The 72,089-nt window shown below is 37.0% G+C and overlaps 1 protein-coding gene and 1 long non-coding RNA gene across 4 annotated transcripts; one reads left to right on the top strand and one right to left on the bottom strand.

Moving 5' to 3' along the window:
- Positions 1 to 12,516: 12,516 nt before the first annotated feature.
- LOC123391352 lies at positions 12,517 to 13,770 on the bottom strand. Of its 2 annotated transcripts, none has more exons than XR_006605989.1 (2): positions 13,279 to 13,770; positions 12,517 to 12,650 (listed from the first exon to the last, which is right to left on the bottom strand). It is a non-coding gene; the product is annotated as an uncharacterized LOC123391352 (long non-coding RNA). The 2 variants fall into 2 exon arrangements; XR_006605988.1 differs by having other exon boundaries at positions 13,583 to 13,770.
- Positions 13,771 to 13,847: 77 nt separating this feature from the next.
- Positions 13,848 to 68,533, top strand: GCC2 (GRIP and coiled-coil domain containing 2). Of its 2 annotated transcripts, none has more exons than XM_004764348.2 (23): positions 13,848 to 13,959; positions 14,333 to 14,389; positions 15,412 to 15,496; positions 16,820 to 16,887; positions 21,336 to 21,440; positions 22,195 to 24,660; positions 25,574 to 25,643; positions 27,011 to 27,111; positions 27,206 to 27,304; positions 34,976 to 35,095; positions 39,396 to 39,560; positions 40,110 to 40,214; positions 40,854 to 41,016; positions 49,088 to 49,188; positions 49,276 to 49,353; positions 50,527 to 50,664; positions 51,739 to 51,860; positions 53,235 to 53,411; positions 56,221 to 56,438; positions 58,422 to 58,616; positions 59,596 to 59,735; positions 61,375 to 61,576; positions 66,859 to 68,533. In XM_004764348.2, the coding sequence occupies exons 1-23, from the start codon at positions 13,954 to 13,956 to the stop codon at positions 66,927 to 66,929; spliced, it is 5,052 nt and encodes a 1,683-aa protein (XP_004764405.1). In that variant the 5' UTR covers positions 13,848 to 13,953; the 3' UTR covers positions 66,930 to 68,533. The 2 variants fall into 2 exon arrangements, with proteins under 2 accessions (XP_004764405.1, XP_012917831.1); XM_013062377.2 differs by having other exon boundaries at positions 61,375 to 61,586.
- Positions 68,534 to 72,089: the final 3,556 nt, after the last annotated feature.

The raw sequence follows: 72,089 nt of genomic DNA, 5'->3' as shown, positions 1-72,089 counted from the left end.
GTCACCAAAACAGACATAGATCAATGAAACAGAATATAAAACTGAGAAATAAACCCACAATTATATGGTCAGTTAATCTGTGACAAAGCAGTAAAGAATATGCAATGGGAAAATTAGTCTCTTCAATAAATGGTGCTGGGAAAACTGGACACCTACCTGCAAAAGAATGAAACTGGACCACTTGCTTACACAAAATATACTCAAAATGGATCAAAGACCTAAATGTGAGACCTGAAACCATAAAAATCCTAGAAGAAAGCACAGATAGTAATTTCTGTGACACCAGACATAGCAACATTTTTCTAGATATGTCTCCAGTGGCAAGGGAAACAAAAGCAAAAATGAACTACTGGGACTTCATCAAGATAAAAGTCTTCTGCACAGCAAAGGAAACAGTCAACAAAATTAAAAGTCAACCTACAGAATGGGAGAAGATATTTGCAAATGACATAACTGATAAAGGGTTAGTATCCAAAATATAAAAAGAATTTATAAAACTCAACACCCCAAAAACAAATAACCCAATTAAAAATGAGCAGAAGATATGAATAAACACTTCTCCAAAGACATACAAATGACCAGACACATGAAAAGATGCTCAATATCACTCATTATCTGGGAGGTGCAAATCAAAACTACAATGAGATATCACCTCACACCTGTAAAAATGGCTAAAATCAAAAACACAAGAAACAAGACGTGTTGGTGAGAATGTAGAAAAAAGGAACACTTGTGCACTGTTGCTGAGACTGTAAACTGGTTCAGCCACTATGGAAGAGAGTATGCAGGTTCGTCAAAAAATTAAAAACAAAATTACTGTGTGATCCAGTAATTCCACTATTAGATATTTATTTATCCAAAGAATATGAAAATGCTAATTCATAGCATTATTTTTAATAGCCAAAGTATGGAAGCAGCCCAAGTGTCCATCCACAGATGGATAAAGATGAGGCATATATATAATGAAATATTACTCAGCCATAAAAAAGGAATGAAATCTTGCCATTTGCAATAACTTGGATGGATCTAGAGAGTATAATGTGAAATGAAATAAGCAAGTCAGAGAAAGACTAATATCATGTGATTTGATTCATATGTGGAATTTAAGAAACAAAACAAATGATCAAAGAAAAAGAGATGTACAAAAAAATAGACTCTAAGCTATAGAGAACAAATGGCTACCAGAAGGGAGGTAGGGGAATTGATGAAATGGAGGCTGGGAATTAGGGGTACACATATTATTATGAGCACTGAATAATATATAGAATTGTTGAATCACTATATTGTACACTTGAAACTAATACAACACTGCACATTTATTATATGGAATTTTTTTAATTAAATTTATTTATTTTCAGCATAACAGTATTCATTATTTTTGCACCACACCCAGTGCTCCACACAATCTCTGCCCTCTATAATACCCACCACCTGGTACCCCAACCTCCCACCCCCCCACCACTTCATTCCCCTCAGATTGTTTTTCAGAGTCCATAGTCTCTCATGGTTCACCTCCCCTTCCAATTTCCCCCAACTCCCTTAATTGAAAAAAAAAAGAATCCTCAGTTCTGGTTCCAATATTCTCACTAGCCATTTTATGGCCTCTGACCAATATCTTAAACTCTGGCCTTAGTTTCTTATGCCCATTTATAAATAAATGGGCAAGATTCACACTGACTTTAACAAATATAGCTGAGGATCTAATGGGGCAAAAACTAATTTCTTGAACTAAAACTTTCTAATGTACTAACAAAAGAAAAGATCAGATGTCACTCAGAACCCTAAGTAACAGGTGTATTGTAATGAGGCCCTTCTGGAAATAATGCCCCACCTTTGTCATCTAAATCATATGAGGAAATGATAGTACCACGTCAACTCATGAGGAAGTTATATTTACTTAAACAGGGCCTTTTAATATCCTCAAATTATATTATTTGAATAGTGCTGGTTGACACAAAGCAGTCTCCTTCTAGCATTCAATGTGCCCAGTAACATAGCACATATTATTGACAAATATGAAGACAAATGTCCCTACTTTATATTTCTATGACACATTCAAGGTGATTTTTATTTTCTTTTTGAGATTTTCCTGTATTTTCCAGATGTTCAATAATGAACCTATATTACCTGTACAACTGGAAAGAAACACATCATTAAACTGGTCAGAGTCTCATTATGCTACTATGTGTCTTAAAAACATGAACTCATCAGTCCAAAGAATGTGAAATATAAAAGATAGTTTTTCTAAAATCTAAATATGGGGACGCCTGGGTGGCTCAGTGGGTTAAAGCCTCTGCCTTCGGCTCAGGTCATGATCCTAGGGTCCTGGGATCGAGCCCCGAATTGGGCTCTCTGCTCAGCAGGGAGCCTGCTTCCTCCTCTCTTTCTGCCTGCCTCTCTGTCTACTTGTGATCTCTGTCAAATATCTTTTTTTTTTAATCTAAATACGTATTTACTATGGACTTAAGAATATCAGATCTCAAAGGGTGCACAATTTATAAATATCAATTTATAAATATCTTTAATTCACTTAAGAACATATGAAAGATAAATATATTTGGGGGATTTCAGTGCTCACTGTAACTAGTGAGATAAGAAATTAAAGAATTTTTTTCCTTCAGAGGAACAAGAGCAGAAGTTATCAAATGGTCAAGGATATTATGTCCATCTCTGTCATCTCAGAGAATAAAATTCTTGCACAAATGATATCCAGAAAGACGGGTGGCAGTGAACTGGAAGTGAGTGAGGTATTTAGTTGTGAGGTGGCCTGGGGACATTGTTAAGGATGCACTGACCCTTGTCCCGCTGAGGACTCCATGCTGCTCTACCTAACCTACAATTTATAGACAGTGTTACTCAACTCAATGCCAATAGAGGGGACAGGATGAGGAATGCAGGATTGAAAGGAATAAAAGAAGTCTCTTTTTTTTTTTGGTGTCAGATGTGAGAAAAACAGAACTGTACTGTAACGACACCAATTCTTCTGCAGCTATTCACATAGCTGCATTCCTGGAATGTAACTATTTCTTGCTGTGTTTCTCTGAAAGACCTCTACAGGACTGGAGTGAGCACAGTGTCTTGTGAACCTGCTGTTTTACTGCAAGTAATTTACCTATAGAGATGATGCTGCTTACCTTCAGTCATGAGGAACGAAATCTGAAGAGGGGTTAGATTAGAAGAGTTGAAAAAGGATGGAATGATTTAGCACAAGAAGGATCCGTTAGCTGTAAGTACATAGTTAGAGCATCTCAGGAAGTTTCCATGAATGGCAAGCAGAAATGAGCATTAGTGGAACAGAAATGGAGATTAAACCAGCTGACCTCTAAGGTACCATCCAACCTGGAGAGCTAAGCACCAAAGGCCTGTGTTAAAAGAACATGGCCAACTACAGAGCCAGCTTGAAGGGGTTCTCATAAATCAAAAATGACACAGTTTGAACATCAGAACAAAGAACAGCTGCAATAGATTGAAATTCATGTACCTGTTCTTTTAAAGATTTATTTATTTGTTTATTTTAAAGAGAGAGAGTGGGTGGAAGGGGCAGAAGGAGAGAAAGAAAGTCTTAAGCACACTCCATGCTGAACATGGAGCTCAACCTGGGCCTCAATCCCACAACCCCGAGATCACAACCTGAGCCAAAACCAAGAGTCAGATGCTTAACCAACTGCACCACCCAGGTGCTTCCATCAACTGTTTTTAAATCCAAGAATGTTGAATGGTTACAAGAGGGAAAAAAAACTAATTTGTCAATTTGGGATGATTATTTAGAAATCCATTGCTTTGAAAACTAGTTAAGTAAAGTGAGAATCAAACGCTTACCCTCAAGATAACAAAACAGTTAATGATAGGAACTTCTTCCTTGAGGAATCATTTCAGCTAATACATTGAAGAATGATAGGATCTGAACATCACCATTTTGCAACTCCTAATGATCTAGGCAGTGATCATCAATGACTGCTCACATCACAAGACAACAGATTTTATATATCTCCTGATGGAAGTACATAACATCCCTTATCAAATACTCTTCACATACACATGCACACACACACAAACTAAGTCTGATCAAGCCTCTAAATTTAACTAGTACTTTATAGGAAACCGAGGAAAAGAAATATAGTAAATGGGACACAATACAAAATACGCAATACAAAAAATCCAACTGTAATGGTGGGAATGCAAGCTGGTGCAGCCACCCTGGAAAAGGGCAGGGAGGTTCCTCAAAAAGTTGAAAACAGAGCTACCCTACAACCCAGCAATTGCACTACTGGGTATTTACACTAAAGATAAAAAAGTAGTGATTTGAAGGGGCATGTGCACCCAAATGCTTATAGCAGCAATGTCCACAATAGCCAAACTATGGGAAGAACCTAGATGTCCATCAACAGATGAATGGATAAAGAAGATGTGGTATATCTATACAATGGAATACTATGCAGCCATCAAAACAAATGAAATCTTTCCATTTGTGACGACATGGATGGAACTAGAGGTATTATGCTAAGCAAAATAAGTCAATCAGAGAAAGACAATTATCATATGATCTCTCTGATATGAGGAAGTTGAGAGGCAGCATGGGGGGGTTGGGGGGTAGGAAAGGAACGAATGAAACAAGAAGGGATCGGGAGGGAGACAAACCATAAGAGACTCTTAATCTCACAAAACACATTGAGGGTTGCTGGGGGGAAAGGGGTAGGGAGAGGATGGTTGGGTTATGGACATTGGGGAGGGTATGTGCTACGGTGAGTGCTGTGAAGTGGGTAAACCTGGCGATTCACAGACCTGTACCCCTGGGGCTAATAATACATTATATGTATTTTTAAAAATTTTAATTTTTTAAAAAATCCAACTATAAGAAAATGCTTAGGATAAACTACTCCTTTTCTTTAATAACTGAAAGGAAAAGGGAAGAGATGGAGTGGCCTATAGATTAAAAGAGACTTGAGAGACATATAAATCCAATTGCAATGTATGGCTCCTAACATTCCAAGAAAATCAAACTCTAAAAAGAATATTTTGTTTGCTGCCTGGGTGGCTCAGTGGGTTAAAGCCTCTGCCTTCGACTCAGGTCATAGTCTCAGGGTCCTGGGACTGAGCCCGACATCAGGCTCCTGCTCAGAAGGGAACCTGCTTCCTCCTCTCTCTCTCTCTGCCTGCCTCTCTGACTACTTGTAATCTCTATCAGAAATAAAATCTTTTTTTTATAAAAAGAATATTTTGTTAAGAAATTTAACAAATATGAACATGGGGCATGTGGGTAGTGCAATCAGTTAAGCACCCATTCTTGGTTTTAGCTTGGGTTGTGATCTTAAGGTTGTGAAATTGAACCCTACATCAGTCTCTGCTCTCAGTGCAGAGTCTGCTTGAAATTCTCTTTCCCTCACCTTCTGCCCGTCCCACTCATGCTCTCTCACTCTTTCTCTCTCTCTAAAACAAATAAATCTTTAAGAAAAAGAAAGAAAGGAAGGAAGGAAGGAAGGAAGGAAGGAAGGAAGGAAGGAAAGAAGGAAGGAAGGAAGGAATCTAGCAGGGGCACCTGGGTGGCTCAGTGGGTTAAAGCCTCTGCTTTCGGCTCAGGTCATCATCTCAGGGTCCTTGGATGGAGCCCCACCTCTAGCTCTCTCAGCAGGGAGCCTGCCTCCCTTCCTCTGCCTCTCTGCCTACTTGTGATCTCTCTCTCTCTGTCAAATAAATCAACAAAATCCTATCAAAAATAAAATAAAATTTAAAAATAAAAAAAGAAATCTAGCAAATGCGAACATTAATGGGATATGCTATGGTATTAATAATTTATTTTTATATGATAATAGTATGGTTTTACTTACCTTAAAATGTTTGTCTTTTACAGATACATTCATAAATATTATAAATTAATTATATGCTCTCTGTGATTTGTTCCAAAATAATGTAGGATAATTAGGGAGGTAGTAAATGTGAGTAAAAGTGAAATAAGATTATGCATTGTCAATTATTGAAGACGGGTGATTTATATACATGAGGGGGTAAGCATATGCTTGAGAGAGAAAGAGAAAGAAATAAAAGGATGTGGCAATCTTCCAGGCTACCACAATGGAACAAATGTCCCAAATAAACAAAACCAACAAGAATATCATCAAAGAGTACACAGAATAGAAAGAGAGAGATAAAAGGGACATAACAAGAACAGAGGCACTTTCAGAAGTGTAGGGGGCTGAAGCGCACGGGTGACTCAGTCAGTTGAGCACCTGACTCCTGGTTTTGGCTCAAGTTATCTCAGTGTTGTGAGATAACGCTCCACATCAGGCTCTGTGCTCAGTGGGGAGTCTACTTAGATTCCTCTCTTTCTCCCTCCATTCTGCTCCTCCCCTGCTTGTGCATTCTCTCTCTCTCTCTTCCCCTCAAATAAATAATTAAGTAAATAGTCATCTAAAATTTAGAAAAGGGAAGTATAGGGGTCTAAGGAATATCATATTTTTTAATACTAAATACTTATATTTTATTGTATGTTAAGATAGAACAATATACTCCCCTTACATGAGATACATCTTTACTGAAAATTAAGCCCTGTTATAAAGTGATATGAATTAGAAGTTTACTGAGAAAATCATATTTTTAATTTCACCAGACTTGTTATATTTTTACAATAAAGGCATAGCTGTGTTTTAAACACAGAGGGTTTTATTATTATTATTGTTTTTATTATTACATGTACAGAGAGTTGATAAAGGGCATCTATATCAAACCTATAGCTAAAGAGAGTCAATTATCATATGGTTTCACTTATTTGTGGAGCATAGCAAATAGCATGGAGGACATGGGGAGTTAGAGAGGAGAAGGGAGTTAGGGGAAATTAGAAGGGGAGGTGAACCAAGAGAGACTATGGACTCGGAAAAACAATCTGAGGGGTTTGAAGTGGCAGGGGGGGTGGGAGATTGGGGTACCAGGTGGTGGGTACTATAGAGGGCACGGATTGCATGGAGCACTGGGTGTGGTGAAAAAATAATGAATACTGTTAAGCTGAAAATAAATAAAAAATAAATTAAAAAAATAAAAAATAAAAATAAAAAGGCCATTAAAAAAAAACCTATAGCTAACATCGTAATTAATGTTCAAAGACTGAATGCTTCTCCCCCTAGGTTGGATGGAGGCAAGAGTGTACAGTATGAGAAGTCTTAGCCTGTGCTATAAGAAAAAGTAAATAAAAGGCATACTTATGAAAAGGAAGAAATAAATTTGTCCCCATTCTTAAGATGACATGATTGTCTATATAAAAAAATCTAGGGGGAAAATATCTATGAAAAACCTTCTCAGGGACGCCTGGGTGGCTCAGTTGGTTGAGCAGCTGCCTTCGGCTCAGGTCATGATCCCAGCGTCCTGGGATCGAGTCCCACATCGGGCTCCTTGCTCCACAGGGAGCCTGCTTCTCCCTCTGACTCTTCCTTCCACTCTGTCTACCTGTGCTCGCTCTCACTCACTCTCTCTCTGACAAATAAATAAATAAAATCTTAAAAAAAAAAAAAGAAAAAGAAAAACCTTCTCAAACTAGTAAGTGCATTAGAAAGCTTATAAGATATAAGATGTTGAGAGGCAATTCTGGGGTGCCTCAATGGCTCAGTCAGAGGAGCATGAGACTGCTTTTGGGGGAAAAGAAAGAAAAGAAAAAGAGAGGCAATTCTTCTTGGATTTCTCATTATTCTGTGCATCTTTCAGGCAGAGGCCCTCACAGTTTTTGAACTAGACTGTTTTTTCAAAGATCTTGAGCAGCTGAAATAAATGGTGTCAGCAATGGGGATCTAGAACTTTTAGAGACTCAAAAACATTAGATGCATTTGGTTCAGCTCCAAGCAGCCACCACTCTACTCAGAACAAAATGTAATATAAAGTCTTGTTTACTGGCATGTAGCTGCCCTTTCCTTCTCAATCCTGATCCCTCTCTTCGCATCCATTCCTTCTACCCAGATGCTTTTTTTAAAAAAAAAGACTAGGGTTGGGTGCCTGGGTGGCTCAGTTGGTTGAGCTATTGCAGCTCAGGTCATGATCCTGGAGTCCTGGGATCAAGTCCCACATCAGGCTCCCTGCTCAGCAGGGAGTCTGCTCCCTCTGACCCTCCCCACTCTCAGGCTCTTTCTCTCTCTCTCTCTCTCAAATAAATAAATAAAATCTCTTTTAAAAAAATAAAAATAAAAAGACTAAGGTTTAAGCAAAGATCTTCCTCTCTGCAAGTTGAATATATAAGTCTGTATGTGCCCACCTGAATATGCTAGGGAACCTCAAGAGTGAGAACCTCAAATTTTTATGACCATCCTACCTGGACCCTTGTAAGGGCTCCATCAATTGATGGAGTCTGAACAAGGTTCATAATGCAGGAAGGAAGCTAAAGTGACCTTATGGGAGGGGCCTTCTTAGTTGATTCAACTGCTACTGTTTCTATATCTGAATTTTAGGTAGGAACTTATGGGTTGTGTGCTGGTGGCTCCCCAACCCATAAGTGCCAGAGGGCATCTTCCCAATAAAAAAGAGCCTCACATAAAAATGGGTTAGTGGGAGAAATTCTTCTACCATTTGCTACCAGTGGGTGGGTTAGGATTTAATGCAAATCCCTCTCTTCTCTCATGTCCAAAGGCATTCACCATAAAGATGATGTGCATTTGGGTGGTTAGCAAGTTAGAAGCCTCAATTTCAATGGCCCTGATGGGGAGTAACACATGCCTTCTAACAGAGAAGGCTGGTAAATCCCAGTAAAAGTCAGGGGGTTGGTAACAAGTAAAGTTTCTTGGAACTATGAATCAAATGATTCCTATTCACAGAGCTCGATCCTTCTGAAAGTCAAGGAAAAACTGTTGTCTCTCTGCTTCCCTCCCCCAAAATGGAAGCCTTATTCGGCTCTTTGGAAGCAGGGGATAGTACATGCTTCATTTGGGCATTCTACTGGCCCTTTCTATAGCTGTCCCATAAACTGATATCATTTGAGCATTTGAGTGTAGTACAAAACAACAGACTTCAAGGAAGCTCTATGGCAGGCTTTGGCATTCTCACTACCTTGGGGTTCCATATCTCTAACAACCACTTTGGACCAAAAGTCTCTGTGACTGACGATTTTGTTGACAAAAGCTTCTGGGAAAGGGAGGCAGCCTCCATGAGGAAGTGCCTCTGGGGTTCTGGACTCAGTGCCCCCCATCAGGGTTACCAGGTGCATCCCTTCTGAAAAGCAGCTATTAGCTTGCTACAGAGCTGTGGTCAAAACTGAATGAATGGCCCATGTAAGCATTATAAGTCTCTGGCCCAATATCTCATTTTTGGATGACTCAACTCAAACTCTATGACTGAAAATGTGAACAAGGCTCACAAAACCTTGATACATCATCAAATGTAAAAGATATGTTCAAGAACAGCCAGCCAAGCCCCACAGACAGCCAGGCTTCACAGAAAAAAAAAGAGGCAGCTATCTCTCTGAGGGAAATTTTGCCATCCACTCAGTCATGTGAGCTATTTTACTGGCTCATTGGACCCTCAATTCACAGACTCCCCTGAATTCTGAGCCTGGTTTGGCTCTGCTAAAACTCAGTGGTTTCCACTGACTGCAGCCACTGTCCAACCTCAGTGCTAGCACTGCAACTCCAAAAAGGAACATGGCACTTCCACCCAAAGGACTGAACTCAAGGTCCTTCTCAGGGCTCTGGCTAATACTGCCTGATGAACCTTGCTTTGTGTTTACTGATTCTTGGGCTTTTGCCAGCGGCCTAGATATCTAGGTCTAGACCTTTTCGAAGATCTGCCACTTCGAAAACTACAGATTGATAAATTAAAGACACCTCTTTTGAGGTTATGAACTGTGGAAACAAATTATAGCTGCTGACTAAACTTTCTGGGGCCCTCATGTAGGTGCCCACAGAAAGGTCCCATTCTCTGATGGTTCTACTCAGAATCAACTACTAACTGGGCCTGCACTTCTCTTGCTGCTATTATCATGCTGCCTGGAGCCATCATAACACATCCACCATCACAAAAAAAGGCACTGAGGGAAGGGCTCTGTTTCTGTGGAGGCTCCCTCTGCATTCCAGACCTGTGACTCCTGTCTAAAGTTGGCCTGGCTGTCTCTGGGCCAACAGACATTCAACATCCTTGCCTCACCCCCTCCCATATCTCATATCATTTGAGTGTAGTACAAGTTATTTCTTGATGATGCCTCATCCAGATGACACTTTATCAGGTTATGGTGCTGTTGTTTCAGCCCAATCAGCCAACCACAATCACTCTGTTGTGACCCCCGAGACCACTATGTGTCACATGTTTGGTTTTGTGGACAATTTGCAACTTGACCATAGTACACCATTTATTAAAAAAAAAACTTATTCACAATGGGCTGATGAGGTATTCAATGGATCTTCTGTACTCCCTGCCATCTACAGGCATTTGGTATTCTTTTTTTTTTAAGATTTTATTTATTTATTTGGCAGATATTACAAGTAGGCAGAGAGGCAGGCAGAGAGAGAGAGAGGAGGAAGCAGGCTCCCTGCTGAGCAGAGAGCCTGATGCGGGACTTGATCCCAGGACCCTGAGATCATGACCTGAGCTGAAGGCAGAGGCTTAACCCACTGAGCCACCCAGGCGCCCGGCATTTGGTATTCTTAAGCAATGAAACAGCCTTCATAAACATCGACTTGAAAAGGTTTTTAACCACTTCCTTGGTATCCTGGTCTGCATACCTTACTAAGGCAGATGGTCACTAAAATGTGGCTGTCCCTGGAAAAAAGATCATTTCTTATCTTCCACATCCTAGATAAAGATCAGGATGAAAGCTTGGCAGTTTCTTAAAGAGTTAAGCATATGCTTATCATAGAGCTCAGCAAATATAACTTGTAGGTATGTACCCTAGAGAAATAAAAACTTGTGTTTTCACAAAACCTGTACATGAAAGTTTATAGTAAGCCTATACATAATCACCTAAAACTAGAAACCCAAATGTCCTGCAGTTGGTGAATGATAAAAATTGTTATATCCATATAACAAATAAGTATTTATCAAGAAAAGAGAACAAATTATTGCTAAATGAAACAATTTGGGTGAATCTCAAAGGCATTTCGCTGAGAAAAAAAAAAAGCATTCTCAAAGGTTTCATTCTGCATGTTTCCACTAACATGCCATTCATGAAACAACAAAACTACAGTGATGAAGAATCAACATGGAGGTTGCCAGTGATTAGGGATGGGAGGAGTGTGTGGCTAAAGTGGAGTAGAATGAAGGAATTTGGAGGGATAGCAAAACTGTTCTCTAGCTTGACTATCCCAGCGATTCATAAGTCTGTACACGTATTAAAATTCGTAGAACTGTGTACCCCCCAAAAAAGTCAATTTTACTCAATGTTAATTGAAAAAAAATAAAATAAAAAGTGGGGAAGACTATAGTCATCAAAAAAAAATCTCAATTTTTTAAATTCTTTTTTTAAACTGAGATAGAACTCTCATCATATATATTAGTTTCAGGCATGTAATATAATGACTCACTATTTGTATATATTGTGAGATGATCACCATAATAAGTCTCATTAACATCTGTCAACATTAACAAAAACAGTTCTTGTGATAAGAACTTTTAAGACCACTCTTTTAGAAACTTTCAAATATGCAACACGGTATTATTAAATATAGACAACAGGCTGTACATGATCTTCCCATGATATCTTATAACTGGAAGTTTGTACCTTTTGACCACTTTTACCCATTTTACCCACTCCCCACTTCCTGTCTCTGGCAACTACCAGTCTGTTCTCTGTATCTATGAGCTTGCTTGTTTGGGGGGTGAGGCTGATAATATGTCAAAGATATAAAATAATTAACCAAAATGTCAATTTTTAAAAAGACCAAGAAATGTCTGTGGAAATGTTCCAGATTAAAGATGACTAAAGAGATATGACAATTAAATGCAATATGATCCTAGGTAGATCTCATACTGGAAGGGGAAAAATATAGGTAGAATGCTTTATATTAATAAAAAAAATATATCACTGTAGTTGCAGGTCTAAGCATACTCAAGACCTAGAAAAAATTGATTAGTGAACTTAAGTTCCATTCTGCTAACCCTTTCCTATATCAATTAATAGATTCAATTAAGTATTCATAATGTGCGTTTATATACAGGGCAACAGAAAGTCCTCTTTTTCTCCAAAGGCTGCCCCAAATCTCGAACTCTTCTAATTCTACCTGCAAAAGTATCTACTCACTCCTCTTCAATAGTTTGCTGCCATAGAAACATTAAAATGTTTTATGGCTTTTAAGAGTTACTTGCTAGTTTTTTAAAAAGTTGTCTGAGATTATTTTTCTAGTCCCCACGAAAGTCATACATTTTATAACATTGTACAACATCCAGATTTATGGATATATTCTCAAGTCAGCTCATCTTAAAGAGATAGTTTGTGTTTTTCTCAAGCTGGCAAACTTTTCCTCCCAAGATATGTATAATGCTGTTACAAGGAACAGTAAATCCCAATGCTAACTGGCTCACTTAATAAAGATCAGTTATAGACTCATTCATCATAGATCGATCAGCACTTCAGCTTTATTCTTCTGTGACTGTCTTCGTTCTGCTTTTCTCCTGATAATCCATTTTGTCCTCAGGCTGCCTTCCATCATAAGAGGCAAATGTCTATCAAAAGCAATCAGGGCTATATGTTTCTTCAATCATATTCAAAGAAAGAGAAAACACTATCATTAAACCAAAATATTAAGCAGAAGTCCCAAATGTCACTGACTGTATACCTGACATCATGCACTTTGAATCAATCTCAGCCAAAGACTAGGTACTACACACTACCAAAGAAAAACAGATGTTGGGGAGGACATTATGTTGTCTGCAATAATTTTTTTTCTCTATTATAGATCTCTCTCTTTACTTAGTAATGATTAGCCACCACTTATTTCATACATACTGTAGGCTGCCTCTTCATATCCTTACAGCCAGATCAAACTCCAGGGAACGAAGTTGTATATTCCAATTACTTCATTTAAGGAGCTTTGTTGTAAACATTATTGGAAAGTAGGGATGACGGTAAACCATTTCACCAAACAGGAGGGCCAGTCAGGACACAACAGCAGCTCGGGCCACTCAAACAGCAAATGTAATGGTTGTGTCCTCAGAAGTAAGGATTCTTGCTCCCTTCTCCTGTTTGGTGTTTCCCCATCTCTGTCCCATCTCCCTGAGAGAGGCCCTCTCTTTTGCTTCCTACCACACCAGCATGGGTTCCGAGCCCTCTAAGGCAGAGCTCCCCGGGGGACCTCCTCTCAAGAGCCAAGAAATGCCTACTTCAGGAGAAGCTCCATCCTTGGCTTCCTCAGCGTCCTAGGAAGCTCACACGAAACCCTGCCGGACAACATCGGCCTTAAGAAACGCCTCGAAATCAGCGGTCTGTCTGACAGGCACTCTGAGGCTTCCCCTCAACAGCAAGGTATCTGGCCTTTCGGGGGTGCCTACCCCCTGTACTCCCATCATCTTTACTGGATTTTAAGATGAGGAAAACAAGGCCCTGAGGGGTAATTTCCCCAATTCTCATAGCCAATAAATGGAAGTGGCAGGATTCAAATCCATCAGGGATTGTGTCACTCAATACCAGAGTCTGACCCGCCCGGTGACCCCGCGGAAACTTTCTTCTGCGTCGGTTAGTCAGCCGCCGGTAGGCGCCAGGGAAAGCGGAGAGTTCAGCAGCGGGTGACAGCACGCGGGGACCCTCCTCTCGGAGCAGAAGCGGAAGCGGAAGCGTCAGCGGGCTGTAGCTATGGAGACGCGAGGGGTGGGGCCTCCCTGAAGAAGCACGACCTTTAACCTGCGGCCGAGGGTACGTCAGAGGCGGCCGCAGACGGAAGTGCGGAGGCGGCGGCGGGGCTGCCGGGCTGCCGGGCTGCGGGGCAGTGGCGCTGCCGGGCTGCCGGGCTGCCGGGCCGCCGGGCGGCGGGGCCGCGTGGTCACTACGGGCCGGCTGCCATGGAGGTAACGGTGCCGGGGCGGCTAGAGTGGGACGCGGGCCTACCACCTCCCTGCCGGGCCTTCCCGCGCAGCGGTTCGGGACTCAGGGGTGGGCGCAGTGGTGAGGGCTTGGCAGCCTCCCCTCCGCGCCCCGCAGCCCGGCTCTGCCTTCGTCTCTCCCTCTTGCCCCAGACTCAGCCCCTCGCGATTATCTGGCTCTTTTACAGCCAGCTTGTATACGATTTCCCACACGACAGATCCCTCTTTTCTAGTTCTTTCTCACGTAGGAGTTTCCTATGCTTGATTCCACGGAAAGGCTTTTACCTATAAAGATTCCAGCGTTCCGTCTGGGATTAGGAGAAGAGTTCTGACGTCTGGGTTTGATTTTGTTTTGCAGGATCCTGTTCAAGATGGGGTGGCTTCACCAGCCACCCCTGGGACCGGGAAGTCTAAGGTGAAAAGAATACAGTACTTTAATAGCTGGCTCACCGAAGGGTGGAGGGGTGATGAATGGAGAACTTTGGCATGGGTAGGGGGGTGGCCTATTTAAAAGAAGTCCTTCTCCAAGGGATCTCAATTTTAATTCACACAGTAACCAATCTGTTGTTTTTTCGTTTTGTTTGTTTGTTTTTGAAGTTCCCTGCTATGGAAAGAGTTGACTTTTTGTTTACTTCCTGCTCCTGGTTAGCACTGCTGAGAGATTCTGCAGTTTTTCAACCATTATAGCGATCTAATTTATGAGCATTTATATAGTGTAGTGGAAAGAGCAGTGACGTAAGTAGGATTCAAGGGACTCTATTCTGTAGGCTTCTCCAATTAAAAAAAAAAAAAAACTGAATTAGGTCATTTTTATGGTCCCATACATTTAATACTCAATGAGTCTTAACCACTAATGGTTTATTGCTTGCATACTAAGTCTTTGGCACTTACCTGAACACTTAATTACTTCATTTAAGCTCAATGGTAAGCTTAAATGGTCAGTCAGGTACTTATTTATCCAGATTTTACAGATGAGAAAACTGAGCCCAGGGCTTAAGTAATTCCCTGATTTCTTAAAAAGACTTACTACACCCTAATTCTTCTTGTTACTCTAATTATGCTTATGTGTTTTCATGTAGCCAAAGACTGATTTCAGCCTTGAATAGGATAATTTTTACAGCTCCAAGGAACTATAAGTAGAATTAGTCCCAGTCCCCTAATTTTACAATTAAATCAAAACCCAGAACGTGTCTTAACGTAAACAAGAATATATGTACAGAAGAGGGTATGTGTTGGTTTTTTACATTTCATAGTAATTGCTTAACTAATAATTGTTTAGTTGAAGTTGCATTTGCTGCTGCTTCAAAATATGGTTTAACTGACAAAGATTTATTCAGTAGGATGTTTTTAGGAGGGCATTATGTTTATTTTGTGTGTGTATGTGGTATAATAGAAACATGAGTTATAACAAACTGGTAACATCATTACACCTTTCAGCTGGAAACATTGCCCAAGGAAGATCTTATCAAGTTTGCCAAGAAACAGATGATGATAATACAGAAAGCTAAATCCAGATGTACAGGTATTGAGTTGAAAATACTCATCTTCACCACGATCTCATTGAAACACGGTTAAAAATAGTGGGTTTTTAATAGTATATTAGCTTATTTTGTTTACCGGTATATCCAATAAAATCATAATTATAATGAATCTATATTATTTAACATTTTAACCATTTGCCTGTGATTTTTTTTTCCCATTTCACGTCTCTAAACTGTAGTTATCTTTGAATTATTAAAATAAAATCAGGGAAGAGGATCTTGAAAAAAATTGTTAAAATTAAGCACATTTTTTTTTTACTTCATTTGGATTGTATATTGATCTGAAAAAGCATTTTTTCCCCTAGAGCAATCAGTTGAAATGTTAGAGAAATAAGGTTGTGAGCCCAAAGAGGCAAAAAGAGTCCTCAAGTAAAGTAATAAAAGATTTCCATTCCTGGAATGTTTAAGTATATTTATTTGCTGAAGTTGATTGATTGCTATTCACCCTTATATTCCAAAAGGATGTAGATATTAGTATCCTTTTTAATATGTGTGGTGAGGACATGAATTTCCAATGATTAACAAATGTTAACTGCCCAGCCTTAAAGCCAAGATTTATTTTCTACTGGAAAAGGTCAAATTGTGTTTAGGGAGGTTGGATCAGCTTGTGTTAAAGAGAGTAATGGATTTAGAAAAGTGTTCTAGGCTCCAGACCTAGACATGAGTTAATGAAATAGGTTAGCATTTATGCTTAACAATGAGGTTAGTTGTTGCTTTAAGATTATACAGTAAGAAGTTATTTACAACTAAAATAATATGTCTGGGATTTGCTTCAGAAGTATCAGGATGGGTAAGAAAAAAGGAAAAGGGAAAAGTAAATATAGGTCGGGATGAAATAAGAATCCATGTAATAATTGCTGAATTAAGGTGTTGGGTGTATTAATCATGAGTTTTTCGTAAGAAAAAGGAAAGTAAAATGTCATACTAGGTAAAGTTAATACTTTCTCAAAATATCTGCCATTTAGAAACAAGATGGGATTGGGAGGGAGACAAACTATAAGTGACTCTTAATCTCACAAAACAAACTGAGGGTTGCTGGGGGGAGGAGGTTTGGGAAAAGGGGGTAGGATTATGGACATTGGGGAGGGTATGTGCTTTGGTGAGTGCTGTGAAGTGTGTAAACGTGGTGATTCACAGACCTGTACCCCTGGGGATAAAAATATATGTTTATAAAAAATTAAAAAAGAAAAAAAAATCTGCCATTTAAATGTATTCTGATTTACAGTATTTTTTAAGAATGTACTTACCACTTCAGATAATAATTTCTTCATTTCTGAACTGGTTTTTTTTAAATAACTATTTAGAACTGGAGAAAGAAATTGAGGAATTGAAATCAAAGCCTGTTGCTGGAGGAACTGATGATATTATTAAGGTAATGCAGCGGTTGCAAATATCGCTTTAATCTTTATGTATTTAGTTAGAGGAAATGTCTAATGACAAACCAGATTTCCTTTAAAGCTGTCAGTCTGCCAGAGCCGTCTGGCTTTCTGTCCCTGTTTTTTTACTCCCTCCCTGCCCTTGGTTAAGTTTTTTACCTCTGGTTGCCTGTCAAAAGAGTTAAATGACCCCTTCGTCCCTTTCTGTTCTAAAATGAGTGTGTGTTCCTCTCGTCTTCATCCCACATACTCTGTAATTAGGGGTTTGCCTTAATCACAGCCCTGCTCTTCCCTCCCCCCCTCAGAAGACCCATGCTCAGGAATTTGATGATGATTTTTAGGTTGATAAATACATATAATCTATTACATATAATAGACCTATATCCCTGGATGTGACTACTGACATTTATAGCTGTTTGGGGAAAGAAATATTCACCCATTTTTCTTATCTTCATATTCATATTCAGACCAAATCCCCTTGCCTGGACAACCAGTGGCAGCACTGTTCTTCAGGACTTTTAACTTTAGAGACTCTTCAGTTTTCCTGTTTCCTTTATCCTCTACATGTGTCAGCCACCAGTGACTTCTCGTTCTTTCAGGATAGTGCTGCAATTTATCAGTATGCTTTTTTCATTTCTATGGCTGTATGCTAAATGCCTCATGTTATACTTGACTTTTTTTGATACCTCCTTAACCAGGCTCTCTTTTCTCTGTTAAGTTTTGAGTGCTCTTACCAGATCATAGGGTACTATTTTTATTTTGGTACTCCCTGTCAAAGAAGGTTATCCTTATTTATATGCCCTTAATCCTGACTGACAGCCTCCTCACCCCCAGTTTGGCCTAACCTTCTTTACAGTTTCTTTTACTTCTCAAAGCTCTGCAGTAATTATCTTCCTTTTTTGTATTTATAGTTTGAGTCTTGATACCTGTTCTTTGATTATACATTTATAAATAATCATATTCTTTTACTAATGGCCTGTGAGCAGTGTACAACTGAAGGACTCCCAGAGAGTTACTGTAAGAAAGCTTTAAATCCCGATGCATATTATGCACTTGCTTTGTTCTTTATGTAGCTAAGACAGTATATAAAGCTTGCACAGTGTGCACAAATACCATTTGGATTCACAGTGTACTGATTTACTTAAGTATTACTGAATTCATAGTAGTTTTCTTTGTTTATTTGGTCATTTTGTATTTTCTTAATCAGTGATAGCTAAAGTAAAACTACTTGATATTTACCTAAGAGTGTTGACTCTAGAGCCAGACAACCTGATTCAGATCTTTGGGTCTCTGCTCTGCCATGTACTACCTATATAGCCATAGCTAAGTTTCTTCCCTTTTAGCTCCTTCACCTGTAGACTAGAGAAAATAATAATACCTACTTTTCATAGAGGTGTTGCATTTTGAGTTAATACATGCTTAGCACTTAAAATTGCATCTGTCACATAAGTTCTCAATAATTAATTATAGGGACACCTGGGTGGCTCAGTTCGTTAAGCATCTACCTTTGGCTCAGATCATGATCATAGGGTCCTGGGATCAAGTCCTGCATTGGGCTCCCTACTCAGTGGGTAGCCAGCTTCTCCAAGAACTCTCTGTGCTTCCCCTGTTTGAGTTCCCCCCACTTTGTACCTACTATCTCTCACTATCTCTCTCTCTCACATAAATAAATCCTTTTAAAAAATAACTTATTGTAATTATGTTACTGGCATATTTTGTTTGTTGGTGTATTTAACACATACACACCAAAAGGGGGGTTTTGTATTTGAATAGAGAACCACGGAGGCTTCTTTCTAATTTAGTATCAGTTAACTCTTAGCCCTTGAAATACTTGTTATACACTTGCATTCCAGAATATCTAAATATCTGCTCCGTATTTTCTTCTTATCCCCAATTGGTGTATTCTCCCTTTCTGTCAAAACTACTGAAGAGGAGATTAGAAAATTTGCCCAAATTAACGAGCTTTACTTTTCAGGTTAATTTCATATTAAAGCATGTTACCCTCACCATTCAAGTAACTTAGTTAAAATTTATGGAAACAAAACCTTTGGCTTGTAATTCTAATGAGAGAAGTACTTCGGGGAGTGATTGAAAGAGATATATATCAGTTATTCCATTGCTATCTGTAATTTTTCTGTTTTAGAAAAATCCTATACTGTGATGTAATGTATTCTCTACACCTCTGGAAAACTTCTTGCCAAGTTTTATCTCTTCATTAGGAAAAGTACGCTGAAAAAATGTGGCTCTGCATACAGAATTTTCTGTTTTTCATATAATCTTAAAAATTTGTCTTTTAAAAAAAGTTTTAATTATAATTAAAATTTCTGGAAATCATCTTATTTCTGGTAGTGATCTTCTAGTGCATTGGGATACATCTAAATTTTTATTCAAAGCTGAATGTTTGACGTTTATTTTAAAAATAGGAATTATGTCAAATAGGAATCCATGTCAAAATTTGAATTTAAAAATAGGAATTATGTCAAATAGGAATCCATGTCAAAATTTGAAGTGAACTTACATGCTGCTTCCAAAGGCAAGGGGAAGGTGAAAACTGCATGTTAAGAGAATGGAATTTCTAGTACAGTCATCTTTGTTACTATCTCTTTGCTGGAATCAAATCTATGTTGGCTGTTCTCAGTTAATGGCCTCTCTGTATCTCCTAAATTTAATAAATGTATTTAGGCTTCCCCTGATATTTAGCAATCAGAAGTTTATATTGCAATGCATTATGTAGTGTGAAAAACTAATTTTAAAACTAAAATTGTTTTAACCAAAGTAATATACGCATGTATTTACAAGTAATGCTAATAACTAAAGAGCTTATTGTGATACTAAGTAACTTGTGGGTATTATTTCTGTTTCTAAATAATATGGTTGTACTGCTATTCCTTGATTTATTCGCTTTAGCCATTTAGTTATTAATTTGCCATTACAGCAGATGAAAATTTAGCTATCTTTCATAGCAACTCCTACTTTAGAATGGTCAAAGCGATCAGATAATCTTTCCCATTTTTTTCCTGGACCACCTCCTTCTAGAGCCTTCTGTCCTGCACTAATTTGTTCTTGTCATTCTCTGTGTCTGCCGCAGTGTTCCTGGAACTGGCCTTGTGCCGTGATCCTGTGAATTTCTACACTGCTTTCCTGTATTGGCCCCTATGTGCTAGGTGATATGTCATTGACTTTCTTGGTTAACCTCATCTTTGTAGAGCATGTCCTTCAATCGCATCCTAAGAAGGGATGGAAAATGTTGTCAGCCCATATTTTAAAATAGCTTTAATCTGCCCTTGTCTGAATAATGGCTATAACTTGATAGAAAGCTCTAAATTTTCTGCATGTTTTTTTTTTTATTAAAGTTTTTATTTCATGTAAGTTCAGAGGCAAGCAGATCTAGGGTGATAGTGGACTAACACTTCATATTTTAACATTTATCTAGATTTTAACCTTTAGAATTAACTTTATCTGGATTCATGGTGAATTAGACTTATGATTTTCCTGTTTGTAAAGTCCTTGGATATTTGTATCAAGTTATGCAAATTTTATAGAATAACTTGGAAATCCCTTCTTATTTTGTCTGAACAAGTTCATATGTAATTGGATAATCTGTTCTTCGAAAATTTGATGGAATCCACCTGTAAAACTTCCTTCTGTTTGGTAGACAACTTTTAAACCACTAGTTTGATTTTTAAGTAGTTGTAGTATTAATTGTGCTTTTTAATTTTTTCCTTGAGTTACTGAGGCTGTATTTTTCCACCAACTTTTATTCCTTTCACTTCACTTTTTGTTATTGTTGCCAAATAATTGTTCATAATATTCTAACTATTGTATCTCTGATTTATATGTAGATATGTTTTATTTTTATTTTTATGATTGTGACTTATGTCTTCTCTTGGTCAGTCTTATTATTTGTTTCATTAGCATTTTTTTTTTCAAAGAACTGACTCTTGATTTAGTTTCTGTTTCATTAACTTCTGATCCTGTTTAATTTCTGCAGAGAACTAACCTGTCTCTGAGGAAGACAGGACACGGGTGATTTCTTGCCTATTATTCTAACCACTTCCTGTTGAGATTTTCAACCTATCCCCAGTTTTTTAATCCCATACATTATACTTACCTTAACAGTATCTGGGGCCTCCAGTTTCCGAGCATTTAGTTTTCTAGAGTATTTGCCAGCTTCTTATATATGTTTCCTTGTAAAGGTACTGTAAGTTATACTTTTCCTCCTTCTAATTCAGTTCATCCTTCACTTTTCAGTTTTCAAAAAATATGGTGAAATTTTCCATACCCTCACCTCTTTTCTCCTTTTCTCTTTGTTCTTTTGTGTAGACCTTTTTAAGTCTTTTATCCTTACGTTAGTGTGGTTTGGAAAAAGTGAAGAGAAAATTATGCATGTGGTCAATCCATCATATTTAACCTCAGGCAAACAAATCATCCTGTTCCAAAACAGGCATTGACTGAACGTCTGGATGCCCTTCTTCTGGAAAAAGCAGAGACTGAGCAACAGTGTCTTTGTCTGAAGAAGGAAAATATTAAAATGAAGCAAGAAGTTGAGGTAAGGTGACCATTTGAGGTTAGTTTTTTTAATTTGTTAACTAACATAATCATGAATTTTAGAGCTAAGACCTTAACAAGCATCTGATCTGATGACTTAATAATTTATAAGGAAACAAATTGATAGCTAAAAAAAATAAGATCACCTGGCTACCTAGAAGTGGACCCAACATTGTTGCATTGCTTAATCTTCCTTATTGCTATAATGTCATTCTTTATTAAAAATTAATAAAGATTACTTATTTTGTGAAACAAATACTTAAGTATTTGTTTCAAGTACTTAAGTAACAAGTACTTAAGTAAACAAGTACTTAAGTAAATTGATTCTCACACATACTCTAAATATCATTATCTATTCAGTTCTAAGATACTGGGTCTGGGCTCACTTTCTCCAGAAGTTCCTTATTATTTTATTCAGGAGATACTAATTAGAGTCTTGACTTAATGCAACTTACATAATTATCACTTTTTAAAAGGAAATTAAACTCCGATTTCTTATTTCTTAGTTACTACTTTGTGTTATTTGTTTTTTTAGTCATTACTTTGGATAGCATATTCAGTACTGTTGATATGCAGTATATTGTCATACTTAAGGTAGTCACAGCCTGCACAGACTTCTTGGAATCTCAGTATCATATTTCTCTATGTACATTTTTGCTCACTTCCTTTTTTAATTGGCCTGTGGCTAATATTTTTCCTGAAAGCAGGTGTTTCTTTTGTCTTAAATAATTGTTGTGTGCTTGTGTTTATAATAGGATTCTATAACTAAGATGGAAGATGTACATAAGGAGTTTGAAGAATCGCAAAGAAACTATGTGAAAGAAATTGAAAATCTGAAAAATGAATTAGTGGCAGTACATTCCAAGCATAGTGAAGATAAAGCTAGCTTGCAAAAGGAACTGGAAGAAGCAACCAAAAAACAGTTAGAACTTTATGAACAACTTAAATTTCAGGGTGACTCTGAAGATAATGTTAAAAAACTACAAAAGGCGATTCAGAATATTAGGCCAGCCTTTGAGGAGCAAATTTTATGTCTGCAAAAACAATTAAGAGCTGCCACAAATGAAAAGGAAAAAGAAATTACTCATCTCCAAGAAGTCATTGAGGCTAATTCGCAGCATTACCAAAAAGATATTAATAGTTTGCAAGAAGAGCTTTTGCAGCTGAAGGTTACACATCAAGAGCAGGTTAAAGAATTGATGTGCCAAATTGAAGCATCTGCTAAAGAACATGAAGCGGAAGTAAATAATTTAAACCAGTTAAAGGAGAATTTAGTCAGACAATGTGAGGCAACTGAGAAGGACATTCAAGAGAAATATGAATGTGAATTAGAAAACTTAGAGAATGCGCCAAGTGCAAACCATGAAAATCAGATGTGTCCTTTGGTCTTACAAGAGGATGCTTTTGTAGAACAAGTAGTAAACGAAAAAGTCAAACATTTAGAAAATACTTTAAAGGAACTGGAGTCTCAACATAGTATCTTAAAAGATGAGGTAACTTATATGAATAATCTCAAATTAAAACTTGAAATTGATGCACAACATATAAAGGATGAGTTTTTTCATGAACGGGAAGACTTGGAATTTAAAATTAATGAATTGTTGCTAGCTAAAGAAGAACAGAGCTGTGTAATTGAAAAATTAAAGTCTGAGCTAGAAGATTCAAATAAACAATTTTGCTGTACTATAGAACAACATAACAAAGAAGTACAGAGTCTTAAGGAACAGCATCAAAAAGAAATATCAGAACTAAATGAGACATTTTTGTCAGGCTCAGAAAAAGAAAAATTAACATTAATGTTTGAAATACAGGGTCTTAAGGAGCAGTGTGAAAACCTACAGCAGGAAAAGCAAGAAGCAATTTTAAATTATGAGAGTTTGCGAGAGATTATGGAAATCTTACAAACAGAACTGGGGGAATCCGCCGGGAAAATAAGTCAAGAGTTTGAATCAATGAAGCAACAACAAGCATCTGATGTTAATGAACTTCAGCAGAAGCTCAGAACTGCTTTTAATGAAAAAGATGCTCTTCTTGAAACTGTGAATCGTCTCCAGAGAGAAAATGAAAAGTTATCCCAACAAGAATTAGTACCAGAACTTGAAAGTACCATAAAAAGTCTTCAAGAAAAGAATGAAGTATGTTTAGTTAGTCTCAGTCAGAAAGATAACATGTTACAAGAATTTGAAGCAAAGATAAGTTCTCTTACTGAGGAAAAAAATATTTTTGTAAGTAAAATAAAATCTTCTCATGAAGAGATGGATAATCTCCATAAAAAATATGAAGAGGAAGAAAAATTGATTAAAGAACTTAGGGAAAAAGTGGAGCAAACTAGCCAGTACAACAGTGAACTAGAACAAAAGGTAAATGAATTAACAGGAGCACTAGAAGAAACTTTAAAAGAAAAGGATCAAAATAGCCAAAACCTAGAGAAGCTTAAGATTCAATTAAAAACTATTTCTGAAGACAAAGAAGCACTGTCATCTGAAGTGAAGTCTCTTTATGAAAAAAATGAAAGATTAAGTTCAGAAAAGAATCAGTTAAATAGGGATTTAGAGGCTTTCCTGTCCCAAAAAGATTTTATGCTTAAGGAACACCTTTCTGAATTAGAAAAGAAACTTCAGTTAGTTGTTACAGAACGAGATAATTTAAGTACACTGCTTGAAAATGAGCATGTTCAGAAGTTATCTGTCAAAACTCAGTTGTATGGTTTTCTTAAGCAGATGGAGTCCAAAATTTCTGAAGAAAACAAAGAGCAAGATGTCACGAATGTTCTGCAAGCTATAGGTGAATCCTTAACTAAAATAAATGAGGAAAAACACAACTTGATTTTTCAATATGATAAAAGAGTAGCAGAGTTAGAGAAAAAGATTGAGTGCCTTCAAGAAGAAAACGTGGTTCAGTATGAAGAACTTCGGTCTTTACTAAGAGACCATGAACGAGAGAAAGTTCTCTTAAGGAAAGAGTTAGAAGAAACACTGTCACGTAAGGAGGTCTTGCAGTCAGATCTTCTAGAAATGAAGAATGCTAATGAAAAAACAAGACTTGAAAATCAGAATCTTTTAAGTCAAGTTGAAGAAGCCTCTCAAAAATTATGTAGCAAAGATGAAACCCATGGTGTAAAAGAACAATGTTTTGTAAAGGAACTTGAAAATCTGAGGCTGTCACTAGAACAAAAAGAAGCTGAATTAGAGGATGTGAAAGCAGAGTTGTTGTCATTAAAGGTATTATTATTTCAATTTTATTAATTTAAATAAATTCTTAATTCTAGTCCTAGATTCTACAAAATATGTACATTGAATTTTTATTTGAAGTTAGAAGTAAATTTTCATCAGTTAAGCTCAAGTGACAATTTTCTGAAAGTACATTACATATTTTCATGTTGTATATCCTTTGTCCACATTGGTCACTTTTTATTTTGATCACTTTAGAATCTTGATCTTGCATAAGATTAAATGATTAAGGGGTTAAATGTCTTGGTCAAAATCATCCATCCAGTCACCATCAAAAACTAGAACATGAAAAGAATTTCATTCTTGTGTGACATACATAATACTTTTTTTTTTTAAAGATTTTATTTATTTATTTGTTAGATCACAAGTAGGTAGAGAAGCAGACTGGGGGTGGAGGCGTGGGAAGCAGGCTCCCTGCTGAACAGAGAGCCCAATGCGGGACTCGATGCCAGAACCCCAAGATCATGAGCCAAGCCAAAGTCAGAGGCTCAACCCACTGAGCCACCCAGGCGCCCTACATAATACTTTAATTCTTAAAGAGCACTGTTGAGCAGGAAACTGGGCTATTGCGGTGTTTAACTTCAGCCAAAATTTTAGATTTTTCTCCAAAAATTTATGAAAGTATGATGAACTATAATCATTTAATCTTTTCCTTATTGCATTATGTGTTTTATATGTGTCAGGTTGTTCATCTTGGCCTTGGATACTACTGGTTTTTTTTTTTATAGTAAATACTGTATGCATGATAAAGTCAGTATTACCTGGTCTATCAAGGTAAGAAAAAGACTTCATCAAATTGCTTTTTATGTGAATTTTCTTTAATGAGAATATTTTCATGCATGACATGATAGTTCATCATGGGGATTGAAGTGATTTTTTTTCTTGTTTTTCCTATAAAATCTAGGATACCTTAGAGAAATCACCTGTGGAAAATAATCAATCTTCTTTAGTAAAAGAGCTGGAAGAGAAAATAGGTAAGTGTGGTTTTGCCTATGACGTTGCAGTGAATTACACACATTCTTCTAGTGTTAGAGTCTATTGAGAAATGTGGTAACCAGTTAATGAGTTGTTAAATCTTAATAACTAGCTGTCTCTTTCTTTCTTTTTTTTTTTTTTTTAAGATTTTATTTATTTGAGAGAGAGATCACAAGTAGGCAGAGAGGCAGGCAGAGAGAGAGGGGGAACAGGCTCCCCACTGAGCAGAGAGCCCAATACAGGGCTTGATCCCAGGACCCTGAGATCACGACCTGAGCCGAAGGCAGAGGCTTAACCCACTGAGCCACCCAGGTGCCCCTAGCTGTCTCTTTCTAATGTCCCCATTCTTGCTTCTTTGCCATCTGCTTGCCTTCCCTTCCAAAATCATATCCTATGTAATCCTATGTAATTTCCTATGTAATCCAAAGGACTGATGTGACTCCCTTTATAAATGGTTCTATGATTGTCTTGGGACTTTTCATTGATTTAGCAAATTTTGTTTGAAGGCCAGGCTATGGTAATAGCAGAGTGACTAAGATGCAGACCATGTCTTCAGAGAGTTCAATGCCAGAAGGGGCTGTCATTGCAGTAGTTTGAGGTGTGGACAAGATACAGTGCTGGCACTACAGGAAGGCAGGATTAACTGTGTGTCTTGAGTTAGGAAAAACATCACAAAATAGGCTATACTTTCGTTGTGTCTTGAAGAATGAGATATTTGACAAGAGAAGAGGCAAGAGGGAACAGGCGCACGTATGTTAACATATATAACATCAGGGAGCATACCAAGAAATTCCTGAGGGAGAGGAGTCCCATCACAAAAGCAGTAGAACGTGTGCAGAGCAGTTGGGACTTTCTCCTAACGCATCTTCATCAAACTAACATTATGGGTTAGCTATTTTATTCCCCTTTAGAAATGAAGAAACAAATACTTTTAAGTGTTAAGTAATGTGACCATAATGCTTTAGTTTAGTGCCCAGTTAGTCTGGTGGGGGAGAGGGAGAGGAGGAAGTTGAAGATTTTATGATGAATCCTATTTTTCTTGTGGTGGATGATTGGAGCAAGTAGAGTTAGATGAGATTAGGAACTCAGTTTGAGACATGTTTAAATAACACCCCAAATGGAGATGTCATGTAGATTGCTAAATATGCAGGAAATGAACATTTTTTACATTGTTTGCCTTGCTTAGGTAATGAATAAGCTTTCACTTTAAAAATATTAATATTTTTGCTACTTATTTCAGTACTTTTAATTCCAGATTACAGATTTTATGTTCCTGATTAAAGGTTAATTTCTAAGGCCAAAGTAAATAATTTGGATTTTTTTCCCATTAGAGTTCATGTATAATTCTTTCATTTTGTGTTTTTAGGATATCTGGAAAAAGAATCCAAAGAGAAGGAGGAAAAAATAAATAAGATAAAACTGGTTGCTGTGAAGGCAAAGAAAGAACTAGATTCTAGCAAAAAAGAGGTAAGGGGACTTACAAATGCAAGATTCAAGAATCTTACATGTTAGAAAATTTAATTTTTCTCTCCGTAAAAAACTTACCATGTATTTAAAATAGGCTCAGACTCTACGGGAAGAGCTAGAATCTGTTCGATCAGAAAAGGATCAGTTGTCTACTTCCATGAGAGATCTCATTCAAGGAGCAGAAAGCTATAAGGTAAAAGTAGTTATTTTAATAGCAAGTTATGTTTGTAACTTCTAAATTAAGGAATATTATTAGAAATTTAAAACTCTTGTCCATAACACAGTCACCTTGTACTTTTCAGTGAATCCTTTTTTTCTGTTGTTTTTGTGTAATGTGGTAGCATCCTAGTATCAAGATTTTAAGTGTCTAAGCTTTAAAGTTCTTTCAAGCTATTATTTTTTAAAACTAAAATTCTGTTTTGGGATTTCCTAATAAAATAAGTAACAAAAAAGATGGCTATTATTACTGTTATTATTTTATATTCTGGCCAAGTGAATAAATTGAAAGCTCAAATAACAGGTTTAAAAGGAAAATGAATGAATTATTTGGAGGTAATAATGCTTGTCAACCTAACATGAGAATCTATTATAAAAATATAAAATGAGACTGTAATGACATCATTAACTGTAAAATAAAAACCATTGCGTTCTTTTATGTATCTATTCAGCAAATATTTGTACAGTCAGGCCAAATACTGAGTTCTAGGGAGATGCAGCCAACCAAATACACTAATTTCCCTCCCACTTAGGACTTAAATTTCAGTGGCAATAATAGACAAGTAGACCAAAATTTAAGAAACTTACTGTGTAGAACAATAAAAGAGGGTGGTAGGGATAAAAGGATAAGTGGGACTAAGTGAACGAAGAAAATTCCATAGTAGCCAAAAAATAAAATTTTGGAAGAACGTTAATGAGAAAACTTGGCCTTCATGAAGAAAACTGCAAAACACATATATGGCAACTATTATTATTTGAAATACTAGTTTTCAGGTTGGTTTATATGCTCCAAAACAATTTCACTAAAAATCTAGGATTTTTTTTGATCGGGCAATCTTGATAATTCTAAGTTTCAAATGGAAAATACGCTTATAAGAGTAGTTAATACTTTTTAAAATGAAAAAGGAAAATGGACATCTTGATTTAGCAGATGCTAAAATTTTATTAGGAAACCATAATAAAGTGATACAGGTCTGATATAAAAATAGGACATTAACAGAAGATACAGAGACTTCTATCTGACAACAAATGCTTCTAGGCCAGGCTCCCTTCTAAGCACTTTACTTTTCTTTATCACACTTAATTCTGGAAAGAACCCCAAGAAATATGTTACTAACGTTGCCAGGTTACAAGTGAGAAATCCAAGGCAGAAAGAGATTAAGAGACTCAAATCACAGAGCAAGTAACATAGTAAAGCCAGGATTGGATTCAGGCGGTGTGGTTCCAGATCTGTTCTAATACCAAACTTGGTTGGTATACTAAACTTTGCTACATACTATTCCAGTGAAATTTGAAAACATAGAAGCCAACAAAGAAGGAATTAAATAACTACTTCAGAATAATTGAGTCAGATTTTTACTTCACTCCCACACACCAGAATAAATCCTAGATGGATTTAAAGAATTTTGTCAAATGTGGAAGGGATTTTTAAAAACCTGGTATAAGACACTTAAATCATTTGAGTGCTGGATATGAAATACATTTTCTTTCTTAAAAACTTAAAGCAATTAAAGAAGTTACAAAGAAAAAGATAGACTGCACTATAATAAAATATAAAATTAACATGAAAATATGACAAGAGATTAATATCCTTAATATATAAAGGTATCTAACAAATTCATTTTTTAAAACACTTATTTGAAGTTTAAATATAGGCTTATTTGTCTTTTATGAGCCATTAGTAGCTTGCTTCTTTCAATTTTAGGAATCCCATAACGTATTTTATTAATTTCCTGCATGGGTAGACCAGGTATGCCAAATTTTTTGTTTAAAATATATATTTCAAAAGACTGAAAAAAGAACAGACTATCAAAGAACTGTGAGACAAGAACTGAAAGTGTAACTGCATTATGAGAATACTCATAGGAGAAGAAAGACATGCCTTTCAACAAACGTAAAAAGTTCTTTGGAAAATGATACAGGTCAGACTCAGAAAAGGCAACACAATATTGAAGAAGAACAAAACAGGAGGATTAATCTGACCTCAAGACTTAGAATAACACTACAGTGATCAAGACAGTGGCTTTGGTGAAAGAATAAATAAATAGATCAGTGGAACAGAATAGAGAACCCAGAAATAGACCCACATAAATATAGTCAACTGTTCTTTGACAGTGGAGCAAAGATAATCTTTTCAACAAATGGTGCTGGAACAACTGGACATGCACATTCAGAACAAATGGAATCTAGATACAGACCTTGTATCCTTCACAAAAATTAACTCAAAGTGAATCACAAACCTAAATGTAAAAACATAAAACTGTGATATGCCTAGAAGATAGAAGAATGAAACCTAGAAATGTGGGTATGGCAGTGACTTTTTAGATAGAACACCGAAGGCATGATCCATGAAAGAATTGATAAGCTATATATACTTCATTTAAATTACAAATTTCTGTTCTGTGAAAGATAATAGAATGAGAAGGCATAGACTGGGAAAAAATACTTGCAAAGGACATATATATGGTGAAGGACTGTTACCCCAAAATACACAAAGAACCACTGAAACTCAACAGTAAGAAAACAGAAACCTGATTTTTTAAATGGACCAAAAACTTCACCAAAAACACACTAAAGATGATAAAGAGATGGCAAATGAGCATATGAATACAAATGAAAACAATGAGATAACCTATAATCTCATATCACACCTATTAGAATGACCAAAATCTTAAACATCAATACCATCAAATGCTGACAAGGACTTGGAGCAATAGGAACTCTCATTTGGAAACTCTGGTGGTGATGCAAAGGAGTAAGTACAGCCATTTGGGGAGTTTTGCAGTTTCTTACAAAACTAAAGCTACTCTTCTTACCATACAATCTAGTAGTAACCATTGATATTTACCCAATGCAGTTGAAAACTTATATCCACACAAAAATCTATACATAGGTGTTTATAGCAGTTATATTTATAATTGCCAAAATTTGGGGAAAACCAAAGTAGTCTTCAGTAGGTGACTAGATAAGCTGTGGTACATTCAAACGGTGGAGTATTATTCAGCACTAAAAAGAAATGAGCTATCAAGCCATGAAAAGGTGTGGAGGAAACTTACATGTATACCACTACTAAGCAAAAGAAGCCAATCTGAAAAGTCTATATAATGTATGATACCAAATATATGACATTCTGGAAAAGGCAAAAGACGGTTGAAAAAAAAATCAGTGGTACCCAGGGGTATGTGGGAGAAATGGATAAATAGGTAGGGGGCGGGGAATGGAAAAAGGAGAAATGGAAATAGGTGGGAAAATCCTCTATAAATTTTTAGCTTATGGCACTGTCTCTATGATAATCTGTAATGGTGGATGTATGTCATTTTTTAAATTTGTCCAAACCTAGAGAATGTATAACACCAAAAGTGAACCCTAATGTAAACTCTGGATATTGGAGGATGACATGTCCTTGAAAGGTCACCGGTTACAATAAATAGACCACCATGGTGAGGCTTATTGCTAATGTCAGAGGCTCTGCATTTGGGGTGGAGGGGTAATGGGAAATCTCTATACTTTCCTCCTAATTTTGGTGTGAAGCTAAAACTCTAAATTTTCTCAGTCTTTGTGTAAATTGAGTAAAAATGAGTTCCATTTGTGATGAAACATCAAGATTTAAGATTAAATCAGCAATGCTGATATGTTTAAGGATGATGATCATTAAAAGCAAAACAAAGCTGGAAACATCACATCTGGACTTCAAGCTATATAACAAACTGTAGTCATCGAGACAGCGTGCTACTGGCACAAAAACAGACACATGGATCAATGGAGAAGAATAGAAAACCCAGAAACAGACCCACAACTAGCTGGTCAACTAATCTTTGAGAAAGCCGAAATGAATACTCAATGGAAAAAGTCTCTTCAACAAATGATTTTGGGAAACCTGGACAACAACTTACAAAAGAATAAAACTGGACCACTTTCTTACTCTATACACAAAAATAAGTTCAAAATGAATGGAAAACTTAAATGTGAGACAGGAAACCATCAAAATCCTAGAGGAGAACAAAGGCAGCAACCTCTTTGACCTCAGCCATCTCAGCTTCTTACTAGACATCTTGTTGGGAGCAAGGGAAACAAAAGCAAGAATGAACTATTGGGATTTCATCAAGACAAAAAGCTTCTATGCAGAAAAGGAAGCAACAAAACTAAAAGGCAGCCTATGGAATGGGAGAAGGTATTTGCAAATGACATACCTGGTAAAGGGTTAGTATCCAAAATCTGTAAAGATCTAATCAAATTTAAAAAAAAAATAAATAATCCAGTTAAGAAATGGGCAAACATTTTTCCAAAGAAGACATCCAGATGACTGGCAGATACTTTTTTTTTTTTAAAGATCTTTATTTATTTGTCAGAGAGAGTGCCCAAAGCACAAGCGGGGGGAGCGGCAGGCTCCCCACTGAGCAGGACCCTAGGATCATGACCTGAGCCGAAGGCAGAGTGAGCCACCCAGGCATTCCTAGCAGATATGTTCTAAAAAGTTGCTTAACATCAGTCATCCTCAGGGAAATACAAATCAAAACCACAATGAGATGCCACCTCACTCTTGTCAGAATAGCTAAAATTAACAAATCAACAGATGTTGGTGAGGATGTGGAGAAAGGGCAACCTCTTAAACTGTTGGTGGAATGCAAACTGATGCAGCTACTCTGGAAAACAGTATGGAGGTTCCTCGAAAAGTTAAAAATAGAACTACCATAATACCCAGCAATTGCACTACTAGGTATTAACCCAAAGACTACAAAATTAGTGATTCAAAGGGGTGCATGCACCCTGATATTTATAGCAGCATTATCAACAATAGCCAAACTATGAAAGAGCCCAGATGTCCATTGACAGATGAATGGATAAAAACGATGTGGCGTATATATACGATAGAATGTTACCCATTAGAAAGAATGAAGTCTTGCCATTTGCAACGATGTGGGTGGAGCTAGTTTATTGTGCTAAGCACCATAAGTCAGAAAAACGCAAATACCTTATGATGTCACTCATATGTCAAATTTAAGAAACAAAACATGAACAGAGGGGAAAGGGAAAAGACAGGAATGCAAACCATAAGAGACTCTTAAATGTAGAGAAAAAACTGAGGGTGGGTGGGGGACAGGCTAAATGAATGATTAGTATTAAGGAAGGCAGTTGTGATGAGCACTATGTATTATATATAAGTAATGAATCACCAAATTCTACACCTGAAACTGATTTTACCATATGTATTAACTAGTATTTAAATAAAAAATGAAATTTTTGCACTACTGGGTATTTACCCTAAAGATACAAACGTGGTGATCCAAAGGGGCACGTGCACCCGCATGTTTATAGCAGCAATGTCCACAATAGCCAAACTATGGAAAGAACGTAGATGTCCATCAACAGATGAATGGATCAAGAAGATGTGGTATATATACACAATGGAATACTATGCAGCCATCAAAAGAAATGAAATCTTGCCATTTGCGACAACATGGATGGAACTAGAGCGTATCATGCTTAGCGAAACAAGTCAAGCAGAGAAAGACAACTATCATATGATCTCCCTGATATGAGGAAGTGGTGATGCAACATGGGGGCTTAAGTGGGTAGGAGAAGAAACAATGAAACAAGTTGGGATTGGGAGGGAGACAAACCATAAGTGACTCTTAATCTCACAAAACAAACTGAGGGTTGCTGGGGGGAGGGGGTTGGGAGAAGGGGGGTGGGGTTACGGACATTGGGGAGGGTATGTGCTTTGGTGAGTGCTGTGAAGTGTGTAAACCTGGCAATTCACAGACCTGTACCCCTGGGGATAAAAATATATGTTTATAAAAAATAAAAAATTTTAAAAAATAATATGTAAAAAAAAATGAAATTTTAAAAAAAGAATGATAATCACTTTTTATTAAAAACAGACTTGTAACTGAGCTCCGTTAGGCTCCTTAGGGAGCATCAATATTAGGATGCTAAGTAAATTTGTGGATTACTTACAAATTTGGCCAATTTCTTTTTTCAGTGTTTATACCGCTTACAATAATCATCTTTATTAGTTTTTTTAAAGATCTAACATGCAACAGTTCTGAAGGGATGATAATTCGTAATTACTTTTTGCTGATTATAGTCAGAATTTCCTGTAGAGAGCCATTATTTACTAGAGACTGCTTTGGTATTCAATTTTTGCAGCCCTTGACAACTGTTAGAACCATAGCAAGTAAAAACAAAGACGACCAGCATAAAGAGCATAAAGAGCTCTGATCTATAGAGTTAAAGGAATCTGCACAAATACAAAACAAGCATGGAATCTTCTCTCTGTGGAAAAGAACACAAATGATTTCTCAGTATGCCAGGATGTAACAGAATCCTCAGACAAATAAACATGGACAAACAAATTTTTAAGCCAGATGCTAGATTCCCAATTCCTGCCTTTGTCACAAGATGAGTAGACCATAAAGTTGAAGCCCAGATTCTAACACTCAGCTACCAGTGTGGAGAACAGTTGATTATATATAAATCAGAATTAGAAACAAAATTAGATTTGTCCAAGAATCAGATTTGGCGGGGCGCCTGGGTGGCTCAGTGGGTTAAAGCCTCTGCCTTCGGCTTGGGTTATGATCCCAGGGTTCTGGGATTGAGCCCCACATCAGGCTCCCTGCCGCGGAAAGCCTGCTTCCTCCTCTCCCTGCCTGCCTCTCTGCCTACTTTTGATCTCTGCCTGTCAAATAAATAAATAAAATCTTTAAAAAAAAAAAAAAAAGAATCAGATTTGGCAAGCAGGAACCAGAAAGAGCATATAATTGTCCACACGAGACCTCAGAGGAGACTGGGAGGGGGAGCAAAGGACTCAAGAGGTCCTGGTTTGGATGAAGGCCACTTTTTAGGCTTCCCAAAATAAACTTTCAAAGAAAACTCAGATTTTGTTATTCTGCACACAAATTCATTTATGTGAAGAACAAGTCAGTAGTTCTTCAGGAACAAAAGTGAAAACGGGATTTGTAAGGGAGAAAAGAGAGGAAGGAAAAAAAAATCCCACTTACAGTCTGGAAACAGTGAATCTCATGTACATATTTTGGAGGATAACCTGATTTGCTAGTATGTCATGAAAAGGCCAGTCTGGGCACTTTGTTCTTGAGTAGGGGCAAACCAGAAATATTAAAGAAAATTCTGTTGGTTTTAGAGTTCAGAAAATGTTAAACATTTTGTCACAGAGTTTAAGAGACTGTTTTTATAAAATATCTTCCCATGTTCTTCCATTAGCACTTCTGCCTTTTATTAGGCTGGGCCTGAAACATTTCCCTCATCAGAATTCTTTAGGTAGAAGGCAACCAGGTTAAACTTTCTCTCCTCCTTCTCTAAATGTTGCTCATGTTTCAGAAGTTTATTTTTGTTGATGACTAGAATATTTAACTTGCAGATACTATATTGTATAAATGTAAAATCCTTTTGCCCTTTAATAGTTCCCCCATACTAAAAGTCATCTGAATTATACTAATTATATAATGACAGTTAGCTACTCAACCAAATGTTGAATTTAAATATTTTAAGCTTTATTCATAAATGTTCTCATGGACTCGTGAACTCAATAGACTCATAAATGTTCTTTCAAGATGGCTTGATAACATAGTCTGACTGGTTGAATGTATAATAATTGCCTGAAGTTAAATCCTTTTGTCTTTTTTTGAAGAATCTTTTATTAGAATATGATAAGCAGTCAGAGCAGTTGGATGTGGAAAAAGAACGTGCTAATACTTTTGAGCATCACATAGAAGACCTTACAAGACAATTAAGGAATTCAACTTTTCAGGTAAAATTTTTGAGATATAATTGACATATAACATTATGTTACTTTAGTTTCAGGCAATACAATATCATGATTTGTATATAGTTAATACCTGTCACCATACATAGTTAATTTTTTCTTGCAATTAGAATTTTAATATTTTACTTTAAGGAAAAAAATTTTTTATTACTTCATCGAGATCAAAAGCTTCTGCACAGCAAAGGAAGCAGTCAGCAAAACAAAGAGGCAACCCACAGAATGGGAGAAGTTCGCAAATGACAGTATAGACAAAGGACTGATATCTAAAATCTACAAAGAACTCCTCAAACTCAACACACACAAAACAGATAATCACGTCAAAAAAATGGGCAAAAGACATGGACAGACACTACTCCAATGAAGACATGCAAATTGCTAACAGACACATGAAAGGAATATTCATCATCACTAGCCATCAGAGAGATTCAAATCAAAACCACATTGAGATACCACCTTACACCAGTTAGAATGGCCAAAATTAACAAGACAGTAAACAACACGTGTTGGAGAGGATGTGAGGAAAGGGGAATCCTCTTAAACTGTTGATGGGAATGCAAGTTGGTACAGCCACTTTGGAAAACAGTGTGGAGGTTCCTTAAGAAAGTAAAAATAGAGCTTCCCTTGACCCCGCAATTGCACTACTGGGTATTTACCCCAAAGATACAGATGTAGTGAGAAGAAGGGCCATCTGTACCCCAATGTTCATAGCATCAATGGCCACAGTCCCCAAACTGTGGAAAGAACCAAGATGCCCATCAGTGGATAAATGGATAAGGAAGATGTGGTCCATATACACTAGGGAGTATTATGCCTCCATCAGAAAGGATGAATACCCTACTTTTCTAGCGACATGTTTGGGACTGGAAGAGATTATGCTGAGTGAAATAAGTGAAGCAGAGAGAGTCAATTATCTTATGGTTTTGCTTATTTGTGGAGCATAAAGAATAACACAGAGGACTTGAGGAGATGGAGAGGAGAAAAGTTGGGGGAAATTAGAGGGGGAGATGAACTATGAGAGACTGTGGACTCTGAAGAACTACCTGAGTTTTGGAAGGGAGGGAGTTGGGAGGTTGGGTGAGCGTGGTGGTGGCTATTATGGAGGGCACTTACTTGCATGGAGCCCTGGATGTGGTACATAAACAATGAATTCTGGAACACTGAAAAGAAATTTAAAAAATAATTTTTTTTATTGTGTTATGTTAGTCCCCATACAGTACATCATTAGTTTTTGATGTGCTGTTCCACGACTCATTGTTTGGGTATGACACCCAGTGCTCCATGCAATCCATGCCCTCCTTAATACCCATTACAAGTTCACCCATCCTCTCACCCCGCTCCCTTCTAAAACCCTCAGTTTGTTTCCTAGAGTCCATAGTCTCTCGTGGTTCATCTTCCACTCCAATTTCTCCCCCTTCATTTTTCAGTTCTCTTAATGTCCTCCATGCTATTCCTTGTGTTCCACAAATAAGTGAAACCATATGATAATTGACTCTCTCTGTTGGACTTACTCACTTATCAATCTCCTCCAGTCCCATCCATGTTGATACAAAAGTTGGGTATTCATCCTTTCTGATGGCTGAGTAATATTCCACTGTGTATATGGACCACATCTTCTTTATTCCTCTATCTGTTGAAGGGCATCTTGGCTGTTTCCACAGTTTAGCTATTGTGGACATTGCTGCTATGAACATTAACTATAGCACCATGCTGTACATTACATTTCATTATTTATTTATTTTACAAGTGTAACTTTGTACCCCGTGACTCCCTTCAGTGATTTCACTCACACCCCACCCTGTGCCTGTGGCAACCACATATTCTCCCCCTCTCTCTCTATGAGTTTAGTTTGTTTTTTTTTTAATTCCACATATAAGTGAAATCATACAGTATTTGTCTTTCTCTTTCTGACTTATTTTACTTAACGTAATGTCCTCAAGGTCCATTCATGTTGTCACAGATAGCAAGATTTCATACTCTGTATGGCTTAATAATATTCTTTTGTATGATACACCACATTTTCCTTATCCATTCATCCATCAGTGATCACTTAGGTTGTGTCCTTATCCTGACTGTTGTTAGTCATGCTGCAATGAACATGGCTGTACATGTATCTTTTTGAGTTAGTGTTTTTGTTTTCTTTGATCAAATACACAGAAGTGGAACTATTGGATCATACAGTAGTTCTGTTTTTAATTTTTTGAAGAACTTCCCATACTATTTTCCACAGTGGCTGCACCAATTTACATTCTTACCAATGGTACACAAGTGTTCCCTTTTCTCAACATCCTTGGCAACACTTGTTTTTGGTTGGTATATTTTTTTAATAATAGTCATTCTAACAGGTATGAGATGATATTTCATGGTGGTTTTGATTTGCTTTCTCTAATGACCCATGATGTTGAACATCTTTTCATGTACCTATTGGCCATCTGTATGTCTTTGGGAAAATGTCTGTTTAGATATTTTTTCCGTTTTTAAATCGAATTCTTTGGTCTTTTGCTCTTGAGTTGTAGGAGTTCTTTATTTAGGATATTAAGCCATTATCAGTTACAAGATTTACAAGTAATTTCTTCTTTTCAGTAGGTTGCCTTTTCATTCTCTTGATGGTTTCCTTTGCTTTAAAGAAGCCTTTGAGCTTGATGCAGTCTCATGTGTTGATTTTTGTTTTTGTTGCCTTTGCTTTTGGTGTCAGGTTCAAAAAATCATTGACAAGACTAATGTCAAGGAACTTACTGCCAATCTCTAGGAGTCTTAAATGGCACATTTAAATTTTGTGCCATTTTGAGTTAATTTTTGTGTAAGATGTAAGATAGTAGTCCAGTTTCATTCTTTTGCATCTGTCCTTCCAACTTGCCCAACACCATTTATTGAAGAGACTATCCTTTTCTCATTGTATATTCTTGGCTCCTTTGTCATAAATGAATTGACCATATATACATGGGTTTATTTGGGGGCTCTTTTTTCTGTTTCATTGATCTGTGTGTCTTATTATGCCACTACCATACTATTTTGAGTGCTATAGTTTTATAATACATTTTGAAATCAGGGAGCATGATACCTCCAGTTTTGTTGTTCTTTTTCAAGATTGCTTTAGCAGTTTGGGCTCTTTGGTGGTTCTGTACAAGTTTTAGAATTTTTGTTCTAGTTCTGTGAAAAATACCATTGGATTTTGATAGGAATTGCTCTGAATCTATAGATTGCTTTGGTCAGTATAACAATATTTGTACTTTCAGAAAATATTGATTCTTCCAAACTATGAACATAGAATATCTTCCATTTATTTATGTCATCTTCAGTTCATTTCATCAGTGTCTTATAGTTTTAAACATACAAATCTTTCACCTCTTTGGTTGAATTTGTTATTAGGTATTTTTTTTTCTTTTAGATGCAGTTATGTGGGATTATTTATTCTTAATTTCTCTTCCTTATAGTTTGTTATTAGTGTATAGAAACACAAGAGATTTCTGTATATTGATCTTATATTCTGCGGCTATACTGAATTCGTTTATTACCTCTCGTATTTTTTGTGGAGTCTTTAGAGTTTTCTATACATACTATCCTGTCATCTGCAAGTAGAGTTTTATTTCTTCCTTTCTATAGCCCCCAAATAAACCCATGTATATTTAGATCCCTTTTCTTTTTCTTACTTATTGCTGTGGCTAGGACGTCTAACACTATGTTAAATAAGAATGGGAATCTTCTCTTGTTCCTGATCTTAGAGGAGAAGATTTTCATCACTGAGTATGGTGTAGCTGTGGTTGCATCATATATGGCCTTTATTATGTTGAGGTACATTCCTCTACACTCACTTTGTTGAGAGGACTTTTCAGGTAATTTTAAATTGAGTAAATGCAGATGTGAAAACATGTAATAAGTGTATTTCGATTTCAAAATTTTGCATAAAAATTAAAATTAAATTCATTAAAATTAATAGAAGCAATTTCATTTTGTTCTTCCCATTGTTGGGATAAGAATATGATAAAAAACTGGCAACTTTCCTGTCTTATCTATTGCTCTAATCTCCACTCGCTGGGTGTTTTGGTTTGCTTTTTGTTTCTTTTTGCCTTTTCCTCTGCCAGTGCGCCTGGTCTCTTGTAATGTTTGCCAAATTTATTTTAAAAGTAATAACGTTTTAAACTTATTCTTGATTTTACATTATGTGGAATTGTTTTTGAAATCTTTATTTTTCATACCCTGCCAGTAATCTTATAATGTATCATTTTATTCTCCCTCCCCTATACATATTTTCTACATGTTTACAGTAGTGAATCATTTGTCATTCTAGTGCGAAAAATTAAATTCTGATAATGAAGATCTCTTAGCTCGTATTGAGACACTGCAGTCTAATGCAAAGTTATTAGAAGTAGAGATTTTAGAAGTCCAAAAAGCCAAGGCAGTGGCAGACAAAGAGCTGGAAGCCGAAAAACTTCAGAAAGAGCAGAAGATAAAGGTAAAAACAGTCCTGTGGGATTAGTTCATGTTATATAGTGATACTTTCATCATATTATTTAAGTGAAGGAAAGACTTTGTAATGAGTAACATTTGTGAATACAAGAGTTCATTAATTCCTTAATATATAATGTATGTCAGCTATGAAGTTGAGAATCCCAAGCTATGATTTTGGGATGTGTGTTTTTTAAATATTAAAAGATTTTCGAGGGGGGGCACTTGGGTGGCTCAGTGGGTTAAAGCCTCTGCCTTCGGCTTGGGTTGTGATCCCAGGGTCCTGGGATGGAGCCCCGCATCAAGCCCTGCACTGCATCAGGCTCTCTGCTCCGCAGGGAGCCTGCTTCCCCCTCTTTCTCTGCCTGCTTCTCTGCCTATTTGTGATCTCTGTCTGTCAAATAAATAAAATCTTTAAAAAATAAAAAAATAATAAAAGATTTTCGAGCTTTTTATATTACAGTATGTCAGATTTATTCTATAGACCCTTGCAATACATTTTTAATGTTGGTTTGTTTGGGGGGTGGAGTGGTGATATTTTTATTTTTAATTGCAGGAGCATGCCAGTTCCATAAATGAACTTCAAGAACTTCAACTGCAGCTTCGGAAGGAAAAGAAACAGCTTCAGAAAACCATGCAAGAATTAGAGCTGGTTAGAAAGGTAAAATAAAACACCAGATTCAAAACGCAGGTCAATATTCAGTGTTAAACAATTCTGATAGTTTAGAAAGGAAATATTTCAAAAATGAGGTTTTTGAGGAACTAACATAATCGTATATAAATTGTTAGCCTCGAAAGAATGAAAGTTTAAGATTTCTCTCAGTCCTATCTTCTCAGAAGAATCTAGGCTCACAGATGGTTTGATACTTCATTTTTTTTGTCCAGGATTGTTATAGGACACATGAAGATTTAATTAATGTCAAAAGTTGAAATTCATATTATACTTAAACCTTTGACTAATTTTTCTCTGCTTTATTCAAAGATGAGGTGTTTTAAGGGTTTTAAGGGTTGCTTAAATGTTAATGTTTTATAAATGAGAACTCCATGAGTAGAACTGTCAATTGTGCTTAATGAAAATTCTGATGAAATTTGATGAAAAGAAAATACTTTGTAAAAGTACAAAAATAGAAGGTACCAACTGTAGCTTCTTCATATATGTGTAAACTTACTGTGTTACAGAAAAGCATTAATAGAAAGTGTTTATTCCTTTGGCATAATTTACAGGTATGCAATTAGCAATATTATAAATAAGATTAACTGATCTACTATTATGTGGATCTTTTATTTCTCATACGTGCAGGATGCCCAGCAAACCACATTGATGAATATGGAAATAGCTGATTATGAGCGTTTGATGAAAGAACTGAATCAAAAGTTAGCTAATAAAAACAGCAAGATAGAAGATCTGGAGCAAGAAATTAAAATTCAGAAACAGAAACAAGAAACCCTGCAAGAAGAAATGAGTGAGTAAAACAAAATTTACTTTACCTTACCATAATTTCGTTATAATAGAATACAGGTGAGCAGTATTAGTTGTGCATTTCACCAGTCTTTGACTGCCAGCAGATCTTTCACACAATGCTAAATATTCTTAAGGACCAAGAGGGTTGTAAAACCATTTTTTGTTGAGATGTGTACAGTCTGTGTTGGTGCATAATGCAGTCATTTATGTAAACATTTCTTTGCTGCATGAGTGATACAAAGATTTTTTTTAAATGGTCTTGTCCACAATTTGCTGGTTGTCAGCAGAGTGGGATCATTTAAATAGCAGTGAAATCTTTTTTTGAGGTGATTATATTCCATTCTCTCCATAAGATAATTTCTAACTTCAAGCATCTAAAATTATATATCCCTTTAGGCACCCTTCAGCCACATCTCATAAATTGGTATGTTGTACCTTTGATTTTAATTCAGCTCAAAATATTTTAAAATTCCCTTTGGATTTCTTCTTTGACCCATGGGTTATTCAGAAGTGTGTTGTTTAATTCATTTAAAGGAATTTCACTTGTCTTTCTGTTAATGATTTCTGTCTGAATTCTTTTGTGATTAGAGAACATACTGTGTATGATTTCAGTCCTTTTAAGTTTATTGAGTTTTGTTTTATGGCCCAAAATAAGATTTCTTTTGGTGAATGCTCCTTAGGCACTTGAAAACATGTTCAGTATTAGTTGTTGGATAGTGTTTTAACTAATGTCAGTTAAATCAAGTCAGCTGACAATTCAGGTTTTCTATATTTTTAATGATTTTCTGACTACTGCTCTACCAAGTACTGAGAGAGATACATTGAATTTCCTGAACATAACTGTGGGTTTCTTTCTCTTTTCACTTTTGTCAGTTTTGACTTCATGTATTTAGGAACTCTGCAGTTAGCTACATATACATTTAGAATCATTACTTGCTCTTGGTAATTTAATTTCTCTATTACTGTGAGGTGTGTTTTTTATTACAGTTAATATTTCTTTTTCTAAAGTCCACTTTGATATTAATATAACCACTCCAGCTTTCTTTTGTTTCTTGTTTACATGGCATGTTTTTTTCCCATCCTTTAGCTTTCAACCTAAGTCTGTATTGTTTCTTTAAGATAGCATATAGTTGAGTCTTCCTTTTCTCTCCAAGCCGACAGCCTTTGCTATTTAAGCGGAATGTGTAAGTCATTTATTTTTAACATAATTATTTATGTGATTAGATCTAAACTTACTACCTTGCTGACTGTTTCTATTTGTCTTATAATTTATTTCCTTTTTCCTCTTTTTCTGCCTTCTTTTCAATTGAGTAATTTATATGATGCCATTTTTATCTCCATTATTAGCTTATTAGCTATACCTTTTGTTAGTTTTAGTGGATGCTTTAGGCGTTATGTCATGAACTTATTACAGATTACTTCTAAGTAAATTGTACCACTTCATATGTAAAAGAAACACAGCTTTGTCCATTTGCATCGTCTTTGGCTACTTTCGTGCTACTCAGAACGGTTGAGTAGTTGTAACAGAGACTCTATCACTTACAAGCCTATCATATTTATTATCTCACCATTTAAAATGTTTTCCAATCCCTGTTGGTTTTTTTAAAGATTTATTTATTTATTTGAGTGAGAGAGAGTATGAGAGGAGAGAATGTCAGAGGGAGAAGCAGACTCTCATCGGAGCTGGGACCCCGATGCGGGACTCGATTCCAGGACTCCAGGATCATGACCTGAGCTGAAGGCGGTGGCTTAACCAACTGAGCCCCCTAGGCGCCCTCCAATCCCTGTTTTAAAGAAATGAAAAACCAGAGAATTTTTTTTTTATATTTGCCCACATATTTACCATTTCTGGTGCTCTTCATTCATCTATAGGCAAATTTCATCAAATAAGACTTTCCTTTTGCTTGAAGAACTTCTTTTAATATATCTTTTTTTTAAGATTTTTTTTAATTTATTTGTCAGAGAACACAAGCAGGGGGAGCGACAGGCAGCAGGAGAAGCAGGTTCCCCGCTGAGCAAGAAGCCTGTTGTGGAACTCGATCCCAGGACCCTGGGATCATGACCTGAGCTGAAGGCAGACACTTAACCAACTGAGCCACTCAAGTGCCCCTAACATATCTTATAATGTAGGCTATAGGCATTGAATTCTGTAATGTTTTGTTTGCCTGGAAAAAAAGGTCTTCATTTTTGAAAGATAGTTTTGCTGGGAAGCATCTGGGTGGCTCAGGCAGTTAAGCACCCAGTTCTTTGTTTATCTCAGGTAATGATCTCACAGTTGTGAGTACTGAGCCTTGTGTTGGGCTCTGTGCTCAGTGTGGAGTTGGCTTCAGATTCTTTCTCCCTACCCCACTGACCCTCCCTGTACATGCAGTCTCTCTTTTTCTAAAATGAATAAATCTTTTTAAAAAAAAGATAATTTTGCTGAGTATGGAATTTTATGATGTGCCTTGGTGGTTCTTTTTTCACTGTTTATATCCTGCTTGTGTTTTGTAGAGTTTCTTTGTTGTATGTAGTTTTTCTAGTTATCTTCAAATATATCATATTTTTCACCATTATTTACTTTACTGTTTTTTGGTCTAAATCCTCTTCCTTTTTTTCCCCCCCAAGACTCCCCATTACACACGTTAGACCACTTGATATAGTTTCATAGGTTAATGATGCTGTTTATTTTTTTCTTCACTTCCCTCCTCTTTTTACTTTTATTAAATAGAATATAGTTTCGAATCTAGTCATTTCTTATTATTAAATAGCCTTTAAATTCTCTCATCTTCAGGGTCTAATATGTTATTACCATCTAGTGATATTTTCACTTTAGATACTGTATTTTTCATCTCTGGAAATTCCATTTTGTATTTTCCATCTGGAAAATCCATTTGTATTTTCTTGTTCTTGTTTTTTGTTTTTCATTTGTCTTTTCATTATGTTCATGTTTTCCTTCAAATCCTAAAGAATATTCTATAACTTCTCATTCTAATTCTACTGATTGTATTTTTTCCTGTTATAAGTAATATTTTCCTGCTTCTTTGCATGGGAAATAATTTTTTAAATTGGTGTGAATTTTACATTGTTGAATGCTAGATTTCTTGTATTCATTTACAGAGTTAAACTTTGTCAGGTCATTTGTGGATCACTTTTATTCTTTAGTGGCTTGTTTTTCATCTTTTTTAAAACAAGTGTGGCATACACTTCCTATAGATTTAGTTCAGTCCCTCAACTAGGTGGAGAATCTTCTGATGTGTACTGAGTGCCTGTATATTAAACGAAATCTCTTTACTTTGGCCGGTGGGAAGGATTTATAGCCTTCTGTGAGCCCTGGGAATTGTTCCAGTTGCAGCTCCGTATTCACTGTTTTTTCCCCAGCCGTAGTTCTTTGCATCTCATGAAGACTACTGCTCTATTTGGGATTCCCCTCCTGTTCCACAGTCCAGAAGTTGCCTCCAGACAGAAAGCTAGAACTATAACAGGGCTCACCTTATTTACCTTCTCAGAGATCACAGCTAGATTTCAGGAACTTTAATCTAGTTTGTTCAGTTTTCTAATTGTTTACAGCAGAAGGTATGTCTACCTCTTGTTACTCCCTCCTGAAGAGAAGCTGAGGTTCCATAAAATGATTTTCATTGGCTGCAAAGATATTACTGTACAAGATTTTAGATACATAAATGATGAGGAAATGGGATAAAAGGAAACATTGAGATATAGGATGCTATTGTAGGACACTATTGTGAAGTCAGATATAAGATGAAAACATAAAGTATATGTTTGTGTACTTTTGCTATCACTAAGGTCTCCATAAATTGGCTTTGAGCTTCCCAGAAGCCATGCAAATGTGATGCTTGTCAGCAACACAGCTTTTCCTGGTACTTAGATGTGTGAGAGAAGTTTTTTAAAAGACATTATTAATAAAAGGACCACTGTGTCATATGCAACAGTGCTCCCAGACCTAACTTAAATATCACCATGTATCCACAGAGCTTTTTGGAAAGCCCAGGCACAATTGTGAAGAATCAGAATCTTAAAAAGGTGGGGCCTTGAAATCTGTGTTTTCAAAAGTCTTATATGTGATTTTTGAAGTTAATGCTACCTTAGGAATATCAAACACCCAGAAAAAGCAAAATTAAAGCCACCATATCACCAATGTAAGAATCTATTTTACATATAAAAACAGACCATGAACTGGGAATTTTCAAATTCAAAGACTGATAGCCTAGAATGGTTTATAAAGTGAAACGAGGGACCCCTGGGTGACTCAGCTGGTGTTGGTTAAGCGTCTGCCTTCGGCTCAGGTCCTGGGACCAAGTGCCGCATTGGGCTTCCTGCTCAGTGGGGATCCTGCTTCTTCCTCTGCATGCTGCTCCTCCTACTTGGGTGCTCATTCTCTCTCTGTCTCACACACACAAATAAAATCTTCAAAATAAATAAAGTGAAACAAGCAAATTTAACCTTTACAATGATTGCTTATTACAGTGGGGGTTTTCCAGATGACAAGTCCACTTACTTTGCAGAATGAGCTAAATTTTCACTTGCGTGACTTAAATGGTTTTGTCTGCTCAGGCAATTTTCAAACCCTCTGTCCATTTTATATTTAATTTTAATAGAAACCACTGATAATCTGGACTTGTATTCTCAGTGGCATTTCCGCAATAAATAAAGTAGCACATCTCGCTTGACTACTTTGTAGTATTTCATTCAGCCTGTAGCCAAATCAGTAAAGGTGATTCCATGAATAAACAAAGCATTGAAGCCCCATATGCAGAATTCTGATGATCTACATGCATCCAGGGGGAAAATTTAGAATACTCAGGTAATTGAATGGATTGTAGAGTTTCCAGACAATTCATTATGCATATAGCTTTCATTATGCACATATCATATCTTCCAACTATTTTCTTGATGCAAATTGAATAGTAGAGCTCTAGGTTATATTTAGTGAATGTGTATATTTTTGATCATTAACTGAGCTGAAAGAGAAGCTATTGATACCCTAGAAAAACTAAAAAGGCAAGCTTTTTCAAGAAGGCCATCCATGTCTCATTGATAACTAAGTACAGAAATGAGTGGTACAAGCAGTGAGTGCTCTTTAAGAGTTCGGGGGAGGGGGGTGTTGCCTGGGTGGCTCAGTGGGTTAAAGCCTCTACCTTCAGCTCAGGTCATGATCCCAGGGTCCTGGGATCGAGCCCCACATCAGGCTCTCTGCTTAGCAGGGAGCCTGCTTCCCCCCACCTCTCCACCTAGTTGTGATCTCCTTCTGTCAAATAAGTAAATAAAGTCTTTAAAAAAAAAAAAAAGAGTTCAGAGGGGGAAAAGATTCTATAGACTGAAACAATCAGAAGTTGGGGCTCAAAGTAGATCTTAAAGGTAAGGTTTGGAGAGAAAAAGCAGACTGAAAAAGGGTATTCCTTTCTGCAGCCATGAAATACAGCAAAATGAATGAGCAAAATGAAACATAGTATAATTTTAGAAGTCTTGACCCCTTGGAGTGAAAGACTTGACCTGTTAGGGAAAAGTGAAGTATAATGAGGAAGACATTTTTTTTAAGATTTTATTTATTTATTTGACAGAGAGAGAGAGAGAGATATCACAAGTAGGCAGAGAGAGAGGAAGGGAAGCAGCTCCCTGCCTAGCAGAGAGCCCGATGTGGGGCTCGATTCCAGGACCCTGGGATCATGACTTGAGCTGAAGGCAGAGGCTTTAACCCACTGAACCACCCATGTGCCCCAAGGAAGACATTTTTGATCCAATTTGTGAAGTACCTGAAATCAACCAGAATATATTTGGGCCCTTTCTGAAGACAATGGAGAAAGATTGGTCTGCCAGCATATCAGATTTATTGGAATGGTATAGAATCTGTCAAAAGCCACCAGGCTCATGGGAGCAAAGGTCTTGGAAGCCTGAGTTAAGGAGTTGCAGTGGAGTAGGAAAAAGATAGGAATCATTGTGGACAATGTTCTGTGAAAAAAGAAAAAGAAATGTTGCCTAATAAATGAGCAACACACATTTAATCTGAAACCCCTCCAACATCTGACTTTCCACCTTAATTCTCATTACTCTCTCACAGATAGAGGACTGCTTATTTTTCCTGAGACATGATTTGTTGTGTTTTTCTGTAACTGTGTATCTCTTCTCTAAAGGAAATCTTTCATGCCCTCCCCCTCCTACCTCTTGCCCACCCTTTAGAATCCTTCCTAATCTTAAGTGTTTCCTGTTCTATGAAATTTTCCTTGTCCTTTGCAAACTTTGTATAACCTTTAGCCCCTGTAGACACCCCACCCAGTAGCCTTTTGTATTTCTTTTGTAACATTTATGTTTTGTTTTATGTTGTTATGTGAAATATTATCCCCTAATTTCATTTTTATCCTTTGAGCTCAGGAACTAACTATATCTAATCACAATTCCTGGAGCACTTAACAAAGGTTTTGTGTATAGTTTGTGCTTTATAAAATGCTTTTCAGAATTGAGCAAATAGTTGCCCGGAAATAACTAAATTAGACTTATCATAAAAAGGCATAGCTAAAATAATATTCTTACAGTATACCTGTTCATGTTTACCAAGTAATAAGGTCTGTATACATGGGTTTAACTACATAAAGTTAATCATTGCTTATAAGATATTTTAGTAGCACAATTACATAGTGCCGATATAACTGGCCTAGACCAGGTGTCAAGCACACTTTTTCTTGAAGGACCAGGAAATCTTTCTTCATGGCTTCACAGGCCCCATGGTCTCCATCATATACTCTTTATTTCTTTCACAACAGGCTGTGGCCAGATTCTTGGGTACCTATGATCTAGACCATAAAGCTACTCACTCTTATATGATATTCGTTCGTTGTTGTTTGTTTGTTTGTTTGTTTTACCTTTGTTAGCGTTAAAGTTTTTTGTTTTTATCATGGTTCAATTTTTCCTTAGTGAACTGTCACAGTCCCATCCTATGAAACAATTAGTATCACAAAAACAACCAGGTATGTGCCTCTGCAGTGATGTAATTAGAAATACATGGTACCACTTTTGAGGAACTTCTTAAAACTAAAGTGTTTATCTTCTCGATATATAAGTATGTAACTTCATTTTAAAGGTACATACTGAAATATTTACAAAGGATTTCTTGTGAAGAACCAAAAACAAACAAACAAAACAAAACCAGGAGGGCACAAGGATTAGGTGAAGGTGTAGGTTAGGAGTTGGCAAACTTTTTCTATCAAGGGCCAGACAGTAAATATTTTAGGCTTTGCAGGCCATCTTGTAGTCTCTATAATCATCATTGCGCTAAAACAGCTATGAACAGTATGTAAATAAATAAGTTTGACTGTGTTCTAATAAAACTCTTCACAAAACAGGCAGCAGCCAGATTTTAGCCTATGGGCCACAGTCCTGTTCTGGGTAGTAAGATTGGCCATGTATTGGTAATTGTTAAAGCTGAATGATAGGTATAGTGAGTCTGTTTTACTATTGTCACGGCTATCCTGTATTTTGAAATATTTCAGAAAAAAAAACTAAAACAAGTTTATTTTTACTTTTTTAAACAAGTTTCTTTTAAAGATAAGTTAATACCAAGAAAAAAGTCTTATCCATTTATTTAAATTCATTCATAAAAATTATTTAAGGGCACGTAGGTGGCATAGTCATTTGAATGGTTGACTCTCTGGTTTCATCTCAGGTAATGATCTCAGGTCAGGGTCATGAGATCAAGCCCCACATTGGACTCTGCGCTCAGCACAGAGTCTGGTTGAGATTCTCTCTCTCCTTCTGCCCCTTCCCCTCCTGTGCTCTTTCTCTCTCTGTAAAGTAAATAAATCTTAAAAAAATTGTTCAGGGGTGCCTGGGTGGCTCAGTGGGTTAAACCTCTGCCTTCTGCTCAGGTTATGATGTCAGGGTCCTAGGATCAAGCCCCGCATCAGACTCTGTGCTCAGCCGGGAGCCTGCTTCCCCGCCTCTCTCTCTTCCTGCCTCTCTGCCTACTTGTGAACTCTCTCTCTCTCAAATAAATAAAATAAAATCTTTTAAAAAAAAGTAAAAGCTGGATACCTTATTAAAAAAAACTGTTTAATCTGTTCTGAAATTATTTCCTTTGTTAGCTTCACTACAGTCTTCAGTGCAACAATATGAGGAAAAAAACACCAAAATCAAGCAGCTGCTTGTGAAAACCAAAAAAGAACTGGCAGATTCGAAACAAGCAGTATGTTAATTTCCCAATTCCATATTTCATTTTATGTATTTATCAATCACTTCTTTTTTAAATTTAATCAAAATTCTTATTCTGTAGGAAACTGATCACTTAATACTTCAAGCAACTTTGAAGGGTGAACTGGAGGCAAGCCAGCAACAAGTAGAAGTCTATAAAGTAAGATTCTTTTTACTTTTTAGGATTTATAAAAAAATTTCCACATAGAAGTAAGCTACTATGTAGGGAATTTTCTAAATATCTTTATGTACATATTTTTATACACACACATTTTTTCCCCCTACATATCCTTCATTTGAAAAAGTAGAAGCAGTAAGTATGGGATATAACTGGAGTATCCCCTTAAGATTTAGCTTAAGCTAAAGGGGATTTTGGAAATCTTTGAGGCACTAAAAATAGATACAACATAAAATATAAAATAAACATGGCCCCAGACCTGCATCTGAGCTTTTTAAATGATCTGAGTTTCTGAAAGTCACAGGAATAAAAATGGTTTTATATTTGTATGTTGTATACATGTTATATGTATATTTATATTATTAATATATTTTTATATCTAATTATAGATTTTATCTATAATATATATCTATTTATAGCATATATATTTATAGCATATCTATTAATAATATATATTTTTATATATCTGTATTTCTGTATCTATAATTTATATATAATATATATTTTACATCTATTTTATAAAGCTTATTTATATCATATCTATTTACATATAGTTTTATCTATTAATATGTATTTTTATACCTATTTTTATATTTTTATCTAGATACCTATATATTTTTATATATATTTATAAATCTTTATATCTACTTATACTATTTGTATATACTTTTATATGCATTCAATAAATGAACTGTAACAAATAGTCTGGAATTTTTTTTAATCAGGGTTTTAATTTAAGGAAAACTGAAATAATTTATTGAGAAAATGTTCTCAATACTCTTTCAGCATATTCCCAGTACTCTTTCAGTAATAGTAGTTTTTTTATCGCTTATATATACTCATGATTCAAAACTCAAGTATAATTTTAGGGGCGCCAAAACTCAAGTGTGTTTTTAGGGTGGCTCAGTGGGTTAAAGCCTCTGCCTTTGGCTCAGGTCATGATCTCAGGGTCCTGGGATTGAGCCCCACATAGGGCTCTCTACTCAGCAGGGAGCCTGCTTCCTTCTCTCTTTCTGCCTATCTTGCTACCTACTTGTGATCTCTCTCTCTCTGTCAAAGAAATAAAATCTTAAAAAAAAAAAAAACTCAAGTATGTTTTTAAGGCAAGTCTCTTTAGCCAGTTTACTAGAGCTTAATTGAAAGGTTTTGCCCCAGATTCAGCTGGCTGAAATAACCTCCGAGAAGCACAAAGTTCACGAACACCTGAAGACCTCTGCGGACCAGCACCAGCGCACACTGAGCGCATACCAGCAGAAAGTGACAGCCCTTCAGGAAGAGTGCCGCGTTGCCAAGGTACGTTCCTCACATAGACCCAGCAGACAGATGTTACCACCTAGCATGCAGTTCTCATGAGGGCTGTGGTCTTGCCTTTTAGGATTTGCTGTTGTTTAAGAGCACTTATTAAAAGTAAGTACCTGTTGCAGCTCATCTGACCTGAACCCCAACCCCATCCAATCCTGTCACTTGTATAACCTTTTTTTGTTAAAAGGGAAGACATGGGTACACGTTTCCATTTTAAACTTGTTTTGCAATTCTGTGTGTAAGAGTTATTTTCTTTTAATTTTATGCTTTATATAGTGCTTTCTGAGGGCCAAATGATTATAAACTAATATTCCAATAGAATGGTTGTGAGGGCCTACTTTCTTCAGCATGCAAAGCAGACCCAGTACAGTAGCTTTGTGAGAGGTGCAGCTCTGATATAAGCCAGTTTGGCAGAAGGGTCCCAGGAGATCACGTTGGGAAAGTAGAAGACCTAGAATTTCATTTTTCCTGTCTCTTTGAAGTTCGAGTGGCTTAATTTCTTTGAATTTATTTTTCTTATATTTATGAAAAGAGGAATTCCTCTCCATAAGTGAAAATCTTTCTAAGGTTTCAAAGACAAATAAATAGTGCCATTACGAAATTTATGGGTACTGACACTACCAGGAGGAAAACATGGTAGAAACATCTTTTGTCAAACAAAATTCTATCATTCAAATGCTTTTAAAAGGTTATAAGACTTGGTCACCTTGTGGCTCAGTTGGTTAAGTGTCTGGCTTTGGATCAGATCCTTATCCTAGGGACCTGGGATCTCGCTGGTGTCTGGCTTCCTGCTGAGCAGGGAGTCTGCTCTCCCTCTGCCCCTCCCCCTGCTTTTGTTCTCTCTCTCTCTCTCTCTCTCTCTCTCAAAAAACAAATCTTTAAAAAAAAAAGTTTTAAGGCCAACAGATGCACACTTCTTAAAGGAAGTTAAGGAGTAAGGAGTGTTGGACATTTTTACTCATTTTCTAAAACATTTTCATCTTAAATCATTACTCTGAAAGAAAATAGGATTATGTTACAATGAATCTGCAATAGAAAAATCATTCTTTCTTTTAAATGTTGTAGGCAGAACAAGCTGCTATAACCTCTGAATTTGAGAGCTACAAAGTCCGAGTTCACAATGTTCTAAAACAACAGAAAAATAAATCTGTGTCTCAGACTGAAACTGAAGGAGCTAAACAAGAAAGGTAAGGTCTAAATTAAAAGAAACATCCAGGGTTCCCCCCTTTCCTCTAAAACAGATTCTCTACCAAGTAGGCTGAGAATCCTGCTTTGATTTCATTTGACTGAGGAATTTTACATGTAATGAGAGCAGAGTTTCTTGGCTTCACTGTTTCTCTAGGCAGTAACAGGGAAACATCTCTATGAAGGGCACTGTTACAGACTCATAAAACTAATATGTAAGCAGCGAAACCAGAAAATAGGCTAAATAGTGTTATCTTGTTGTAGCAGGAATCGGTCAGAGCAGAAATACAGACATTAAAATTACATTATGATTAGTTTTTCCAATTTTGAAAATTGAGAAATAGAAGAATAAAATTGCTTCCTTGACATACCCACCATTAATTAGGCTAAACAGAATTGCTTAAAAACATTTTATTTATTTCAAAAAGTTTTAAATTCTGTACTAAATTCTAGCCTAGAATTACATTTTTCTTCTTAAATTTATGGCTGTCTCAATTATGTTTCAGTGGTATCTTGTTTATTGTATCTTTAAAACTAACATACAGATAATTTTTAAATTATTCAAAAATATACTAGGAATATGAAATAGGATAATCTATAGCATGTGTGCTTTGTTTTTAAGTAGAGGTTCAGTATTCAAAGTAATTTTACATCTGCTTCTTACTGTTCTAAGTAGGACTAAATATCTGCAATGTTTGTATGATACTTTTCATTCAAATATCTATTAAATATGGGAACTGTAGACTGAAAAATGAGGTATTTTCTCTGTTAATAGCTCATCCTCAAATTTCAAAGTGAAATTGAATATTGACACCTTTAATATGAAAATGTCAGCATTTGCAAGAGCCTTTTTTGATTATGCTGGAATTTTGGATTCATATTATTTTAATGTAAATGTTTTTTACATTCCTTCTATTTTCTTATGCGTAAGATGGTTTTTTCTAAAAAAGTAAACTCAGTGAATTGTATCAGTTGAAACAGAATGAGGGGCTTTCACTATTTGTTTTTTATAGCATTCTTCCCCTAATGGTTGGCTTACAACTATGTAATTTTTTTTAACTAAAAGCATAGTGCTATAACACAGTAGGCCATTTTGATGCTATCCAATAGTTTCTTCTCCATTTGAGTATGAAATTTATAAGTTCAGAGATGTTTTTTAAAATCTGCAGGGCCTAGGGTTTAAAATCTGACTACTATAACATATATTTAATCCTAGTCTCCGAATTCTCCCAATTATTCAATTTCCTTTAGAATCATCCATAATAATAGCAAGTGTGTGACATTAAAGATGAAACGATTAAAGTAATAAAATTTATTTGAAACCACAAAATCAGGTTTACCTCTTCTAAAACTTTTTATAAAACTGTTTGTTTCAGAGAACACCTGGAAATGCTGATTGATCAACTAAAAATCAAATTACAGGACACCCAAAATAACTTACAGATTAATGTTTCTGAACTTCAAACACTACAGTCTGAACATGATACTCTCCTAGAACGGCATAACAAGATGCTTCAGGAAACTGTGTCCAAAGAAGCAGAACTCCGTGAAAAGTAAGGTTGCTGGCAGTACTAACAGTGTTTGCGCTGGGCAGCAAAATGTTTCTTTGTGAAATTCCTAATGTGTTGTTCCTTGGGATAAATAAAAATTGAAAATAAGAAATAGATATTTCTGGGGGCATCTGGGTGACTCAGTTGGTTAAGTGTCTGAGTCTTGATTTCTGCTCATGTCATGATCTCAGGGTTGTGAAATGGAACTCCTGGGATCTTTTTCCTCTGCCTCTTTTTCCTCTCTCTCTAAAAAATAAATAATAATCTTTAAAAAAAGAAGAAGAAGAAGAAGAAAAAGAAAAAGATATTTCTAGAGGCTTAGTAACTTTGTTTTTCTATCCCATTTTGATTGTTTTTATACTTTACTCTTTTAACAACAGTTAATTTTATCTGTTCATCCAGTAATCTGTTTCTCCTTTGGCCTTCATGGCCAGAATTTTCTTTAAAAAAAAAAAGAAAGAAAGAAAAAAACCCACTTTCCAACTCAGGTGTCAAATTACAAGCATTTTTCTTTCTCTCTAGTGGAAAACATTCACACAGCTGCTGAATCACAAAGAATATGGCACTTACCTTTGCAGCTGTTTTCAACTTGTCACAGTGTTACCTTTCGTTAATCAGTATTTTAGATAGGCATCAGGGGTATTGGCAGAAGGAACAGATTGATGTGAACAAGGATATTTGAATTCCTGTAATGAAGAAATTGGGTGGTAATATCTGTTGTACCTTAGACTAAGGAAAAGAGTTCTTCATTGAGCATCAAGTGTGTTGGAATACTTTATATATTTCAGGTATGCTTTTAATACTTATCTAATTGATGGTAATCTTGAAAGCTTCATCTTCCTGGCTTTTTAATCTTTTAATAGTGTAATTTATATATGTTAACCATGTAAATCAAAAGTTTCAGGGAAGATCTACCAGTTTTATAGCTACCTATCACTAGGGTTTACTGGGAGATTTGCTGAAACACAGCGATGCTTGCTATTTATATCAGAAATTTCCCATATTGATTTTTACTCTAGAAAAGTTACTGCAAATTATATTGCTAAGACAAATAAATTGCAAGTGATGCCTCTAAAGTTTAATGACTATTTTTGGCGGGGCCTCTACTATGTGCCAGTCTCTCTTAAGTACTAGAAATTCACATCATTTTCAGGTATCTATAGAGGTCTTATTCCCCTTCTTAGAAATATTAAGAATAATGTTGTTATTGTCTGTCCCCCAGTGTGAAGAAATAGCCTTTTCTTTATAAATTCTCTTCTTTTTAAGCATCTTAATACTCATACTTTCCCCATATGAGATCATAAAAATGAGATTGTAAAAATTATAAAAATAACTAGACTGACCAACTAATACTTATATTGCCGAGGATCCAGCTATATAAACACCCCAGTTACAGCTGAGACATAGTAAATTTCCATCAGCATAGTCATTCTGGGTCCATGTTGGGGTTCAGGCTTTTAGCTCTTAGGTAGGTAGAGTCAGATGTACCACTGAGACCACCTGCAAACTACCAACCTTACTTCCAACCTAGCTCTAAAATGTAGCGATTATCTTCCTTAGGAAATTGTTGTTGTGTCTGCTGATGGTTTTTCCTTTACTTTTGTACTAGTGTTTGAACATAATGCTCACAGAAAAATGCAGATTTGAGGAGTAACATATACAGTAGCATTTTCTGAACTCATTGATCGGTGTAAACTTGACGCTTAAGAAACCTTTTCTTAAACATACGATATTTTTATTGTATGTCACTTTTAGCCACTAAATCTTGTCTTAAAACCTTAATATAGTGTGCATATGTGTAGCACATAGATAAAAAATCTTGGAATGCTATGTGCTAAACCATTAACAATGTTTACCCCTGGAGCTGGGATTTTATACTGCAAGGGATGGGAGTGAATAAGAGAGAGCTCTCACTTTTTTCTATAATTGGTTCCATATTATTTGAAATTTTATGAGAGTACTTGTGGTACTTGTGGCTCTCTGGCATAAAAAGAAAACTTTTTTTTCTTTTTTTTCTACTTTTTACTTTTTTCTTTTCTTTTTTTTTTTTTTTTGTAACCAAAGCCAAACGTTAAAAATCAAGACTAAAATAGAACCACGGAAAACAGTGGTTCCCAAATGATAGTTCCACTGACTAGTACCAAGCTGATTAAATAAAAATCACACGGAAAACTGTTAAAAGTAGGCGATTTCTAGGACCACCTTTGGAAATTCTGATTCTGTGGCTCTAGAATGAGAACTAAATGTATTTTTAACAAGGGACCCAATGATTCTAATGTGCAGTGAGATTCAAAAACAGCCATAGTAAACCAAGCCTTTGTGTTTCAGAGTGTTACATTAATTGGCTCAAAAATTATTCAGGAAACTTCCTTTCAAGCTTTCCTTAAGACTTCATTTATGAGTCGAAAGAACATATTCTTTTTCCTGTTTTCAAGGTAATAAAAAAAAGATACCCTATGCTTATATGAACATCCACATAAGATAACCTGAAAGGGGCACTGATATAAAGTATGTATTATGCTCTAAATTTAGTCCTATTTTCTGATAAGTGATGAAGGAAGTTCCTCATCTGAACCATTGTAACATAGTTACTCAAACAAGGTTTCTTGTTACAGAACACAAAGATGATTTGAACGAGATGAGTCCCCAGATGGTTAACACAGTGAATACCATTATAGACGCTTAGCAGTTAATTCATACATTTAATAGATATCTCGGGGCTAATTATCAAGTAGAACCCAGTTGAGAAAAGCTGAGTCAACATGTCAAGTTGAAAGATCTGCTACGAAATTAAGTTCCTCTCACCCTTCAGGTTGTGTTCAATACAGTCAGAGAACATGATGCTGAAATCGGAACACACACAGACTGTGAGTCAACTCACATCCCAAAACGAGGTCCTTCGCAGCAGCTTCCGTGATCAAGTGCGCCATTTGCAGGAAGAGCATAGAAAGACCATGGAAACTTTACAGCAGCAACTGTCCAAGGTGGAAGCTCAGCTTTTCCAGCTTAAGAGTGAACCAACCACAAGAAGTACGTGTGTGTACATGAGAGCATCCGTCATTCACCTTTGCTCACATAGTTATGTCACTTAAATACATTCATCACAAATCCCTAAGAAAAAAGAAAATTTACTAGGTGACAACCAGTGCCAATTCTGTGATTAAAGAATTTTGGTTTTGCTTACTGAGAAGATATTTGAACCATTTGACCCCTTCCTGGTTATACTTATAGCAGCCTGTATCCTCTTCCAGTACTGATTTTCCTGTATCTGTTCCCCTCCACGTAATGCCATTTCCTGTTCTCTGACTCAGACGTACTCTGCAGTCTCGTGACGTGTGTCCAAATTCCAGTATTCACTGAATCCGTTTGGTGTTCTCCATCGTTAGTCATCAAATCTATCTATTTTGTAATTAGGAATATTAGAATGAGAGGCTTAGAAATACCCAAGCCCCACTGAACTTATAGGATTGATTGGTTACTATAGCTTTTTTCCTTTAAAATTTCTCCTTAGTTGGAGATTTAGTTCAGCTACAGCTGGTATCTTCCATTCTCCTCCCTGGAAGAGATGGAAATGTGCCAGCCGAGATGAGGCTACATCATCTTTAAGGTATCAACTTTATACTTAATACCATTTACCTTGGAAAATGTCACCAGGACACTGGCAGCAATGGGTTACTCATCAGGCTGTGAACCCAGCTTCAAGAAATTCAGCCTAGGCTGCCTGGGTGGCTCAGTAGTTATGCCTCTGGCTTCAGCTCAGGTCATAATACCAGGGTCCTGGTAACAAGCCCCACATTAGGCTCCCTGCTCAATGGGAAGCCTGCTTTCCCTCTCCCCACTCCCCCTGCTCATGTTCCTGCTCTTGCTGTTTCTATCTCTGTCAAATAAATAAATAAAACCTTTAAAAAAAAAAAAAAAGAATTCAGCCTATGCCAAGAGTCATCAAAGGAAGTAATCAGTCAGGGAAACACAGTCACATGAGAGATTGTGATCTAGGAATCAGCAGTGGAATAAGCAGTTGGCACAATATCAGAAATCCTGGAAAGTGATTCAGCAAAGGCAGCTGGAGGCTAATGTTTGAGAAAAATGAGGCAACATCATGGAATGGAAAATAAATGAAATTGGAAGTTAAAAGATATGGCATAGAATTTGCTTCCTAACCCTGCTAAGATGCCTTGGGCAAAGTCATTTAATTTCCCTGACTTTTGTGTTTCTTGGGATTAATCAAGTAATGTGTTTGAAAGTGCCTTATAATTCTTACAGTTCTATCCAAGTGTTCACTATCAGCAAACAGGACAGCCTGGCTGGGGGAGTAAAACAGATTAGTTCTCTGGGGCACCTGGGTGGCTCTGGGTTAGGGCCTCTGCCTTCGGCTCAGGTCACAATCCCAGGGTCCTGGGATCGAGCCCTGCATTGGGCTCTCTGCTCAGCGGGAAGTCTGCTTCCTCCTCTCTGCCTGCTTCTCATCTCTGTCTGTCAGATAAATAAATAAAATCTTAAAAAAAAAAAATAGATTAGTTCCCTGCCCTGGGTGCTAGGCATTTCTTGGTTGAACACTGATGATGTGAGGGGGCGATGGAAGGACCCAACAAAGGTGAAGATGTAAGGTAGTGATGAACAAGTACATCTGCTCAGCAGAGTTCAGCAAGTGTATTGTGTTCAGAAAGTATGCAGCTATCTGAAATACCTAATCCTCAAAAACAGTCTAGTTGAGAATTTCTGCCAGTATTCTGCAACTGTATAGCCCTCCCTGTTATGGTATCTAATAATAGAGCTTATCTAGGTGGTAGCAAATAATTTATAGTTTCTATTGAAATTACTTAAACGATTAAAAGTTAATAACTGTTTTTAGGGCAGTCTTAGAAATTCTTTATGCACCATTTATTGGTCTTCTAGTTACTGAAATTCGCTGTCATTCCTATGATCATTTTAATTTCATTGTGTATCTCTGTGAATGCAGAATCCATGATTTTGAACAATCTCACACTTACTTTTTTAAAAAAAATTCAATAGGCCTGGCTTCATCTCACCAACCTTTGAAGAACCTTCGAGAAAGGAGAAGCACAGATCTCCCCCTTTTGGACATGTATGCCATTACCCGGGAGGAGGGAGAAGGAATGGAGACCACCGACACAGAGTCTGTATCTTCCTCTGGCACTCACCCACAGTCTTTAGAGCAGCTGCTTAATTCTCCTGAAACTAAACTGGGTATGTTTTTCCTCTTTAGCTCTACTGTCTTGTCTAATAAATCCTAACTCTTAAGTTTTATGTGCTTTTTTGAGCTACTCTAAAAAAATTTCTTTCAGTGTTCTACTCCAAATGGAAAACTCTCCTGCAGAATGAAACAGTTGAGTGTTTTAAAATAAAATGCTAGTTCTGCCCCAAGCTTGAGCCAGAAATAGATGGTTGGAAGTCCTATAGTGGTATCAGAAAGTAAGATGAACTATTCTCTCATCCTTCTAAGAGTTTGACAGCTTTTATTTATTCCTCTGTTAGATTTATTAGACATACTAAAGCTTCAGTGTATGTTAGTTTTACCTGTCATGAATGTTCACAATTCGGGGTGAATTCTCTTCTCTCCTGAAGCTTCAGGATCTAGAGTAAAGACTGTTTATGTCTTTGGTCACTAATCTTGGTGTGGATGGAAACTGCAGTCCCACCAGACAAGGTTAGTAATGATCACAAGAGAGTGACAGCAGACTCCAGAATTACATCTGGCTTTGTGATTTTTGCCAGATTACTTATCAACTCTGAGCCTTTTCCCTCATCTACACAATTTGAATAATGATACTTACCCACCTCCTATAATATTCTTATGAGCATCCATGATATAAATGATTGGTAAATGTTATTATTCCCCTCGTTTATAAGTAAAACAACATAAACTCTTGGGATATAGAGGAGTGCGAGAATAGTCTAGAAACACAGGGCAAACAAATTCTAGAATTGGGGCTTGTAGAGCTTGAATTCAATTAGATTATATACTTTACAACATAGATTCTGCCTTATTTGTGTCACGTTCGAAGTATAACCTTTCAACTGAGATATGTTGAACAGAAGAATGACAGAGAGTGGGCCTGAGTAATACTGTAGAGTAAGAGATCTGTGCTTAGATATATTTCTTACTTAGAATCAACATCTGTAATCTCAGATTTTGACACTTAATGACTGGAACAACATCTTGCAGAGCCTCCTCTATGGCATGCTGAATTTACCAAAGAAGAATTGGTTCAAAAGCTCAGCTCCACCACAAAAAGTGCCGATCACTTAAATGGCCTGCTTCGGGAAACAGAAGCAACCAATGCAATCCTTATGGAGCAAATTAAGGTAAGATCAATACTGCCACCCAGAAAATTCTCTCTGCAACAGGTTGGTTTTCTTGACCCCCCCCCACTCTCCAGATGAGACACATCCATCACATCTTCATTCTTTACGATGTCACGTTCCTGAAACTGAGAAATATAAATTGCTTTGGATATATATTATATAAAGACTAACTAAATTACTATCTTTTCTTAGAAACTATGATAGATTTGAGAATGGATTAGAATAGGTTCATAAGTCATTGTTCCACATATGCTTAGGGAAAACTTAAGTGGGTATGAGCCCTTATGCTCTAAAGATAAACTAGGGACACTTCTCATTCAGATCATTCAGCTGATGTTTATGGCACTAAACTTATCACAAATTGTGGGTGGAGATAGTAAAGTACCATAGGAAACTTTCCTACTTAAATGTGACACTAGAAACGTGTGGCCATATGTAGATAGTAGAGTAGTTGAGGGTTACACAATCCACCGTGGCTCACAGCTAAGTCACTTCTCCAAACATAGTCCTGCTACTTAACTGAGCAGTTCTTGTGAGCCAGGCCCTGGGCTTTACATATATCATCTGTCTAATCCTCATTCTCACTGGTGAGAGAATGCCTGAAGCTGATAAATGGTGGAGCAACATTCCAGCTCCTGTCTGTCTGGAAAGCACATGGTTCTGCCCTCTGCATCCTTCTCCAAATCGACTATCCTCCCTCTGTGCAGGGCCTCAGCTATCCTTCTTAAATTAATTTTTTAATGCTGAATTACTTAGCTGTTCATAGTAAATTATGTATATTGTGACATTCCACCTCTAAATATTTTAGTATGCATCTATATAAAATAACATTTTCCTACATAGTCAAAACATTACCACATCTAACAAATTGCTAACTAGCCCAGTGAACTAAGTGACTATTCAAATGTGGTATTTCCACAAATTTCCATTCCTCAAACACTTTAGCATTCTACTGTCTTTTGCATATCCTGTTGCCCCATTTTTCTGGTGGTATTTTAGATTGTCTTATATTCCTGAATTTTCACTCTATCATAGACTTGGCTTTTATTTTGGTAAACAAAACAGCTGTGGTGCATCAGGTAAATATAACTTCCCGCTGGACACCGTAACTACCTGCAGTCTGTGAGCAGGGCAGGAAAGGGGTTAGTGGTGGATGTAGATGTTTACTTTAGTCCCTGGTTTCAAGCTCTGCTTGCCCTCTGCAGTGTGTCTTATCCCACAGCGCTGAGCCCACTGGTTTACTTTCTGTAGAGAATAGGAGGTGAAGGGAGCATCATGGTAGTTGGTACCATGACAGGCTGACTATGTAGACTTGACATCAGTCCTCAGTCTTCAACTCCATTTCCTGTACTCCTTTATACTTTGAGGCAGGAGCTTCTTGGTGTTTCTGCGGGATCCATTCTGTCAGTGATACTTAGTGTGCCACTGGGCTGAGTCTCTTCCACTTTATCTCCTTCCCATCTTGTAGGAATTTCTTGATATTTCTCATCTGTTTTTTTTTCCTTCTCTCCTAATCACTCCTTTATAGTCATTTTTGGGGGCATTTCGGGAGGAAGAGAAGAAGAGTGCATATGTTCAGCCTGCCATGTTTAACCTGAAGCTCCTAAAACTCATTTTTAACTCATTTCTCCAACATCAGCTCCTCAAAAGTGAAATAAGAAGATTGGAAAGAAATCAGGAACGAGAAAAGTCTGTGGCTAACCTGGAGTACTTGAAGAATGTCTTGCTGCAGTTCATTTTCCTGAAACCAGGTAGTGAGAAAGAGAGACTCCTTCCAGTTATAGACACAATGTTGCAGCTCAGCCCTGAAGAAAAGGGAAAACTGGCTGCAGTTGCTCAAGGTTGGTGAAGGAAAGTATTAAAACTCTTGTTGGATAACTTACACTCAATGTTGGACTTATGGTTGAAATTCTGTGTGCTTACAATCTTGCTTGTGACATTGTGACTTAAAACATTTAATATTTGGTTCATTTGAGTGAGTTCTATCATATATGTAACCTGTGACTAGATTTGAAAAGCTAACGTTTTAATACTTCAGGGCAATTATAGTACATAATATAATTTTAAGATGCAACAAGTACAATAGTGTTTAGTTAGATCTTTGAAAGTTAGACATGTAATTCTAGCCTTGAATTCTATCAAAGTGGTTTTATTTTATATCATAATTAACATGCATTAGCTTATTCTTTCCTACTCACTGCCCCCCACCACCACCTCACTCTTACTCCTTCCCCTGCCAAATAGTCTAGAGGCAGCAGAGTCATATGACCCAACAGTTGGTCCATATCGTACATGACAGTCCCATTTCTCAAGGCAGACTCTGTTTTAAAGCTGTCCTGTATTTGGTGCTTAGATTTTTGTGGCAAATAGATTTAACACTGTGATTTTATAAACTCCTTTAAATGATTCTCATATAACTGCTGTAGTTACCTGATTTCAGACTACTCCTTAAAGATCATGGTTTCATTTTTGTTAATATAAAATGTTTTTATTTGTGACCTTTTCAAGCATACAGGCAGAATGCTGTCATGTCCTTTGTAGCTATCATCTTTAACAATTTTCATAATCAGACTTCTTTTGAAAGGGGAAGAGCAGAGCTAGAGATTTTTTTTTTTTTTTTAAGATTTTATTTACTTATTTGACAGAGAGAAAGCACAAGCAGGAGGAGCAGCAGGCAGCAGGAGAGGGAGAAGCAGGCATCCTGCAGAACAGGGAGCCCGATACAGGGCTCAATCCCAGGACTCTGGGATCATGACCTGAGCTGAAGGCCGATGCTTAACTGACTAAGCCACCCAGGTGCCCCAGGGCTAGAGATTTTAAAGCAGATCCCACACATCATATGATTTTCCCAGCAAACACTTCACTGTGTATCGGACTTCTCTGCCATCTCTACCCAGTTTATGCGCGGTGTTCCGATTATTGCAGATGTCTTTGTGCAGCATCCTAATAGGGCTCACACATTGCATTTGGTTGATGTCCCTTAAGCTCTGTTTTGTTTTTGTTATCTATAGCAGTTCCATGTTCTTTTTATAATATGTCAATTATTAGTTGAAGAAACTGGTCATTTATCCACTAGAAGCTCAGTTCTGGATTTGGCACTTTGAGATAGCATGTAAGTTGTTCCATTGTTGCCTGTAAATAGGAAGTCAGGTCTCTGCTTAGACACAGGTGCAATTGGAGAGGGTGGGAGATAAAAATCCCTCATAGGTGTATTGAAAGTACTGTGTACTTTCTGAGACATCACATTAGTAGGCCCAGAATGTCTGGTTGTCCCGCTTTTGACTGGTTTATCTCATCATGTTGGTGTTTTGGGGTTGTTGTTTTTTTAAGATTTTATTTACTTGAGAGAGAGAGAGAGAGAATGCACAAGCATTAGGAGGAGCAGAGGGAAAGAGACAAGCAGACTCCCTGCTGAGCACAGAGCTGGACAACAGGAGTCAATCCCAGGACCCTGAAATCATGACCTGCACTGAAGTCAGACACTTAACCAACTGAGCCACCCAAGCACCCCATGTTTGTGTTCTTCAGCACATTCCTTTATTCCCTAAAAATCCTGGCTACGCTAGTAATGCTGGAGAGTGATCCTCAAGATAGAGCAGGTGTCAGAATCATCTGGTGAGATGATTAAAACTCAAATTGCTGGCCGCACACTCCCAAGTTTCTGATTCAGTAAATTTAGTGTGGAACCCAAGAGTTTGCATTTTTAACAAGTTCCCAGGTGATACTGATGCTCTTGGCCATTATTAAGCTAGTGTACCTTTGAAAGATTATTCACTTCTTATCTCTTAATTACATGAGAAAACAAAAGAAAACTTTTAAAAATTTGAATTAAAAGTGCTGTGGTCTGGCAGCAGATAGAGATATGGCTTAAGCAAGAGTTATTGAACTGAAAGATCAGAAGGAATCATCAGAAAAAGAAACAAAACAATGGAAGAAAAAATGAAAGAGTGGGTAATAGACACAGAGGGTATACTGAAGATAACTAATACATATTTAATAATTGAAGTTCTAGAAGAAGAGGAGAGGAAATAATGAGATAGAGACAGGATTTGAAGAGAATGAAAATTTCTCAGAGCCGATAAAGGACATCCATCCACACATTTGAAAAATCTCAATACAATTTCAAGTAGAATAAATAAAAGGAAGTCTACCTCTTCGCATAAAAGTGAAACTGCCCCCCAAAAAGGACAGAGAAAAGTCTCAAAAGAAGACACATTGCCTCTTTACCTCAAAAGGAGTGGTAGGCTCACAGTGGACTTCTCAGCAGCATTGGTGAAGTACTATCTTTAGCATGCTGTAAGAAATAACTGTCAGCCTTCAAGAAATATTTTTCGAGATCCTTTCTGATAGAAACTTTAAGAATTTGCCTCCATTGGAAATCTCAGCAACATACTCCATGTAAAAGGAAAACCTAAGTGAAAGGTCTGAGGTGCAAGAAGGAATGTCATGTACAGGAGACTTGTCACCATGCTGCAGATAAGAGTCCTGAGCCTCACCAGCCAGACCAAGGATATTTCTTTACCAAGGCCTTCAGGACAACAGACCACGTCATACATGTCTGGGGTGCAGAAACGAGGCTAAAAAGAGGGCTACTCTTCCTGGCACTGAAAAGAATGGAAGCATAAGAGCAGAAAACACAAGTACCTCGTGCCTCCTTCATCTCCTTTGAAGCAGTATTTACATTTTCTGATTTTGTATGGAGTTTATACCAGTATTTTTCATTCAGGTTGCTAACCACTACTGGATGTTGAAATTAATTTGGTGAATCACATCCAGAATATTTTTTTTTAATGGAGAGAATGAGACAGACATCAGAATACATTGAATCTCATAGGGATAAGAAGTGTTTCATGAAACTCTCTGGGTATATGGGTAGATGTTGGTATCTGTCTGTATCAACTCCTGATATAAAATGTTTGTCTTTCTATGGGTCTGGGTCACAAATATTTGAGAAACATCAGCTTAGGGGATAAACTAGATTATCCAACTCTGACAAGTGATGTCAAACTTCCTGTAATAAACACCGTTTAAGGACCCAGCTCACACCGCAGGCAAGTATCAGGAGCTGCTCAGAGCTGCCTGTGGCATTGCTACGTAAGGCAAAAAAACACAGAGCACTGCATTAGTCTCAAAACAAGTAATGTGAAGAAGACACTGCAAAAGTCAGTTGTTGCTGTGTGTGTAGTTCACATGTCAATTCCCCCTGCTTCCTGCATGTTAGATCCCACCACTGTTCACAGACTGCATTTTTCTTTTCTTCTTGAGACACAACTTGAGGTGAGCAGAGTTCGCTCCCTAAGTAAGTCAGTCATACAGTGCTTCTCTTTGTAAGACTGGAATCTCAATTTTGCTACTCAAGTAGGAGCTGAAAGTTGCTTCTTTACATTTTTGCTCCCTAACTAGGTTATAATTTACAGAGCTGTGTGTTGTTACTTAGTGTACAAAATTACTAAAGTCTAATACTCTGTAGAAGCAAATAAAGAGGAAATAGACCTGAAGTTAATACAAGGTTATATGCCAATTTTACCTCAATTATGTACAAAAAAAGAGAGAGGAAAAAAGGCAAAGACTTACCAAGCATTTTTTGGTCATCTCCAGGAAGAGAACACACTCATACTCACTGTAAGTGTCTAATTTGGTTTGCAGAGGACTCAGAACCTTATCAGAAAAGAATAGTTACTCAGAGCAGGTGCAGATGCATCCAATCTCAGCCTTTCTTGTGGTCCTCATATACCTAAGGACATGAACAGCTGCCAGGAACATTGTCTGCATAGGGCAGAATCCTGCCAGATCTGGGACATGGCTGAATTTTTGTTGTGTCGCAAGTCTTATACTCAGAGAGCACCATTCATTCCAGATGAACATACAGCAGTTTCTGCGTTTCATTTAGGAAATGCAGCCCCCTGGCTCTCATTCTTGGGAGCAAGGCCACTGCCTCTTCTAATGGGAGAAAGCAGAGTCAGTGCCCAGTTTTCCATCCCTTAATGTCACTTCCTCCAGCTTTCTGTGGAAAGACTGACTTCTAAAAAGTCTTCTGTCACTACAATGTCCTCTAGACATTCATGCCTTTATGTAATCCTCTCCCCTTGAGTGGCCATTAGACTGGCCTCGTGATTTGTTTCTAACTAGTAGAATACAGCAAAGGTGACAGGGTGCCACTTCCATGATTAGGTTAATTGTGACTTCTATCTCATTAGCAGACTCTACCTTCTCCACTTACAAGCTGACATTATTAAAGAGGCCACAAACCTAACCACTAAAAGGGAGAATCTCATGTCGATTATTTCTCAATAAATTTTTTAAAATTAAAAACCCATACATAAATGTTTAGAGCAGCTTTATTTTAAATTGGGAAAAACTAGAAACAACGGAAATATCCTTCACTGGTAAATGAGTAAAACAAACTGGTGCAGCCACACAGTAGAATCCTGCTCAGCTATAAAAAGGAATGAGTCACCGATACCCACAGGAACATGGACAGTTCTCAGATGCCTCCTGCTAAGCAAAAGGAACCACACTCAAAAGATACATGACGGGGGCGCCTGGGTGGCTCAGTGGTTTAAGCCTCTGCCTTCGGCTCAGGTCATGATCTCAGGGTTCTGGGATCGAGCCCCACATCGGGCTCTCTGCTCAGCGGGGAGCCTGCTTCCCCCTCTCTCTCTGCCTGCCTTCTCCCTACTTGTGATCTCTATCAAATAAATAAATAAAAATCTTTAAAAAAAAAAAAAAGATACATGACGTGGCCCAATTTATATTACTTTCTGGAAAAGGAAAATGGTGGGCATGGTGGTACTGCACCTTAAGAGGATGAAGTACTGTAAGCAAATTATACCTCAATATATACCTGATTTCAGAGTGATTAAAACCAGTTGTTTTTGTTTCTCTTGGTTTAGTTTTGAGGTTTACCACACAACTGTTTAGGTTCTAAGTTATGTAAAGGCTTCCATATTAAAAGAATGTACAAATTCCCCTTATTGTCAATAATTCTAGTTGTGCTGGGGTCTTTATTTTGGAATTGTCTAATGAAGAAATGCAAATACTGAAAGGTCAAGAACAGATTTGTAATGTCAAAGTATGTTCTGAGAAGATTAATGCATTTTTTTTCTTTTTGGACTCCCCAAAGGTGAGGAAGAAAATGCTTCCCGTTCATCCGGATGGGCATCCTATCTGCATAGTTGGTCTGGACTTCGGTAGATTGATGGGAAAACATTATTTATTAACCAAATAGAATCCATGTGGCAAAAAAGAAAGTTTCACATATATTGCTGTCATTCTTTTGTCCAAAATGTGTGTGTATATGTTCATATCTACATATATTTGTATATACGTCTGTCAGATGTATTTAAAAAGTCTCTGCTTGAAGTAAAAGTATGAAGTTAAAGTACAGCAGCCTGGTTGGACTGGTTGATACCAGTCCACAGCCCTCTGACTCTGTGACCTCCCAAGAGTGCTGCCAGATGAAAACACCAAGAAACAACACCACTCCCTCCTTCTGTGGAACCTCAGGACCCGCCTGTTTCTGGGCAGTACTGTGAATTTCGAAGTTAAATTTTGGTACAGTACCAACTGGAATTTAGGTTTTGAAAATAATGTTACAAGACTATTTATTGCAAGAGCAAACTTGCAGATAGATTATTATTATAAATTTTTGAAATGTAATTAGAATATGAAGGAAAATGCTTTGTGCATAACATTGACATGTTTATTAAGGGATTATAAAGCAAATATGTACAGTTAATTATGAGACTAACATTTTACTTAGTAACTTTAAAATGAACTGTTCTGTTTTTGTTTTTTTTTTCTCTACAATACATTATCTCAAAACTCATTATGTTGTCAGAAGCCCTCGTGTTGGCTGGTGTAACACAGAACATGAACACGGGACCAGCTCATTACCTTGGGGTGATTTTGTGGTGTCTCTCCAGGCTCTTGAGAGGGTTCATCTACTTTTAAGCCATAAATCTGTTTTAAGAATTCTTTCCATCTCCCCCATTAAAAATTTATCAGAACATCGACTGTGTCATGCAGCATTGTATCTAATAGGTGCTTCCCGTGGTTCAGCAGACATGCCATTCTGTATGCTCTCCATCCCAAGGAACTTCAGGAACACATCTTCGAGGTCAGTGTCACATTTTCACAGTCTTGTGGTGTTACCTGCCTTTGATGCCTCTAAATATATTTTATTGACAAGATCGGAATTGTGTTCTTAAATCATAAATTTGAGAATTCTATTTTTAATATTTATTTGTTAAAAAAATCACCACACAGTATCCTCTGTAAAAGTTCCCTTAAGCCTTCCAATTTATACTTTGATTTTCATTCTCAGCTGGTGAACTGACTTGGTTTACTCAGAACATTCATTTTGATTCCAGTTTAATTTAACTGAAATTTGCTGCTGAGATGCTGAGTTTGTTCTTTACAAAATATCTCCTATATCTCTTTCCTCCAGTTTTAGAACAGACCTAACTAGTGAATGTAATAATGAAAATGCATCCGTTTCAGAGCTGACTTTAAGTTTAGTAGTTTTTTTACTTTGTAAACTGTGAATATGCATATACCAGCAGCATACAATGTAACTGTAATAGTATTTAAATAAATTTCACTGTAAGTGTAGACCTTTTTGAAGTCTGTATAAACTTATTTTGAAATACAGTCTTTACTTATGAATGTAATAGCAAAAATACCATTTTGCATGATAAAAAAGTTAACTTTGATTACAAAGTGATATTCTTTCATGATTTCAGCAAGAAGAAATATACTGATTATTTTAGTATTTCTATTAAATATGTTTAACTGCATATCATATTTTTATGCCTACTTTTTTTCTGTTAGACACTGTCTCTTTGGAGTTTTTGAGTTAGTCTATGAATTGGCATTACACATTCCCTTACTACTGTCTCTAGACAGTTGGGACCTAGAGTATCAGGTACTTGAGAGAACATAGATTGACCTTTTGTTAGGTGTTGTGTGGATCATGATACCTTTTATGTCTGACATCTACCTTCCACCTGGAAGTGGGAGCCACACTTAGCCTTTCTTTGGGCTCCTCGCAAGTTCCAGCCTCCTCTGTGATGTATACAGTGAGCTTTGCTTACGCCCCAAAGAGCATATGATCAAGAATTATATTCCTTTAAACAAACTTTGAGCATTGCATTCCTTTAAACAGACTTTGGGAGAAGTGTCACTGAACTGCTTACTAGCAAAGCAAAGGCTTGCTAAAGGCAAGCAGTGTTTTGTGTTCTTTGTAAACCCCGTGTTAGCTGGTGATATCACTGGAAACCTATAGTATTGAGTGTACAGTTTCCAATAAAGATATAATTTGGTATTGGGCAAATAGCATGATGCAAACAAAAAATTACACATACTGTATGATTAAGTTGGAATGTAGTGGTCACAACTTGGTGTAAGACTATTCTGCTTTGACTTGGTATCTGAAAATCTACTATTGTTTCAAAATAAATGCACACTAAGGTAAACAATCTGATATAAAGTTGCAGGTGACTTTAAGCTCATTTTTACCCATGAGTGTTAAAAAGCATTTCATTATTTACATATAAGTTATATACAGAAGAAAAATCTTTTCCCCCTGCATTCATCATATGACTACATGGAGAGAAAATCAAGTTGTGACCTTCAAATTGTTGCTTTAAAAAAGATAGAAAGGTGCATGTTAATAGAACATTGAGGGTGCCTGGGTGGCTCAGTGGGTTAATCCTCTGCCTTCGGCTCGGGTCATGATCTCAGGGTCCTGGGATCGAGCCCCGCATCGGGCTCTCTACTCAGCAGGGAGCCTGCTTCCCTCTCTCTCTGCCTGCCTCTCTGCCTGCTTGTGATCTCTCTCTCTGTCAAATAAATAAATAAAATCTTAAAAAAAAAAAAATAGAACATTGAGTATGGTGAAGAAATATGTTTTCAGTTTCAATTTCAAATATGCAGGTGACCACCCCAGGTTTCCTTCAGAGTGGGCTCACTCAGAGCCCACATAGTGGCTACCTCTCCAGATATCTGCCTAGAATTGAAGATGACAACAATCCTCTCCGCCCCTTTCTCTGGTAACTTTTCCCCCACCACCATACCAAGAGGCCAACAGAATCAACTGAACCAGGCACAGAGCCCTAACCCAAGCCAAATAGATTAGATTCAGGAACATGGATTTGGGACCAGAGTCAGGCTCACATCTCTGTGTAACTGGAATTGTGGTATGTAATGACAGGAACTCTGGAATGCCCAGAAGGAGCAGAGAAAAGCCCACCCATAAAACATGAAGGAGGCTAAGCTGACGTGAGGAGGTTAACAAATATGGGGTGAGGGGGAAGGGGCAGCTTCAATTCTGCTTCTAACACCTGAGACAGGTACAGTGGGCTCCATACTCTGTCCCTTGCATCCTCAGTAAACTTCTACATGTGCTTCGAGAGTGACTGACAGGTGTCTGGAACACAGTGCTGTGGTGAGAGGAGAAACTCTACACTCAGACATGAAGAGCATGTCTGCTTCACTACTGATGGACTCGGGCTTTGCTCTTGACTGTTTGAGCCCCCATCTCTCTCTCTGCAAGACATGGACATCATCACCCCAGCATAGTGGGCACTCCAGTGCTGTCCCCCTTTTCAGTCTTACCTTCCTACTTCCACAGCCTGCAGCAAGGTTTACCAATTCGCTTTTCTTTTTGTCCCCTTTATTGTCCTTCAGTGCCCAGCACATAGCACTAAATAAGTGTGCTTAATGAGTAAGTGATTTCAGTAATCAAGTGAATATAACATTTAACTGCACATGCCTCTGATAATCACCTCTTGTCTTTTAAAACTTTACAGTCTGCCCCAAGCTAGGATTAGAATCCAGATTTCAGGGGTGCCTGGGTGGCTCAGTGGGTTAAGCCTCTGCCTTGGGCTCAGGTCATGATCCAGGACCCTGGGATCAAGCCCCACATCAGGCTCTCTGCTCAGCAGGGAGCTTGCTCCCTCCTCTCTCTCTGCCTGCCTCTCTGCCTGCTTGTGATCTCTCTCTTTCTCTCTCTCTCTGTCAAATAAATAAATAAAATAAAATTTAAAAAGAATCCAGATTTCATGAAACATGATCAGCTCATTAATGAAAATGAGTAATTAAAAATGTACAATGATCTCTTGAAACTAAAGTTCAAAAAATTATAAGGAAGTAAACAAAATCAACTATTAAAAGGAGGAAAGGAGATTCTAATCTAGGATGCTCAGGATTTAATAGGAGTCTCTGGTCTCTGAAAATAAAATAGGAAGAAATTTTCAAAGAAATAATACAAGTTTACAAAATTAAAGGCAAGAGTCTAAAATAAAAGGCTTATCAGAGATCCAGTATAATAAAGGCATAGTGATACAACTTTTAGAATAGAAAGTGCTCCTAAAAAGTTTTCCAATGACAGGGATGCCAGGACAGGGTGAGAGTCTTGACTCTTGGGTTTTGGCTCAGATTGTCATCTCAGAGTCACGGGATTGAGCCCCACATCAAACTCTGCTTAAGTTTCTTTCTCTGTCCCTCCCCGCCTCCAAATACATAAATAATTTTTTTTTAAAGATTCCAAAATGAAACAAGATGGGATCGGGAGGGAGACAAACCTTAAGAGTCTCTTAATGTCACAACAAACTGAGGGGGGCTGGAGGGAGGGGGGTATGGAGAGGGTGGGGAGGGTATGTGCTATGGTGAGTGCTGTGAAGTGTGTAAACCTGGCGATTCACAGACCTGTACCCCTGGGGCTAATAATACATTATATGTTTATAAAAAAAATTTTTAATTTTAAAAATTAAAAGATTCCAGTGACAGATGGTAACTATACTTCTCATGGTAAGCTTTGCATAATTTGTAGAAATGTTGAATAGCTATGTTGTATACCTGAAACTAACAGTGCATGTCAACCACAATTTTAAAAAATAAGAGAAAATACATTTACAGTATTGCACTGCATTTAAAAAAAGTCCACTTGTAAGAAGACCTATGCAGTTCAAACCCAGAAATTTAAAAGAGAAAGAATCTTTTTGGATGCAGTTAAATGGTATACATGGAGAGAAAATTGTGTTATTTAGTGTAATAATTGCTAAATGTTAAAATAAAATTGACAAAAGAAGAAATTTTCCAGAGACGAAAGCAAGTTTCAGACACAGGAAGGGAAGGAAGATTGCTTCAAACCTCTCAAACAGCAGCACAGCACACCAGAAGACCTCAGAGAAATTCCTTCAAAATTCTGAGTCAAAATGACTTGCAACCTGAAATTCTACAAACAACAAACTTCCAATTAAGTGGGAGAAAACAGACTTTTTCAGATCCCTAAGAACTGGGAAAAAATGACTTCCCATGCAGCCTTTCCTGTTGAGAGAATATGCTCCAGAA

The sequence above is a fragment of the Mustela putorius genome, unplaced genomic scaffold (genome assembly GCF_011764305.1).
Source record: "Mustela putorius furo isolate JIRA1106 unplaced genomic scaffold, ASM1176430v1.1 tig00000224_pilon_pilon_pilon, whole genome shotgun sequence".
Classification (NCBI taxonomy): domain Eukaryota; kingdom Metazoa; phylum Chordata; class Mammalia; order Carnivora; family Mustelidae; genus Mustela; species Mustela putorius.
The sequence above is the reverse complement of the archived record's forward strand: the minus strand, read 5'-3'. Positions and strand labels throughout refer to the sequence as shown.

What these genes read in the sequence shown, in the direction of transcription:
- GCC2 (XM_004764348.2), top strand. An exon ending in TAGATTCTAGCAAAAAAGAG is followed by an intron (nt 27,112 to 27,205) that starts GTAAGGGGACTT and finishes TATTTAAAATAG; the next exon opens with GCTCAGACTCTACGGGAAGA. An exon ending in AAGGAGCAGAAAGCTATAAG is followed by an intron (nt 27,305 to 34,975) that starts GTAAAAGTAGTT and finishes CTTTTTTTGAAG; the next exon opens with AATCTTTTATTAGAATATGA.